General features: G+C 45.9%; 2 protein-coding genes and 1 non-coding gene across 5 annotated transcripts; 2 read left to right on the top strand and 1 right to left on the bottom strand.

Moving 5' to 3' along the window:
• Nucleotides 1–15,957: 15,957 nt before the first annotated feature.
• On the top strand, nt 15,958–16,118 carry LOC116910715. Its single transcript, XR_004389242.1, has one exon. It is a non-coding gene; the product is annotated as a U1 spliceosomal RNA (small nuclear RNA).
• An 11,147-nt stretch (nt 16,119–27,265) lies between these two features.
• On the bottom strand, nt 27,266–44,207 carry Lyrm7 (LYR motif containing 7). 3 transcript variants are annotated; one of them, XM_032913699.1, is made up of 5 exons: nt 44,136–44,207; nt 40,623–40,695; nt 37,816–37,883; nt 36,234–36,315; nt 27,266–27,726 (listed from the first exon to the last, which is right to left on the bottom strand). In XM_032913699.1, the coding sequence occupies exons 1-5, from the start codon at nt 44,151–44,153 to the stop codon at nt 27,656–27,658; spliced, it is 312 nt and encodes a 103-aa protein (XP_032769590.1). In that variant the 5' UTR covers nt 44,154–44,207; the 3' UTR covers nt 27,266–27,655. The 3 variants fall into 3 exon arrangements, 1 of the variants encoding a protein (XP_032769590.1); XR_004389111.1 differs by lacking the exons at nt 27,266–27,726; nt 36,234–36,315; nt 44,136–44,207 and adding an exon at nt 43,889–44,129 and having other exon boundaries at nt 37,844–37,886; XR_004389110.1 differs by lacking the exons at nt 27,266–27,726; nt 36,234–36,315; nt 44,136–44,207 and adding an exon at nt 43,933–44,129 and having other exon boundaries at nt 37,847–37,886.
• Nucleotides 44,208–50,516: 6,309 nt separating this feature from the next.
• Nucleotides 50,517–54,270, top strand: Hint1 (histidine triad nucleotide binding protein 1). Its single transcript, XM_032913510.1, has 3 exons — nt 50,517–50,727; nt 53,603–53,707; nt 53,960–54,270. Exons 1-3 carry the CDS (start codon nt 50,617–50,619, stop codon nt 54,122–54,124), a joined length of 381 nt encoding a protein of 126 aa, XP_032769401.1. The 5' UTR covers nt 50,517–50,616; the 3' UTR covers nt 54,125–54,270.
• The last annotated feature ends 6,678 nt before the right edge of the window (nt 54,271–60,948 follow it).

Consider the following 60,948-nt stretch of genomic DNA (forward strand, 5'->3'; position numbering starts at 1 on the left):
ACAGCTGGGGCTGTGCTCCTCAGTTCTAGGAGAAGATAACAGATAGCCTTGGCCCTTTGGAGCAGGGAATGAAACTAATAAGTTTCTCTGAAAATCAATGGCCTAAAGGAGGGGCTTCCCTCAAAGGAGAACCGCAAAACTGTCAAACCATAAGTGCCAAGGAAGTTGGCTCTGAGTGGGACTCTAGGAAGCAAAATACTCAAGATGAAGTCTCTCCTGGATGAGACTCGCTATGGTAAGGGAGCCCGTGCAGAAGTACACTGATCCTCAGTGATGGAGCCCACAGGAACACCTAACGTGCCCTGCAAAGTCACTCACAGGGTCTTGTGGGGAGCTCTTCCACAAACATCACAGACACACGCAGGGTGAGCAACAAATTCTCTCAAAAGACACAAAAACAAAAAGGTATGAGATTTGATTACGGTTCACAAAAAACAGAACAGATGGACAAGCAGCATGAATGACAGAAACACTTCTGTAGAATAATCTTTTAAATTCTTTAAAGGTTTTTTAAAAATCCAATTTTAAAAGAATAAAACGGGCTCAGGACTTAGCTGTATTGGCACGGTGCTTGCAAAGCAAACTTGAGGACCTGAGTTCAAGCTCTAGCACCCATATTTAAAAAAAAAAAAAAAAAAAGAGGCAGGCAGAAGGGTCCCCTGAGCCTTCTGGAGAAAACAGTTAAGGGGGGAAAAAAATAACACATCATCCTCTGATATCCACATCCACATGAGCACACATGAACACATACAAAGATATATACCACATACATACACAGAGAGGAGAAAGAGGATGAAGAGTAGAAAGGATTATTAAAGATTAATAGATTGGGTAAATGGGTGAACAGGCATGTTCACATACCTTGATATAAACATAACAGAGGATATCGAGTCATATTTAGCAAGAAGAAAACTTAATGTCATTCATCATTCTCATTGATACACTAAAAAGAGAGGCCACAGCACCATCTTCAAGATGCAAAAAAAGCAAACGGTGTAAAAGAGGTGGCTGCTGTGCAGCAGAGTCCTATCGTCTCCCTCCCTTTTCCTTCCATCTTGGAGGAAAGCCCCTTAAAGCACAGGATGCTAAAGGGGAGGTGAAACAGCAGGATGTACAAAGTGTGCATGGAAGCTCCTTAATGTTTCCTAAACAACTCAAAAGCTTCAGGAAGTCCCTGAAACTGACCAGATTCACTAGGCTCCTCCTTCCTCAGCTTCTATATGCAGTAAGCACTGCTGAGAGACACTCTTAGACAAGACAAGCTACCTCAAGAGACTCGGACCAACCAAACTAACAGAAGAGAGCAGCTGAACCACCAGGATAGGACACTCTCCAAGCTGTTGACCTGCCTACAAACTGTGTGGTGTGCTCTAAGTTTCCAGCTTTCTTGAGCTGTTACCCATGATGGGGTAGGTTTTAGTGATGCAGCTCTCTTTTTGCTCCTGTAACTAACTCCCAAACAACCCTTTGTTTCACCACGTTAGATCTTGGTGGTTTCTGTACTTTGTCCTAAGCTCCCTATCTGGAGTGAGAAGACATTTGCTCACATCTCCTCAGGAATACTGTCACATGGCAATGGCTCAGTTGACAAAGTACTTACTCCACAAGCATGAGGTCTCGAGTTTGGATCCCCAGAACCCATGTAATACTAGGTGTGGCAGCATATAGCCCCAGTGCTGAGGCCGAGATGTCAGTAGTAAGACAAGAGGCTACTATAGGTTCACTAGCCAGCCAGTCTAGCCAAGAGTGAATTGCAGGTTCAGTAAGACCCTATCTCAAAATGACGATAAAAACAATGAGAGTAATGAGGAGGAGATCCCAACGTCAACCTCTGGCTGTCATATGTATTTACACACATTCATATACTCCCCTGCCCCTGCCACAAACTCTCCAGTGACCAGGGATGCACGGAATCTCCTCTGACCTAAAACTACTGGCTTCTTTCCTTCACTTGCATTTTTACCTCTCAGTCACATGGCTAGAAGCTGTGTTTCCCGTGCTCCCTTGCTTATCCAGTTAGACACTGCTGGGGGTGGGGTGGCCACTGTGGACATTTAGAAGGCCATTTGATGTCCTCTGGTGCTCCTGGCCCCAGCAGCAGTTGTATCCCAGCTTCTCAGAATGTGTGTCCCTGGGCTCTGAGCAATGGCGCCTACATCTTTTGCTCTTTGCCTTCTCAATAAATAATGTCGTAATGAGCCAAGTCCTTTTTTGAAACATTGAAAGCAGCTTCCGTGTTTATAACTAGTTACTGAGTGAAACAGGTGTTCCTGCATCGTCCTTGGTGGTGAGACCTTGGGAAGATTTCTTGTGGAATCAGACTTAGGACCAAGATAGCTTCCCTCAGTGCTTTCCTGGAGCCTTAGGCTGGCCAATGGGGAATTCCACAGATCAGTTACACGGAGTTTTTAGAAAGGCAATAGAGTTATAAAGAGAGAGAAAAGAATGCATGGAAACTTCACATTAGAGAGCTGGATGGTGAAAATAAACATGCCTATCTAGAAAGGTTTTGTTCCTTAAAGAAAAGGCCACAGAAATGGCTCCATTGGTAAAGTGCAAGTGTGAGGACTGGACTGTTGCTCTCCATGACTTGAGCTGGGCTTTTCTCACCTGTGGTCCTAGTGCTCTGGGGACAGAGATGGTATCTCTGGGGAGAGCTGGGTAGCCAGACTAGCCAAAACTAATTCTGGGTTCAGTGAGAGACCTTGACTCAACAAAAATGGTGGGAAAGTGATCAAGGAAGACTCCCAGCATCAACCTCTGGCATCCACACAGGTACACACACACACCCACACACACACACACACACACACACACACACACACAAACATCCACATGCATATTCATTCGCGCACACACACACACACACCATAAATTAGAAAAATAGTCAAAATCAGTAACTTTATCTCAGAGTAAATTTGGTCAGGGAAGCAAGCTGACCTGAATATTTATTTGGTAAGTAGAGGTGAAGACCATGGTGCTTCCATTTGGCCCACTCTACAATAGTAACTTTTTCTCCAAGACTGAGGAAGCCAGGGAGGACTACTGCCAGCTCCTGACTATCTCTAACCCAATTATACATGTCAGAACAAGAATGACCACATGGCAAGTTCAAGAACTGAAGGAGCTTGCTGTGAAGTGGACCAAAGCCAAAACCAGTCAAGCACCTGACCTTTGAAAGCTCTTGTGTGGATGTCAGGACATGGCATTTCGTTGTGTCTCTAGGAAAGAGTGCCAATTCCACAATATGCCCAATACATCTTCCCAAAGCCTATCACCCTGGAAAATAACTGAAGTCCTTTTGGGGAAGGTTAGGAGGGAGATTTACAATATAAAACTTAATCCCTGTGTGTCAGGGATTAAGCCTTAGACTTGGTTAAGGGGATAAGATTCTGTTGTATAATTGAACTCATATTCTGCTGATTGAGCCTTGAGCTTTGAGCTTCTTCATGTCATGCTAAATACAAATGACAATAAATGACTGCACAGAAGTGAGATTTCAGTCAACTGCCTATCTAACTCAGATGTGTGGACGCCGTAATCCAGCACCAATGATTCTGGGGACAACTGTAGAGGGCATGAGCTCACAGATAAGTACTAGGAAACCAGAACTGTTAAACACACCTGCTTTCTTCTTCAGTATAAGAAATAAGAATTCCCAACCAGGGGCTGGGGATTTAGCTCAGTGGTAGAGCGCTTACCTAGGAAGCGCAAGGCCCTGGGTTCGGTCCCCAGCTCCGAAAAAAAGAACCAAAAAAAAAAAAAAAAGAATTCCCAACCAGAAGGCTGGGAATGGATGTGTTAATATCTACTAAATCTTTGCTACTCTGCAAAGCCAGCCCTCACCAAATCTCCCAGAATCCCGAGCACTGTTTCTCAGTAAATAGAACCCATCCTCCTGCATGAGGTCTCATGCACTTTGCAAAAGCATTTGCTGTTATGCTATTTCCGATCCTTCCTCTCTAAGCCCAGACTCCTCAGTTTCTCAGTCAATGGAACCCTCTCCCATGGAAGAGGTCGCAGGTACTTTGCTAAAGAGAGGTACTTTGCAAAGGAGTTGTGTGCGGTTGTGCCTAGGGCTTTGTTCTGATATTTGTCACTAGGAAACTTTTTCTCAAGTTTTACTGTGTTTGAATATGTAAAAAATAAATAAATAAACCATTTGGCATTAGACTCCAGAAGTTTTGGCCCAGTGCTGGCTAGGTAAGTTGAGCTGAACCAGAATTTCATTCTTATCTCGCCTGTATCATTTCCCTGTCAGTCGCAATGATTTTAGGGACCCCCCACAGGCAACCATTTCTGGTCATAGCTTCAGCTTTGCCCTCCCCCACAAAAGCCTTGTCTTTGACCCAGCCACTACAGCGATTTTTTTTTTCAGCCCACATCCTTCAATTCTAAGGTTCGGTGAAAGTCAAGCAAACTGTTGAAGCTACTTCACTTCTTTTTTTGTTTGTTTGGTTTTTTTTTGTTTTGTTTTGTTTTTTGTTTTTCTTTTTTTTTGGAGCTGGGAACCGAACCCAGGGCCTTGCGCTTGCTAGGCAAGCGCTCTACCACTGAGCTAAATCCCCAACCCCGCTACTTCACTTCTTTAGATAACACATCATTGTATGACATTTTCTAGGGAAATGTAAACAATTACCTATTTTCCCCAGACAGGACACCAACATAAGCCAGAGTCTAGCTTAGTGAACCAATGAGTTTGTTAGAGTTATTCAGAGGAATATGAATAAGAAGGTACTCACAGAGGCATGGGTGACTCAAAGGCAGCCACACCCCTGAAAGGCCACCCCAGCATGAGTGACAACTCATAGAAGCTACATCCCTGGAGCTTGCTTCCAAACCAGCAGGCAGCTGGACAGGTTGTGTAGAGTCTCCTTAGCTAGCAGTCCTTACAGCTTATATAACCTATGAAAAGGTAAGTGCAAAAGCTAATTTCAGGGACTTCCTGAAACTTCTCTGTTGTTTACTTCCTGATCTCATCCAACCCCACACTAGATTTCTCTGTGTATCCCTGACTGTTCTGGAACTTACTCTGAAGACCAGGCTGGCCTTGAACTCACAGATCCACTTGCCTCTGCCCTCTGAATGCTAGGATTAAAGGCATGAGCCACCACACCTGGCTACTGCCTGGTCTTAAGAGCCACCTGTTAGCACAGTGGTTCTTTAACCTTCTTAATTCTGTGTGTGACCCTTTAATACAGTTCCTCATGTTGTGGTGACCCCCAACCACAAACTTATTTTCATTGCTACTTCATAACTATAATTTTGCTACTGTTATGAATTGTAATGTAAACATCTGATGTGCAGTATATTTGATATTCGACCCCTGTGAAAGGAGTTGCACCCTACAGGTTGAGTTCCACTGCATTAGAAATTTCTGAGTTTTAATAGTTTCCCTCCAGGATGCAATGTTTCATTCAGTTCAGCAGGAATTACTACACAGCAACCCTTTCCTAGAGATCAAGGCTCACCTATTTGCAGCTTTCTCTGGATAGAGAGCTCTTGATAAGCAAGCCTGTTGTGTCCTTGCAGCCTCCCTCCCCTGTTGCATTTGCAGGCCAAGGCTGCTGTCTCCCATACCCAGGCACAAGACAACCTTGAATTATAACTTTACTTTTTATCTAGTGCCTTCCTGCCTTGTGACTTCTCGTAACCCCTCCAGCCCCAGATACCCATAGGAACAAGAAATTCCTTTTGTTCTCAGGAACTGAAGGTTCTTTTACTTCAGGACCTCTAATGCGGCTCTTCTTTGGAACTGAAGGGAACTGTAGGATCTGTCTCTCCCTTCAGGGCTTCCTCATGACTGCCTATGGCCTTGGTGCCTCCACTGCTCTTCCAATAAGGCTCCCCTTAAAAGTAATTATTTCAGTTTCAGTACTATAAATCTGTCATCTTTTATTTCTGACGCTTCTCAGACAGGAATGGTGGCTGGATGGCGTTCTCTGCCTCTGGACACCTCATACCAATTTTCAAAGACCCACTTCTTCCCGACTGAGGCTCTATTTGGATAAAAGGGACTCTGCAGCTGTACATTTCCATTGTTTCATAATTCAATCGGCCACAGAATCAGCTCCTGTGTTTGTTTTCCAGAGACCTGACAAAGTGGGGCTTTCTTAAAGGATGGTCAGAAGCAAGGTGCAATTATGGATGTCCCCAAAATACCCTGGCGTGGATAAAATCACCTTAGCATTGTGGGGAGGGGCTGATAGCCAGAGCCTTGTACGTGCTGGGTGAGTAGTGTGGCTCAGAGCTGTGTCCCTGCCCTTGTGGCAGGACAGGGTCTTCCCTAGCGTCAGACTGGCCCTGAGCTTTCAATTCTGCCTCAGCCTCCTCAGTGCTGCCCTTACAGGCCCGGCTTCCTTTTAGCTGGAGAACTCCCCGGTACCAGTTTAAAGCCCTGAGGCTTTCTGGAGATCACACTCAGGTTTGTGGAGGTTGTCACAGTGTCACGCATCAGACAAAGCCACTGTGCGTGACATTCTTCTACTTTGTTCTGGGGTCCCCTTGACTCTGGGCCACTTCCGGGGATCCAGTTGGCACTGCAGGACTTCTGAGTTGCCCCTGGGGAGGGACACTGTTGGCATCAGGTCACTGAGAATGCCACCTGGGAGCATGGCTGCTCCTCCTGGATGCTCAGTCTGGCCCTCAGGCTGTTCCTCACGCTCCTGCTGCCCTGTGTGTACCTCCATGGTCCTTCCACAGGGGCTGCCGTGGCACAATGGCATTCCCTCCCCCATCACTGACTGCTTCTGCTGGATCCGCCTTTTCCCCAGCTGTCAGCCTTGGCTGGGGCTTCTGCTGAGGTCACACTATCCTCTGGCCCAGTCGCTCTCCTTCACTGTCGCCATCCTCTGGCCCCTCTTTTGTTCCAAAACAGGCAGGACACAGTTTCCTCTTCTCCATGCTCCTGTGGGGGAAGGAGCTACTTGGGGCCAGGGTGTCACTACGGGGTCATCTGTTCTTCTAATATGGGTCCATGATGGCCAGAGATGGCCTCAGAGCTGTGGGGGCTGGGGAGGTTGGTTTCAAGGTATTACATTGCACATCAAACGCTTCCAGAAATCTCATCAGTAAATTGGTTTGCCAGGCAGGTTTCTGCCGTTGAGATCATGTTGGGTTTCTCCCAGGAGTTTTGAACTCCATTTGTTCTTCAGGAAGGCGTCTCTGGGGTACATTCCTATTGTGAACAGAGCATGGATACTTGTCCTAGAAGATGTCTCAACTGTGACTCAGTCACTGAGCAAAGGCCTAGCTCACTTCACTCTGACTAAATCCTCCACTGCAGGGCCTTTACATTTTTCTTTTGATATTCTCAGAGAGAGATGACTGTGGTGTTTGTATGTGTATACATCCACATGTATACATATAAGCCTGCATACATGCACACATAACACACATACATGCACACATATATGCAAACATACATGCACACATACATGTATACATATAAGCCTGCATACATGCACACACAGGCACACATACATGCACACATATATGCAAACATACATGCACACATGCATGCTACCAATAGCTAGGGAGGCAGAAACAAACCCAAGCAGGCACTCTATTCTAAGCAAAGGGCAGAACAGACACGGAGGAGGCAGTGACTAGTGACATGAAATGCCACTGGTCAGGAAAGATGAGGACTGGGCACTGACCACAGACATGATTGACAGGGAAGCCACTGTAGCCCTGACAGGGACAGCTTGCTGGGAAGGAAGAGGCAAGACTCAGTTGGTATAGGGCTGGGGGAAAGCAGAAAGAGGAAAGATGGTCTACAGAGGCTGTTAGGAAGTTTAGCTGTAAAGAAACTGTGTAGCAGGTAGAGGGGGGAAGCAGGTAAAAACCAGTGTTCTGTGTAGTCGTTAAGGATGAGCTGTGCCCAATGGCACACTGTACAATCCTAACACTTAAGAGAATTACATCGATTCAGGAGGACCAGGAACCCAAAGTAAGTCTCAGCCCCATAGTGAGTTCCAGGAAAACCTATGCTACATGAAACCCTACTTCAATCAATACAACAATAAAGTAAGATTTAAAGTGATTCAAAATAATATGCTTGGGCTGGGGGTGAATGTAGGTCAATTGGCAGAGTGCTTGCCTGGCATGCATGGAGCTCTGGGCTTCATCCTCAACCACGTGGGGCAAAGTGGGGCAAAGCACACCTGGAATCCCTTTCAGGAAGAGGAGCAGTCCAGGCTTATCCTCAGCTACACAGGGAGTTCAAAGCCAGTCTGGGCTACATGAGACTTTTTTTCAAAAGCAATTAATAGTAATGATAAAGCATCCTTGTTGGCCGATGAAGCCAGCTCAGCGGAAAATGAAAAATTGATAGCATAGCCAGTGGCAGAAACCACAGAGTCCTTTATCGAGTGTGGGCTGGGAGAGTGGGGTCCAGGGCATCAGTAGAAAGATGGACGGTTCATCAGGGGCAAGCCATCAGTAGAAGGACGGACGGCTCATCTGCAGGGGCAAGCCATTTGGGGAAAATTTTGTTTCATTTAGAAAGTTGTATATTTAGGCGAAGCAGGATGGCTCATGGTTGTTAATTGCAACACTTGGGAAGCTGAAACAGGAGGATTGCCACATATTCTAAGCCAAACTGAACTATGTAATGTGTTCCAGGCCAACTTCCAACTTGAACTACAGAGTGACACTATGTCTCGAAATAACAAAGAGACAGACAGACAGACAGACAGACACACACACGAGAGAGAGAGAGAGACAGAGAGACAGAGAGACAGAGAGACAGAGAGAGAGTGTGTGTGTTTTTAGGGTCTTCTGTATGCCAGGTTGGACTCAAATTCATTATGCAGCTGAAGACGACCTGGAATCCCTGATGCCCCACCCCCACTCCCACCCCCATACCCTCCCAGGTCTGGGATTACATACAGACATGAATCACCATGCTTAGTTTATTATGCAGAGCTGGAGACTGAAACAAGGGCTTCACGAATTCTAGGCAGTCAAATGCCTGGCTTTCAAGACCCTGGGATCTACTCCTATCTGTCCCCTTTTCCCTAGCACCGAGGCAAAAGACATGTGTAGCCATCCCCCATGCTCTAGTACTTGCTTGTGCAGCAAATACTTTACCAACTGAGCCATCTCCCAGCCCTGAAATCACATGTTCAATCTGATTTATAATATTGATCGTCAGAAAGCAAGTGCTTTGCCAGCCCCAGAAAATCAGCTTCAGAGACTGCAGCTAGGCTCCCAGGACCTGGGGAAGCACATCTCTCAGGAGAGGAAGCTGAGGCAAAGGATTAACTACATGCCCCAAGTATACTTAAAGGTAGCCAGAGAAGGGGGACTTTCTCAAGGTCACCGGTGGTCCAGATTACATTGGGATATCAGGTGGGAATAGAGGAGAGAAAGAAGCAATTATGCCTGACAGTCGATTGAGTTCCATTTAGAACTGGAAAGGAAGACAAGAGAGAGGGTAGGAAAGTCTTCTATTTTAAGTAAATGGATGGGGTGAGGATGAGCCAGTTAAATTAGCTAAGAAACAGTGCTGGGAGGGAGGAGAGAAAATAACCTATTTTAAGAAAGTGGATGGGGCGCTGATGATTTCATCACATTAGCCCAGAAACCAGTCAGCGTTCATTATGGCTTTCAGGGCAGAGGGCCAGGGACTCTAACCTGAGGCGGTTGGAGACGCGGGCAGCAAGAAGCAGTAAGAAGCAAAGATGGGTGTGTGGCAAGACAGAGGTAAAATACGATACAGCCTTTAGTGGGACTGCAGTTCAGTAGGTACTCTTCTGACTTCCATAGACAACATGTGCGCTCTCGCTCTCTCTCTCTCTCTCTCTCTCTCTCTCTCTCTCTCTCTCTCTCTCTCTCACACACACACACACACACACACACACACACACACACACACTAAAGATTAATAAATCTCTCTTTAAAATGTTTTTAATTAACTAAGTTTGGGGTACTATGTACACACGAGTGGAAATGCCTTCAGGGGCCAGAAGAGGGCACTGTATCCTAGGAGCTGGAATTTGAGGCCGTGTGAGCTACCTAGTGTGGTGCTGGGAACTGAACCTCTTCAAGAGCTGTACATGCCCTTAACCACTGGCCCATCTCTCCAGCCCCAGCAGTTCAGGTGTATCCATTAACTTCGGGAGGAGCACCCTTCTCCTCTGACTGATGCAGGGCCGGGGAGGGGGTAGGTGCCTTGCGGAAGCTGTGAGGAAGCCCAGCAGCCTGACTTTATCACCTGGATTTCTGGATGGCCCAAAACTCCTTCTTTTGAAATACGGTGACGCCGCTGTATCTTTTACACAGTGAGAGTTCACCTCGAGTTAACTGAGATTTTCCATCTCATCGCAGAACCTTACAGTAGAAAAGTCTGCCTTCGTTGCTATTGTTTGGGGAGAGAGTCTATTATGCGTCCCAGAGCATGCCCACCTGACACCTTTTCTTGGTGTGAGCTGAGTTAGAGCTGCGGTGGTCTGGAAGTGTCTTCACGTCAACTGCCTCAGGTGGCTGAGGTGATCAGCATGCTCAAGCACGGCAAATACTCTTTACCCTGTCTCTTTACACAGTATATAAATCTGTATCTATGGATGTGCGTCAACAGAAAGATAGCTAACTTGTCAGGTCCCATTCAGTGCCAACGCTAGCCACAGACAGTTACAGTTACATAGTTTACCTAAGGAAAGGGGTGGGTGGGAAATGGACAAGGGGAGAGCGATGTGGCTGAGGACATCAGCACATGCCTGAGAGGTGGAGGCAGGAGGATTACAAGTTCCAAGCTAGCCTCAATTACATAGGAAGACGGTTTCTACCAAAACAAATAGTAAATACATGAGTACAATTTCGTCTCTGTGTTTATTATTGCATTTTGTAGCATGTCCATGAGTGTATATGTGTGAGTGCATATATGAGTGTGTGAGTGTGAATAACTGTATTCGCATATTCACATATTCATATGTGAGTATGAATGAGTATATGTATATGAGTGTGAGTGTATGTGTGTGAGTGTGTGTGTGAATGAGTGTGTATGTGTATGAGTGTGAGTGTGAATGAGTGTATGTGTGTGAGTGTGTGTAAGTGTGAATGAGTGTGTGTGAATGTGAATGACTATATGTATGTGAGTATGAATGAGTGTATGTGTATGAGTGTGTGTGAGAGAGTGTGAATGTGTGTGTATGAGTGTGAGTGTAAATGAGTGTATGTGTATGAGTGTGTGTGAGAGAATGTGGATGTGTGTATGTGAGTGTGAGTGTGAATGAGTGTATGGGTGTGAGCGTATGAGAGAGAGTATGAATCTGTGAGTGTGTGAGTGTATTGTGTGAGTGTATGAGTTAGTGTATGTGAGTGTGAATGAGTGTGTGTTTGAATTTGTGAATGAGTGTGTGTGAGAGAGAATATGAATGAGTATGTGTGTGTGCACGTGTGAGTGTATGTGAGTGTGAATGAGTGTGTGTGTGTGTGCATGAGTGTGTGAGTGTGTATGTGAGTGTGTGTGAGTGTGTGTGTGAGTGTGTGTGAGAGAGAGCAAATGAGTGTGTGTGTCACATGGAAGGCATGGGGAGACCCTGAGTGTCTTCTATCATTGTCTGCCTTACCCCTTTTGTTTTATTTTACTTTGGGATAGGTCTCACTAACTATGTAGGCTGAATTCAGAGATCTTCCTGCCTCTGCCTCCTGAGTACTGAGATTAAAAGCATGCACTACCACCACCATCCTGCTAGGACAGGATCTCTTAATGAACCTCAGGTCCACCCTTTTGGCTGTGCTGGCTGGCCAGTGGGTCTGAGGAATCTGTCTCTGTCCCCTGACACACCTGGCTCTCCACTCAAGTCCACAGGCCCATACAGAAAGAGCTCTACCCACTGTGCCATCTCCCCAGGCCCTAATCCCTGCCTCTCAGCTGGCTGTATCTATTCTAGTAAATAAAAGCTACCATTTGACATTGCAGTATGTGTGTGAATATTCCCTTCTGCCACCACTGCTATTGTACAGCCTTCCTTTGGGCTGGTTTCCTCACTGGGCTCTATGAAATAGCGTTACAGTATATATATCCTGCAGCCAGAACACATGTATATATGTAAAGATACACTGGACAGGGGCTGGAGAGATGGCTCAGTGGTTAAAAGCACGTCTACTTCTTCCAGGGGACCTGCGTTTGCTTCCTAGTACACACTTCAGGTGACTCACAACAGCCTCACAACTGTCACTCAAACTCCAGGGGAATCTAACACACCCCGTGACCTCTGTGGGTACTGCACACTTGCAGGACACATACATGCACACAGGCAAAACACTTGTACGCATAAAATAAAAATAAAATTAAAAAGAGGCTTTGTGTTGGGAGGGTGGATGTTTTTATGCTAAGTAGGAAGAAATCACCGTCTGCTCTGGAACTGACATTGTGAAAGGATGCGCCCTCCCTTGGAACAGGTGAGTAGGTATTTTGGGCTTGTCCCTCAGCTGCCAATTGTATGCTTACACAGTGAACTCTGAAGTGGACTCCATCTCCTATTTGCACTGGGTACAGGCAGGCGTTCAGTGTGGATTTGGCAAGGAGACAGAGTAGACGAGAGGAGCATTTCGAGCTCCAGTGAGGGTCTCTGGAGAGCTTTCTGCCTTGCAGACCGCAAGCCGGTGTGCATGTGCAGATTGCAGTCAAATCGACACGGACAACAATGGCAGAAGCAGGCTGAAGGAATGACCTCATTTCTTATGGTTCTCAAACACCATGTGGCAACTGCCTCATTCTGAGCAAAATTCCAGTAATGGCTGTGCCCCTATTCTCCCCGAGAACTTAAATAATGCATCTTTACCGTCTTTCTATCTCTCACCTCATCTATCAAAGCGCCCGCGTCACACCAGCTGGACGTACTCACAGTTGTGAAGACGTGTTATCTGCTGCCTGCTCAGAAATGTTTTCTGAGAAAAGGGCCCGAGAACCTGCTGAAGCTGGCTTATTCCTGAGTGGCATGATTAGGTGAGCAAATTGCCAGGGCGTCATGAACTCACAACTTCCATTTACAGAAACTCAGTACCCGTAAGGAACTCCTGCACCAACTGTCATTCAGCCAAACCGATATAGAAGAACTAAATGCTCTCCACAGATGCAGTCAAGCACCAGTCCCTCGGCAGTGCGTGCATCAAAGCCGCAGCACCTTGCCTTTGGGACATCACGGCAGCTCAGGTTCTGAGAGCAGTGGTTAATGACCCATCTCACCGAGCTTTTTCGTTCACTTGCTCACCATTGTGAAGGGAAGTAACACAGCGCAGTTCCTGGTTTAAAAAAAAAAAAGTCAGGCTTTATTTTTAGTTTATCTGAAAAGGACATTGAGGTATGTTCAGAATAAGCAATAAAGACAGCCTTTTATCTAACCTGCTACCAGGGAGCACACTATTGCAGACTGTGTTAAATGGTAATGGTGGTGATGGTGGTGGTGGTGGTGGTGATGGTGGTGATGGTGGTGGTGGTGATAGTGGTGGTGGTGGTGGTAGTGATGGTGGTGGTGGTAGTGATGGTAATGGTGGTGGTGATGGTGGTCATGGTGATGGTGGTGGTGGTGGTAGTGGTCATGGTGGTGATGGTGGTAGTGGTGGTGGTGGTAATGATGATGGTAATGGTGGTGATGGTGTTGGTGGTGATGGTGGTAATGATGGTGATAAATTTTGTCTTGAAATACAATAGGATTGTATACCATTGCAGGTAACACAAACATTTTTTCCTAATATCTATATGGAAAATACATATGTATAATATGTATTATGCCAAAATGATAAGATCTGATAATCTGGCATAATTTAGGCTTTCTTAATAGATTAATCATTGCATGTCTGTGGGTGACAACATGCACAATTTGTACATTGATACCAGAGGACAACTTATAGGAGTCAGTTCTCTGATTCTACAATGTGGGTCCCATGGGTCTAACTCAGCTTACCGGGTTGGACAGCAGGTGCCCTCACCTGTTCAGCCAGCTCCCTGGCCCTAGGGTATTTTTTCACTAATCTTTTTGGGGAACTAGGGATATGGCTCAGTGAGTACAATGATTTTCTAGCATACATAAGCACTTGGCTTTGATACCCTATGGTGACTCATGACTATAATCCCAGTATTTGGGAAAGGGGGGCAGGATGATCAGAAATTCAAGGCCATCCTCAGCTACATAGTAATTTGAGGGAAGAAGCCGGAGACACATGAGACCCTTTCTTAAAAATATACACAAAAATTCACACAAATCACAGCTGCATGGGCTCAATGAATTTTCATAAACAAACACCTGTTTAACCCTAGCCTTCAGAACAGCCTGGCACGGTCTAATGATGCCTCATGGGGACTTCACATACAGCAGTGAGCTGACAGGGTTTCTCTGTGTAGCCCTGGCTATTCTGGAATTAGCTCTGCAGTCCAGGCTGGCCTCGAACTCACAGAGATCCACTTGTCTCTGCCTCCTGAGTGCTGAGATTAAAGGTGTGTGCCAACACACCCAGCAACAGCACACTTTTCATAATGTCACGTCACGGAGCAATGCATTTTATACAACTCTGTTGTCACATGGACGGTTCCTTAGAATTGCCTTTATTTTATTTTAACCTCTCTTTCTTCTCTGTCTTGTTGGATTGGTATGTAAAATGGGTTTAGAAGGTTCTAAAGCATTCAGAGGAGGATGAAAGGGGAAAAAGAAGACGGTGGCGCCTTGATAGGTCACTTGAAAGAAAACGTGGCAAGAGCTACATGGAGTCAGGACTTTTAGAGTAAAAACTGACAGCTAAGAGCTAGAGAGATGGCTCAGTGGTTAAGAACACCAACTGCTCCTCTAGAGGACCCAAGTTCAAGTCCCAGCACCTACAAGGCAGCTCACAACTGTCTGTAACTCCAGTCCCAGGGACCCAGAGCACCAGGCATGCATGTGGTATACATGAAGATAAAATACCATACAAATAAATAAAGGAAAAATAAGTAAGTATTTAAAAAAAAAAAAAACAAACCAAAAACGGGGTTGGGGATTTAGCTCAGTGGTAGAGCGCTTGCCTAGGAAGCGCAAGGCCCTGGGTTCGGTCCCCAGCTCCGGAAAAAAAAGAACCAAAAAAAAAACAACAACAACAACAACAACTGACAGCTAGATCCAGTCAGTACCTGTGAGCCTCTGGAAGGCTTTGGAGTTTGAGCAACAGTTCCTCAAAGGGATACCAGAAGGAGTGAAGGACAGAGTGAAATGAGTCAAAGGATGAAGTTTGTCATAGGGGTAGGTAATTATGTCACCCAGAGAGGAGACTATGTTCATTTGTCCCTACAAGAAAGTCGAGCTGGGTGGAGGTGGAACGCTCCTTTCATACCAGCATTCCAGAGGCAGAGGCCAGCCTGGTCTACAGAGTGAGTTCCAGGACAGCCAGAGATACACAGAGAAACCCTATCTTAAAAGGAAAAGAAAAAAGAAAAAGAATAATGGGACTAAAGATTGTCTGCCCAGCCTGGGGCCCTTTCCGTAGCCAGATGTGACTGATGAAGAGACCAAGACCTTCTCCCCATCCCAGAAGCTGTCTGGTTTGGGGGCCCAGCTCCAGTGACAGGCATGGCAGACAAGAGCATGACCTCAACCCTGAGCCAGGACCGGCAGCTCAAACCAGCCTACGAGACCAGTCAGGAGTGGGGAGATGTGGTTTAACCCTGCAGCAACACCCCGGGATGGTGGAGGTGGGATGGCTCCCTGAGAAGTTCTGTGGATTACAGAGAGCTAAATAAGGTAGCACATTCCTCTGCAGCCAGCATTTCTCATTGATAAAATAATTCAAGTAGTGAGTCAGTTCTTTTCATGCTGTTAGACCTTGCTGAATCCCAAAACCAACTGTCACTAAGCCTCTAGAGACCTTACCCACCCTCTATTAATTTTTGTTCCCGTCATGCAGTGCTAACCCTGGAGTATTTCACAGAATCAATGAAGCATCTGGAAGGACAGTAATACAACACGTAAAGTGTTTAAAGGAGGGCTTATCTGGCAGGGAAGATACCATGACCAGGAAGGTGGTTTTCCAGGGCAAGGCTCATCCGTTGTTCTTCATGTGTGCCCGTCCCTGAGATTTCTCCACATTCAAGAGTTTTAGCTGCACTGATTATGGTAATAGGGACTACATTCACACTCGCCTTCAAAAAAAAAAAGTTTGAAGAAGGCAGTCTGCATATCTGGAAGCAGGAACTCCCTGACAGCATAGTGTTCTTGGATGAAAAATCCCCCTGCTGTGGCGAGTTACCACCCTATGCCCTCTTGGCCAGGGAACCTCTTAGGGTCCACAAACTATAGAGTTTAGCATATGCTCCACAGGGCTCAATTGGTAAAATGTTTGCCACACAAGCATGAAGATCTAAGTTCAAGTCCCCAGTACCCACATAAAAATGGTGTGGCTGTTTGCAACCCAGTGCTGGGAAGCAGGGACGGGGGAAAACAAGTGGATCCCTGAAACTCATTGGCCATCCAGCCTACTCAAACCGATGAACTCCAGCTTTAGTGACAGACCGCCTCAAATATATGTAATTGTAGAAGCCAGGCATAGTGGCGCACACCTTTAATCCTAGAACTCGGGAGGCAGAGGCAGCAGGATCTCCATGTGTCTGAAGTCAAGCGGGTCTACGTAGTGAATTCCAGGACAGACAGGGTTACATAGTAAGATCCTGACTCAAATAATGAAAGTAATCGTAATATGGAGAGAAACTGAGGAAAGCACTTGACAGTAACCTCTAGCTGCATAAGCATGCATGCCTGCACACACATGTGCACACACGAACACATATATGTACCACGCATATGTACACACAATCCACTCCACAGGAAATAACTCATGTTTGGAACAGTGAGCTGGGTAAGAGACCTGAGATTGAGGAGGCCCCGTCAAGAAGGTCACTGCTGTTGTAGGCTGGATGGATGGCTAATGTTGCCTCCTGAACATTCGTGTTTACATCCAGAGTTTACTGCTAAGTCAGCCTTAGTCGGGAGAGAAGCTTTTTTCTGCAGTGGGTGATGGCTTCTTCTGAGACTCAGTCAACCTACTGAGAACAAGAGGCCGTTGCTGTGGCCTAGAGGCCCAAAGCCCAGCCATAAATGGAAGAAAATCGGACATTTGTACTGCTCCCTTAAAGCCTCAGGGAACGTTGCAGAAGGGGTGGGGGTGGGGGGCAGAAAGAATGTAAGAGCTGTGTTGTGTTTGATAAAAAAGAAGCCAGGGTTCTGTTTGGTGGAGGTGTGGTATGGTGTGGGAGAAGGGGGTACCTCTACAGGCCCATGCTGAGGCACCCTTCCCTCTGAGGTACCGGCCGTACAAGGGACAGACTGGATAGTATAGAATAGAGTCTATTTAGGGCATGGGGAAGGGAATTGAGGAAGTAGAGGCAAAGAAATATACATATAGATATATATATTCAGTGGAGGGGGGAGGGAATGTGGAGAGAGGGGGAGGGGAAAGGGTAAGAGAGCAAGAGAACAAAATCGAGAGAAGAGAGTGAGGAGGGGGGCAAGCAGCTGCTTTTATAGTGAGTCAGGCACACCTGGCTGTTGCCAGGTAACTGTGGGGCGGAGCCTAGAAAGAATGCCAACAAGGTGGGAGAAGGGTTGGAATGTGGTGTAGGTATTGGTTGCAAGACTCACAAGATACCCCCACCCAGCTACATAAACAGTTGATAGGGGACGCTCTTCAGGGGAACTGCCTGCACTGTGATCAGGGAGCTGCAAGGACTCAGCTATTATGAGCTGTCAGACTGGGGTGGGCTTTTTAGTGATGCATTACCTTTGAGTAACCCTTGCTACTTGATAAGTAGCCCCTCCCCCACACTCCTGCAATAACCCCGCTGAGCCTTCAACTCATCAAACTAGATCTGGGCGGAACTGCTTTTTTTCTTCTACTGCCAGTGCTCTAAGGGGTGGACAGACGTTTGTTTCCATCTCTCCAGGAAAAGTTGCAGAACAGCAAGGTTCATGCACAATGTCCAGCACACAGCAGTTGCTGATTGTGTCATGACTGTGTTACTGACTCGTGTTTTTACCATGTTATGCTATTTTACTATGCTGTAGTATGTCGGTGACATGGCTGTGTTGATGGCTCACATTTCTACCATGCTGTGCTCTTTTATGGTGTTATGCTATTTTGGATACATCTATTCCCGGGCTCGAGTTGAGGCTCCGTGCTCGAGTGTGTTTGTCTTGCAGACAGAAAGCCCTCTTTTACTGGGCAACTGTGAAACAGTTAACCAAATGGAAATGCTTGCTGTACGACACACCGGCTCCAGTGCCATGCATCTTGTGCTTTCTGAGTCTATGGGTCACAGTAGGCCATGCGGGGCTGCGAGACACCACCTAGAGTTGGGTAAGTCGACCTTCACTGTTCTCGTCCTGGCGAAACTGCCTCAAGCTGGATTTCCCAGAATTCACTCCTGCCATGAAGTGACTTGGATTGTACAGGTTATTGTTAGGATTCTGGTAGTTCCTTGTTACTTTTTCAGTTTTGTAAAAACTCCGTGGGCCTGGGTGGTTTGCCTGCATGTGTCTATGCACTACTTGTGTCTGATGCCTGTAGGAGCCAAGAGACCGCGCTTTGGATCCCCAAGAACGGAAGTTACAGACGGTTGTGAGTGGCCATGTGGGCGCCAGGAATCAAGCCTGGGTTCTGGGAGAGTGCTCCTAACTGCTGGGCTGCCTCTCCAGCTCCCACCAGTTACTTTTTTTTTTTTTTTTTTTGAGCTGGGGACCAACCCAGGGCCTTGCGCTTGCTGGGCAAGCGCTCTACCGCTGAGCTAAATCCCCAACCCCGCCAGTTACTTTTTAAACCATTGTATTTGCCTGTTCTCAAAAGTTATCCACCGGGCTGGAGAGATGGCTCAGCGGTTAAGAGCACCCGACTACTCTTCCAGAGGTCCTGAGTTCAATTCCCAGCAACCACATGGTGGCTCACAACCATCTGTAAAGAGATCCAATGCCCTCTTCTGGTGTGTCTGAAGACAGCTACAGTGTACTTATATGTAATAAATAAATAAATCTTTAAAAAAAAAAAAAAGTTATCCACCAACCTGACTTCTATAAGTCTGACTTCTAGATTTTAAAACGTTTTAATTAGCATATTTCGAACACCCAGACGCACAAGTGGAAAGATGCAACCAATATACATTCGTGTTATTGTTTGATGTAGCCCAGGCTGGCTCAGATTCACTGGGTAGCTAAGGATGGCCTTGAACTCCTGATCATCCTGCTTCTACCTCCTATGTGCTAGGATTACAAGTATGGGTTTCTGTGCCCCTTCACTGATGTGGGGGGGGGGGATTCGGGGCCTCTGCCACCTTAACCGGGTGACTTTCACAGAGGGTAAAAGGCTTTCCCCCAGGGATGTGTGTATTGGCTGATCAAGGCTGTGCTAACTCTGGCTCCAGATAGACGCTTCGATCTCGTGGGTGTGGTTCTGCTCTAAAGGAGCAGTACTTCGAGTACTGAAGGTCTCTGCTGCCATACATCACACCCAGCTGGGATGCAGCTCTTTAGTGTGAGATAGCCCACCAGCAGCTCTGGGTGTGGTGCACCTGCCCGGCTGCAGGTATTGGACGCCTGTCATTTCCTGCGGGCATGTGAGGGTAGGACTGTCCTGGTGGACCACAGTGAGTGTGGCACAGTTTGCTTGTTAGTGACACACTGACGCTGTTAGTGTCTGGAACCCACAAGGGTGACTTTTCAGAGAAGCTGGTCCCCGATCTGCTAGAGGAAGGCTGCTGTTCATCTACTTCCTGGAGCTGAGGGTGAGTGCGTGGTTGGTGTTTCTCAGACTCTGTAATTAGGCTGAGCTGAGAACAGGCTGTTCAACTGCTTCTTGGGACTGAAGGCAGATTCATAATGCTGCCTGCCTGTTTTTTTCAGGGGGCCTTGTTGAGCCAAGCCTGTTATATGGAAGGCCACTCGGCTGTTCCCCGCACTGTGGGTGGGAGAGAGGCCACCATCTGCTTCCGAGGACAGTGGGTGGGTAGCCGAGGCCACCGGCTGTTTTGCAGGGCTGGGTTGTTCCTTTACAACAACGCTTACGGGTTCCAAAGTATCGGCACACAACAGGAGCCTACGTATTAAAAGCAAACGTAGGCCGTGCTCCCTCAAGACAACGCAGAAACCTGACAACCAGGAACTCAGAGCACATGACCGTTGCAGACCTGAGCAACAAACGTCACCTCAGGGATGGGTGGGAATTGCTAGAGCCTCCTGTTTATCCGTCCATCCGTCTTTCACACCTCGGGCAAGATCTCTTAGCCCAGGCTCAAGCTGAGAATGACTGTAAACTCATGATCCTTTCTGCTCCCGTTTCTTAATGCTGGGGTTAAAGGGGTGTTACACCATGCCTGCTACGTAAAGTGCTGGGAATCAAACCCAGAGCCCTGTGAATTCTACCAATTCAGCTATAACTCCTATCCCCGCTTACTTTGCTTTAGGGAATGAAATTCCCCTTACTCCAGGGTTGATCCTGAAAGACCGTGTGGTAAATGCTAAACACTTAATTTCCTTCTTTATAATTTCAGTACACATCTCCACAATCTGCAAAGAACTGTCTCAGTCTCAAATCTTCCAGTGAACCAGTTGGTTTTCTTCACTGTGGTCTTCCGTTGAGGGACAGAGTTCAGATGCCTACATGTTCTTACCCTCCAGTAGGGGGCGCTGGTTAGACTAGTCTCTTTCCTCGGGCGGTTTTATAGGCATCTCGGTATCTGGGAGTGGAGTGGGGAAACAGGCAGGGGATTAAGGAAATCTGCGCCAAGGACTGGAAATGTCACACACTACCATGTTGCCTGTTTTTAGTCGATGAGTCTGTGTTCTTCATAAGAGCATATCAACAACTGGTCTAAGCCATAAACCAATGAGAAGCGGGGAAAAAACATATCTTTCTCATTGGTTTAACTCTCAGCATTTTGTCCCTCGCTGGTGGCGCACACCTTGAATCCCAGCCCTGGGGAGGCAGCGGCAAACAGATGTCTGTGAGTTCAAGGCCAGCCTGGTCTACAGAGTAAGTTCCAGGACAACGAGGGCTACTCCTTGAAAAACCAAAAAACCAAACCAAACCGAAGCAGACAAGCGACAAGCCAAACAGCAAAGCAGCTGTTGCAACAACAAATTCTCACCGTTTCCCCTCTAGGAAGTGAGGCTGCATGCGTGCTTTTTCTAATCGGTTTTTCTCTACTTCCCTAATTCACTGCCAAATTTTACCCACTATAGTCTTCAGAAGCTAATTTTTTTTTTAAGATAAAGCCCCTTGTCTTTTTTTTTTTTTTTTTTTAAGATTTATTTTACTCATATGAGTACACTGTAGCTGCCTTCAGACACCAGAAGAGGGCATCAGATCCCATTGCAGGTGGTTGTGAGCCACCATGTGGTTGCTGGGAATTGAACTCGGGGCCTCAGGAAGAGCAGTCAGTGCTCTTAACCGCTGAGCCATCTCTCCAGCCCCCTTCAGAAGCTAACTGAATCTATTTCTTGCAACTTGGGCTTTCACATAATCCCAGACCGGCTTTGAACTTTTGAACCTCTGATCTCCCGGTTTCTGCAGAGCTTGAGATGGAACTTGGGCTTCAAGCATGTTAGGCAGGTTATCTGTCAAGTGAGCAGCGTCCCCAGTTCGTTCTCTGCCCCGTTGTTTTATAGAGTTAGCTGCAGTGGGCTTCATTAAAATAATTCCAGCTAGGGCTGGGGATATGGCTCAGTGGGTAAAGGTGCTTGCTGCCAAGTCTGACAGCCTGAGTTTAATGCTTCGGACCACGTGATGGAAGGAGAGAACCAACTCCTGAAAGTTATCCTTTGACCTTCACACGTGCAGTGTAATGTGACCATCTCCCCCCAAAAAAACAATTTTTTTTAATTTAAAATAATTCTAGCCAGCCTAGCATCGACTTTTTGTTTTGTTTTGTTCTGTTCTAAGTGCTTGGGGGTAGGACTCAGGCTTCCACGCACACTAGGCAATATAACCAGAAGTCCCCAGGGGGAACACATTCATGATTTCCTCAAACGCACCATTTTCAGTGACATAACCATGTCTAGAGTCCTGTCTCCTGCTCACCCTTTAGTGGACTTTTTTTTTTTCCATGTGAGTCAAACTAGAAAAATATTAGCTGGACGAATGACTGGAAGGTGCTTTCATTCACGTGGCTTTCTGCTTGTATGCAGCTTCTTGCCTCACAGACTGGATGCTCCTCGGAGAAACACTCAGCCGCCTCTGGCAATCTGAGGCGATGACAGTGAGCATGGTTTGTGTTCCTTGTGCACGGCCCAGAGGCCTGCAGGAGCCCTCTCTCCTTAGCTGCAGGGAATGTTGAACTGAGGCTCACTGGCACTGCTCTTTCCTGAGGTTCTGCCCCTCTCCTAGCAGGCCAGGCCTTGATGCCGGGACGCGGAGTCCCAATCTCCTGTTTCAGTGTGAGCACACTCTGAATGCCATTTCAGCCCCAGGCTCTGCTCCATCTTGTCCTCTTCGCTTCCCACGAGCTCTCTAATTTAAACCTCCCACAAGCAACACTCTGTCGCAGAGTCTTTTTCCCTGGGAACCCCAGCTAAAATATGAGTCTTTTTCTCTTTCCTGTTGGAAAAAAAAAAAAGCTATGTCAGCTGTGTGTGCCCGGAAGCTTAAGCCCCCGCAGAGTACTCCTCCATCACCAGCAAGAGCTGGTTTTCTCCTAAAGCAGGCACAGGGTGCACACCGGCAATCCCAGCCCCGGGGTGGGAAGAAGGCAGAAGCATCAGAAGGTTTAGGTCGGCCTTGGAATATAGTGAGTTTGAGGCTAACTGAAGCTACGTGGGACCCTGTTTCAAAATTATTGTTAAACTTCTATTCTTACTCTCAAAAACAGTGTTAGGTCTAGAGTTATTTTATACTTAGCTTTTGTCTTTGACTGTGTGTGTGTGTGTGTGTGTGTGTGTGTGTGTGTGTGTGTGTGTAGTCACACACATGTGAATACAGGTTCCTGGAGGATGGAGTCACACCCCTTGGAGCCAGCCACTATGATCTGAGTTTGGGGACATGCAGAACTTGAGTTCTGCTACTTGCAAGAGAAGTACACTTTTTTCTCTCTCGGGCCCATTTAATATTTTGTTTTGTTTAAGATGGAGATCTCTCTACACAGCTCTGGCTGTCCTGGAACTCACTATGTAGACCAGGTTACCTCTGCCTCCTGGGTGCTGGTATTAAAACAAGTACATAATCATGCCCAGACCCGATTAATACTTGTCAAGCCCCACTTACATTTCCTTAAGATAGTAAAACTAGACGCTGGAGAGATGGCTCAGCAGTTGAAAACACTGTTCCCTCTTCCAGAGGCCCTGACTCCAGCTCCCAGAACCCAACTCTTCTGGTTCTGATCATGCATAACTCCTCGTTCCAGGAGGTCTGACAGCTCTAGCTCCACAGGCAACTGCACTCATATGCACATATCCCACACATGTGCACACACACAGGTGCATACGTGTGCACACACACAAAATGAATTTCAAAATGGATATAAAAGACAGTATAACCGCATCATATTGTGTATTATATCTTAATAGACAATTTTTAAAATACTTTTATTTTTATTTTATGTGCACTGGTGTTTTGCCTCCGTGTATGTCTGTGTGAGGGTGTCGGATCACTGGGAACTGGAGTTACACAGTTGCAGGCTACCATTTGGGTGTGGGAATTGAACCTGGGTCCTGTGGGAGAACAGACAGTACTCTTAACCGCCATCTCTCCAGCCCCCTAGACAATATTCTAATAAATTATTTCATCGTTTGTTGAGACATGGTCTCACATCATAGTCTAGCCTCAACCCTGCTATGAAGCTGAGTTGACCTTGAACTTCTGATCTTCTACCCCTGTCCCCAAGTGCGGGGAACTACTTGGGTTATGCAGCACTGGGAATAGAACTCAGAGCTTCATACACATTAAGCAAGCGTTCAGCTAATAGAACAGCACCCCGATCCCTGGCACTCTCTTTTACATTACTAGAGCAGCAGGGAAATCTCCAGGTATCCTTGGGATACCTGACAAAGGCAGGCACAGTCTGTTGAGACATTGCAGCCCATACCCCCACAGACTAAGCACAGAATTATCAATCCTCACTGTTTCATCCGTTTTTCTTGCAGTACTGGAGACTGATCCTCAGGCCTTGTACACACTATACAAATCCCCTACCACTGAGCCCCAGCCCCAGCCCCTCATAATTACAACTCAAATTATACATATAATGTAGGTCAATGAGATGGTTCAGTAGAAATAAAAGGTACTTGCTGCCAAGTTCAAGTCCCAGAGAATCAACGCCCAAAATTATTCTGACTTCCATGTGCGTTATACCATATAAATGTATGCAATCACAGGTGCACACATAAGTACACACACACACACACACACACACACACACACACACACACACACACATTGACTCTGAAATGTCTCCCACAGTTTAAAAAAAAATTTTTTTACCATAGCTCGTAGGGCTATTTTGAAGTATGTAGAACCTTTAGGAGGTGGAACCTGATTGGCACAAGTAGGCCACTAGAAACAGTCATTTTAATGTTCTGCCCACCCACCCCCTCCCTCCGAGGCTTAGCCAAGTGTTTGCTGTGTGCTGCCGTGTTTCACTGAGGTATCAGCCTTAAGGTATCGGAATGGAATCAGGATTAACACGAACCTGTAAGTTGTTCCTCGGCTGTTCCATCACAGCAGTGCAAAAGCAACCATCACAATAAAACTTGAATCTGTCCTGAACCAAGAGGATCTAGGGATTTGATAAAATAAGGACAAAAGCAAATATGATGTGTTCCAGACCAGCCAGGGCTACATAGTGAGATCCTATCTCAGAAAAGTCATATCCTTGCCAACACTTGATACTGTCAACCATCCAGATTTTGGCCATTCTAATGGACACATCAGTATGTCACTGTGATTTTAATTTCTAGTATCTGATAATGCTAAGCAACTTCTCACACTATATCTGTCATTTGCGAATCTTTTTAAAAAAAAAATGCAGGGGTTGGGGATTTAGCTCAGTAGGAGAGCGCTTGCCTAGCAAGTGCAAGGCCCTGGGTTTGGTCTCTAGCTCCGAAAAAAAAAAAAAGAAAAGAAAAAAAAATTGCGGCTGGAGAGATGGCTCAGTGGTTAAGAGCACTTGTTGCTCTTACCAAGAACCTTAGTTATAACCCGAGCACCCACATATTGGCCGACAGCCATCCACAACCCTAGGGGATACAACAGGGATGCAGTGCCACACATAAATACAGAGGCAAAACATTCATACGAGTAAAATATAAACACCTAAAAAATCATTTAAGCCAGGCAGTGATGGTGCATGCCTTTAAGCCCAGTACTTGGGAGCAGAGGCAGACTGAGATCTCTTGAGTTTGAGACCAGCCTGGTCTACAGAGTGAGGTTCAGGACAGAAAAAGTTACACAAAGAAACTCTGATTTAAAAAAGACAAAAAATACAAAATGTGTGCATGATGGACTTGTAGAATTTGGTCCTCTCGTTCCAAGGGGTTGTGGGTTCCAAGACTGGCAATCTTGACAGCTTTTTTGATGAAGCATCTGTTCAAATATCACCTTTAAAGTTGGGGTGAGAGCCTGGAGAGATGGCTCAGCGGTTAAGAGCACCGACTGCTCTTCCAGAGGTCCTGAGTTCAATTCCCAGCACCCACATGGTGGCTCACAACCATCTGTAATGGGATCTGGTGCCTTCTTCTGGTGTGGATGAAGACAGCGACAGTGGACTCATATAAATAAAATAAATAAATCTTTAAAAAAGAAAGAAAGAAAGAAAGAAAGAAAGAAAGAAAGAAGGAAGGAAAGAAAGAAAAGAAAAGAAAACTGGCTGCTGTTCCGGATGACTGAGCTCAATTTCTAGCATCCCTACGTCGGCTCACAACCCTCCTCTGTAACTCCAGTTCTAGGGAGTTTTCTGGTCTCTGTGGGCACCGGGCATGCAAGTGGTAAGCTGACACACAAAGCAGCAAGACACCGACAAACACGAAATAATTGTTTTAGTCAAGTTGCTTGCTTCAAGATTTCTTTATTATGTGTATGTGTGCTACTGTTGGTTTGAGTTTATACTTATGAATGCAGTGCCCTCGGAGGCCAGTAGAGGGCACTGGATCCCCTGGAGATGGAGTTACCTGACAAGGGTTCTAGGAACTGAACTCAGGTCCTAAGGAAGAGCAGAGTTATTGACCTCTGAGCCGTCTCAGCCCCTGCTTGCTTTCTTATACTTGAAGTTCCTTTTTTTTTTTTTTTTTTTCCGAGCTGGGGACCCGAACTCAGGGCCTTGCGCTTCCTAGGCAAGCGCTCTACCACTGAGCTAAATCCCCAACCCCATACTTGAAGTTCTTTATATGGTCTGATAACTCTTTTTACATCCCTGGTAACATATATTGTATAAAATCATCAGACATATGACAGACATCACCTCATCTGCAATTGTTCACTAATAGTTATGCAAATGTTTTTAACTGTGATAAAGTCCAATTATTATTACTATATTTATCTATTTGGAGCACTGGAGATCAGATTATGTAAAGCACTGGGGAGGCAGAGGCAATTGGATCTCAGAGTTCAAGGCTAGGACAGCACAGGGAGATCCTGTCTCAAAAGAGAGGGAGAGAAGGAGACAGAGGGAGGGAGGGAGGGAGGGAGGGAGGGAGGGAGGGAGAGGGGGAGAGGAGGAGAGGAAGAGAGTAAGGGGGGAGAGGAAGAGAGAGGGAGGGAGGGAGAGGGGGAGAGGAAGAGAGGGAGGAAGGGAGGAAGAGGGGGAGAGGGAGAGAGAGAAAGAGACAGGGGTGGGGGAGAAAGAGAATTTGGTCATCTACAGCACTTCTCAGCAAAGTCTGACTGTGAACTAAATACAGCTAATTCTATGAAGACCACAGACACCTGACAGAGGGCCACTACTTCCTAAAAATGTTAGGATGTCTTATTCTATAGTGGCCCAGAGTTACTTTGATATTTCATCTATCTAACTTCAGAAGACTGTTTAAAATGACTTTACAGGGGCTAGAGAGAGCTCAGTACTTTAGAGCACTGACTGCTCTTCTAGGAAACTCGTGACCATCTATAACTCCAGGGGATCCAATACCCTCTCCTGACCTCTGCAGGCACTGCACACACACACTGCATAGACATTTATGCAGGCAAAACACCCATGCATACAAAACAGAAAGGGGAGAGTTGTCTTCATAAGAATGCCGAGAAATACATTGCATAATTACTTGTCTGCCACAGAAATAGCCACGGGACTTTGGGAAACAATGGCTGCTTTCAGTGGAGAGCAGGCAGAAAAATGTTAATTTTTTTACCAACATTTTGGAGATTAAACATCCATCTAATGTAGCATTTTATATTTAGCAGGTGTGTTTCCCATGAGACAAAAAGTCACTAACTTGGTAAAGTGCTTCATCGGCAAACAGCTTTGGTAAGACCAAAACACCTACCAAAGGGAAAGAGAGGAGTGTCCCGCCTCCCCCGCATTCAGTCGCCCGTAAGGGCTGCCTGTCAGTGACACGCACGTCTATGTCCTCAGAGCATGGCAATGCTCTGTAGCCCTCAGCCTGCCACTCATTTGCAACGTGCCGCTTCACAGAGAATCATGTGCATGTCAGGACCTTTGCCAGGTATATATTTAAAGTGGGAAGGAGCAGAGGCGGGTTTTATCCTGGAAGCTTCACAGCTTCCGGGTTGGTGCATCACAGTACGGCACATTTTCTGTAAGAAGATCTTTCCTGGGAACCAGTTCTAAAAGGAACAGAGAGAGGAGTGGTTAAGACATTAGAACTCCAGTCACTACTGATCCTTAAACTAGACCCAGGAGCCAGCACATCCACTTCCCCAACAAGTTCTAACTGAGAGCTGTCTAATTTGGGATGCGTGAAGATAACCCTTCTTGAGACATTTAATTTCAGTTGATATCTGAGGTGAAATCTTTGACTCTAATAAGACCCTCATTCATGTTACAAAAAACATACAGCCAAGTCCTTTATCATTAATTACACATGACTAACAAACAACTGAATGGAATTAAGCTAAAAACACATTAATGGCTATCTGCCAATTGCTAATTAAAAATGTCACCTACGAATGATTTTTAAGACAGGATCTCATGTAGCTCTGGCTAGCCTTGAATTTTCCAGGTAGCATCCACCTCCCAATGATGGGATTATAGGTGTATCACACCATGCCTGGCTACTTGAAAATTTTTATAGAAAGCAAGCCATCACTATCGTAATTTAGACAGTCCACGTTTACAGAATGGTTCCCCACCCATAACGTCCCTTCTCCCTTCCTCTCTTCTTTCTTGTTTTGGTGCAGGGGACCAAACCCAGGACCTCACACACTGTGGAGTATGTACTCTATCACTGAGCTATATGCTCTCCCCTAGAACAATAGTTCCTCACTGAAAGAGTCTTCAGATATACCACTGAGGGAATGCTACCGAAAATTTACTGGGCAGGAGCCAAGGATGCTGACTGTGGTATGAACGACAGTCTTGAGGCAGAGAGGAGCCTTCATGGCAGTGACAGCAGTGTCCCCACTGAGACACACAGTGACAGCAGTGTCCCCAACTGCTGACTCCTAAGCAAGACAGTTTGAGAGAGTCAAGATAAAATTCTTAAAATACAGAATTTGGGGCCCTCGGAGATCATTCATTGGTTAAAGTGCTCACTAGGAAGACGAGGTTTATCAGGGAACTGCGTGCTTAACCAAGAAACCCTGCTTCAAGGAAGAAAAAGAAGGAGGACAATTCCCACTATAAGGTTCAGGGGTGCACATGCACATGTGCCCACAAACATGTAAAAATTAAGAAGGAAAAAAGAGGACAAAATTGCCCACATCTGCTGGTGCCTGCCTATAACCCCAGGAATCACAGACAAGACAGTGAGATCTGCATTCAAGGCTGCCTGCAGTACCTAGCATGACCATGGCAGGTCTAAGTGACCGTGAGACCCTGTCTCAAAGGTCCTAGGTTCAATAGTCAACACTGAAAAAAACAAAAAGAAAAAACAATCCCCCTTTCTTGGGAAGAGCAGGACCCAGCTAGGCCATCCTCAGAGGCTCAGTGTGGTGGCCCACACTTGTAATCTTAACAGTTCGGAGGACAAGACGGGAGGATCACCATAACTCTGAGTACAGTTTGAGCTACAATGAGTTCCAGACAAACCTAGTTAAACCTGACTCAACAGAAGCAGGGTGGAGGTGTGGCTGGGTTAGTAAAGTGCCGGCCTACATGCACAAGGAGCTCCTTCAGCCTAGCTGGTGTGGTGGTATAGACGTCTAACCCTGGCGCTCAGGGTAGAGAAAAGAGAATCACAAGTCAAGGTCATCCTCAACTACACACTGAGTTTAGGCCAGCCTGGGCTACATGAAATTCTGTGTCAAACAAGAGAGCAAATGCCACCCCTGCTACACACACACACACACACAACCACTGCCTACAATCTTTAGATGTAGTTATGAAAGACAAGCAACTGGGTCACACTCAGGAAACTCAGTAGCACCCTGGACCACAGGGGAAAGGGTTTCCTCCTACAAGAAAGGGCCTTATTAGCTGGGTGGTGGCGGCGTGCACGCCTTTAGTCCCAGAGTTCTGGAGGCAGAGGCAGGCAAATCTGAGAGGCCAGCCTGGTCTACAGGGTGAGTTCCAGAACAGCCAGGGTTATACAGAGAAATCCTGTCCCGAAAACAAATAAACAAAAACAGAAACAAAAGGCCTTGTTAGGATGAAAGAAATACATTTAAACAAGGGTATTACATTAATACCCTAGTTCTGATAATTAAGCTGTGGTTAAGGACTGTCCTTTATATTCAAGGAGCAGACTCAGGGGACTGAGCCTGATGGCTCACACCTTTATCCCCAGTGCTCAGAAGACAGACAGGGAGGTAGAGCTGAGTTTGAGGCTAGCCTGGTCTACATAGCAAGTTCCAGGACAGCCAGAGCTATACAGTGAAACCTTGTCTCGAAAGAACGAAAACAAACAAACAAAGCCAGGCAGCAGTGCTGTATGCTTTTAACCTCAGCACTTGGGATGCAGGCAGATCTCTGAGTTTGAGGCCAGCCTGATCTACAGAGTGCGTTTCAGAGCAGCCAGGGTGTCAAACAAAACAAAACAAAACAAAACAAAACAAAACAAAACACCTGGAAATCTGGCCTCAAAATAAAACAAAAACCAGACAATACAACAAAAATACATGCATACTGAAGTATCTTTTGAAGATTTATCTTTATCTGTGTACATGAATTATGTCTGTGTTGTGCATGTGCATGTGTATGGTGCCTCAGGAGGCCAGAAGAGCAGTCAGACTCCCAAAAGCTAAGTGACAAGTGAGGGCGAGCCATCCAATGTGAGCCATGGGAACTGAGCTTCCGTCCTCCGCAAGAGCAGCCGTCTCGTCACCCCGCACCCTCGTTTTAAGGAACCTGCAGACCTTAGCAAGGTCTGGGGTGGGGGTGGGGAGGATCAGGAGCCAAGTTCAGCACGTCTACCTGAGACCCTGTCTAAGACACTAAAATAAAAAAATGTCAACAAGAACACCATCAAAAAACTCAATCTAGACGTTAACTGAAATTTCTATTTAATAAAGAGGTTGATGAGATGTCTCAGTGGGTAAGGACACTTGTCACCAAGCCTGACACCTGAATTGGATCCCTGGGACCCACATGGTAGAAGGAAGGCTGTCATCTGATCTCATGTGCACATCATGACAAGGCACATAAACACATAAACACCCTACTGCGCACATACAATAATGCGCCATGATGAACCTGGCTCGTGAAATGAGAAAGCCTCTGCTTATTTCTGACTTGTAATTATTTTTAACCGGCTCTTTGGTGCTTCCATCCAAGTAAGGGACAGTGTTGGTTTTCCTTAGTAACGGCGGTAATAATTCATTTCACTTATCAAACATATGTGTCTATTTTATGCTGGACATCACATCAAGAAACGAGATAAAGGGGTTGGGGTAGAGCGCTTTAGCTCAGTGGTAGAGCGCTTTAGCCTGGTAGAGTGCAAGGCCCTGGGTTCGGGTCCCCAGCTCCGGAAAAAAAAAAAAAAAAAAAAAAAAAAAAAAAAAGAAACGAGATAAAGGTAAACAGGAACAATTCTTTGGCAAGCCAGACATAGTAGTGTACACCTTTAAATCCAGCACTCAGGAGGTAGAGGCAGGTGGATCTCTGTGAGTTCAGGGCCAGCCTGGTCTATAGGGCAAATCCAGAGCAGCCAGAGTTGCATAGTAGAGAGCCCTGTCTCAAAACACTCTATAACATAAGGATTCACACATGTTTTTTTATAGTGAAAATACAAGAATCTGAGCTATTAATTGAAGAATAAATTACTAAACCTATCAATATTACTTAAGATTATGCTCAGCTTTGAATAACCAGAAGTCCACCAAACAATGGTTTAATAAAAGAATTTACAGTTCAGGGCCAGCCTGGTCTACAGAGTGAGTTCCAGGACAGCCAGAGCTATTACACAGAGAAACCAAAAATAAAAATTTATATAAGTGGGGAGAGACTTAGTTTTCTTCTCTTTTGAAGCATGGAGGTCTGAGCTAGTACAAGTCCTCGGTGCTGCTGAGAACCTAGGCTCTTCTCTCCCTGTCTGTGCACTAGGTGAACAGCAGTCTGCCTTCCCTTCAGCCTCTGCCACATTTGCTCGGCAGGCAGGAAGGGCAAAGGGCAGAAGGGGAGCCCCACCCAGCCCACTCCTTTTCAACAAAACAATGGCTTCAGTGGAAATAACACAAAGTAGGTAGGTGCTTCTAAAAGACGCCAGAGCATCTGGGAAGTCACATTGTATCTTCCTGACGTCCCTCTCTGGACAGAACACTCTCATATACTAAATCTGTCCCCAAAGCCTCAAGGACTCACGAGGCTCTGGTTAGTGGGCTGGCCGGCTCTACCCATTGGCTCACACGGTAAACACTGACCCCACTTCAGTTAGACATAAACGACGGGATGGAGAATAAAAACATGAGATTGGGACTCATGGCAGTGGCCGGGCCACACAGAAAATCCTCATCTCGGAGATAGGAAAAGATAACAACTACTTGGTAATGGAATAACTCCTCAGCCTGCCAATTTGGCACTACCAAATCTAGTTTCAATAGGCTCAAATCCCCTCTGACGCACTCCACCACACAGAATCCAGCGCTAGCCTCTGAGCCACTTCCTGTCCTGGGGGGATGGCGATTTTGGGGAAGATGGACTTTTTGGGGGGCTTCAGAAGATTTCACAGCCCACTTCCTGCTCATCTGAGCTCAGGAGACCAGAGACGGCTTCAAGAGTAGAAGTAAACTAGACAAGCCTGGGTTTCTTAGCAATATAACCTGCCCCAAAACTATAAACTTCAAGTCTGTTTCCAGTTGTTTCCGGAAACAAGAAGCCACAGGCAAGCATCTTGACCTGATTTTAAGCACTAAAGACAGTCATCTTTTAGTAATGGCCTCTGCGATTTTCACGAGAGGGTCCATTTAACGTTTGTGGCGTTCACGTACTTTACTATCAGAGAACGCGAGGTGCACCTGTCCCAACCAGAAAGCAGCTCAAAAGCAGAGAAACTAACGAAGGGAAGTGGTGTGCAGGATGTGAAACTCTCAGAGCACGAACTGTCATGGTCGTGGAGCAGATTTCAGCTCAGACGCCATGATGGGCGTACCATTCGGGTCATAGGCAGCGGCGTCAGCCACAACAAACGCAAGGACTTCATCCATCAAAGTCCACAGCTCTGGGAAAGTCCCTAAATAAGGCGTGTCAACCCAGGATGTGGGTTTTTTTTGTCTTGTTTTGTTTTGTTTTTGATTTTTGGTGTTTTGTTTGTTTTGCTTCAAAGCCCACCCTGAGAAAAGCCGGGGACTGAACACCCGGTGTAGCTGCCAGCCAGCTAATGAAGTCTTTTTACTGTCTTTTTTTTTTTTTTTTTTTTTTTTTAGCTGGGGACCGAACCCAGGGCCTTGCGCTTGTTTGGCAAGGGCTCTACCCCTGGGCTAAATCCCCAACCCCTGTCTTTTTACTGTCTTAACCTGTGTTCAAGTGGTCTTCTCTGAAGGATGCTTGACAACAGCTCCTCGTTCAGAGACCCTCTTATTTGGAAGTCATGGCGGACTTAGAAGATGCCAGCGCTGACAGACAAGTCCCCTATCAGAAAAGCACTGGTTGAGAAGTCCAGACTTCTGCAGCCTCCAAAATAAGTTCCTGTCTCCAAGCCTCCAGGCTGTGGAAAACACTTATCACCATGGCTACAGCCAAAGCAGCTGTCTGTTGGTCACGTTAACCTTCAGTCTTCAACACTGTTAAGTGGTATTAAGAATCTCCTAAATTGGCTGCTATTGTTTCTACCTTACCACAAAGTTACAGCCCTCCATTATCTTACAAAGACTCCTGGCTATGAAGCTGTACAAGTTCTGACCAGGAAGTTACAGCCGTGAGGAAAACTCAGTTGTGAGTCTCTGGGATTGGACTAGATACTAATCACAGCTGCTAAGTCCTAGTGATAGCCCCCTGACTGGGCTAGAATGAGAAGAATGCCTCTAAGATTTCACTCCAAGCAGCCAGCTCCAAAACAAAGGGACCAATCTTGAAAGTCATCTTAAACAATCAGGTGAGGCTTGCAGATCTGCTACAAGTTGCCCAGGAAACTGATGGGTTTTCTGTAAGTGATTTCAAGAAACAGGAGATACTAGACCGGGCCTGTTAGCACAACACGCCTTTAATTCCAACACAGAGCAGGCAGATTCTTGGAATTTGAGACCAGTCTGGTCTACATAACAAGTTCTAGAACAGCCAGTGCTACACAGAGAGACCCTATCTTGAAAATAAATAAATAAAAACAAAACGACAATAAGAAGAAGGAATGTGAGATGCTGCCTTCCTGTAGAGGGAGAGGAGGAGGATATGCTAATTCTACACCAGGAGAAACTCATGAAGACAAAATCAAAGCCTAGCCTTGTGCAGTGGGGCTGCACAGCAGCCGCAAAGGCGCAGAGGCTTGAGTTCCTGTTCGTTTGGAGTGAGAGTAATTAGAGGTCCTTTGCGTGGTCCGGTCATCTAGTCTGCTGTGGAAGCCCATCCCCCATCATCTAGTCTGCTGTGGAAGCCCATCCCCCATCATCTAGTCTGCTGTGGAAGCCCGTCCCGCAGTGGGAGGAGGGTGTGCCGACTGCTCTTAAAACGCACAAATCCAACTTTAGTAGGTAACCAAAAGCTACCTTTTAGAACAAAGCATGGAAGCGTCCATCCATGACCTTGCTTGATATTTAAAGCTTCTACAACAGGATCTAAAAGTACCCACCATAAAAGAAAAATGGGCCAACCAGACCATATTAAAATAAGGAACTCCTCAAAGAGAAAAGCCACAAGTACAAGGTCCTTAGAACACACATATCCAACAAAAGGTTTGTATTTAGAACACACAAGAATTCCTTTAAGTCAATAAAAAACAAAAAGGCAAAACTCCTCTAGACAAGTAGACAGAAGGCTTTAATAGGTACTTTGTAAAGAGAATATTCTGTGCTACACTAACTGGGTGTTCATGCTTTCTTAGTTAACAGACAAATACTAAGGGGCCTGTGAGATGGCTCAGTGCATAAAGGTGCGTGACACCAAACCTGGCATCCCAAATTGAATCTCTTATACCCATGTTAAAGACTATCCTCTGACCTCCTCTTGTATGTATTATGTAGGTGCATGTGTCACACACACACACACACACACACACACACACCAAGTTGCAACCTGCAATGAGATTTTTACTAACACTCCATAGGAGTCCTGAGACAACAGATTCTTAAGTACATTTCCTATAATTGCAACTCTTCTAACTAAAATAACTAATTAAAGAATAAAAAGTAAAGGAATAGGCTAAGTCTGGGTTGATAATAAATGATGCCAGAAAAGTTAATAAATATAATTATATAAAAATGTTTGGCTGGGAGCTGGAGAGATGGCTGAGGTTAAGAACACTGGCTGCTCTTCCAGAGGTTCTGAGTTCAGTTCCCAGCAAACACATGGTGGCTCACAACCATTTAGAGTGAGATCTGGTGCTCTCTTCTGGCCTGTAGGTGTACATGCAGGCAAAACACTGTATACAGAATAAATAAATCTTTTTTAAAAAATGGGGCTGGAGGGTTGGGGATTTGGCTCAGCGGTAGAGCGCTTGCCTAGCAACCACAAGGCCCTGGGTTGGGTCCCCAGCTCCGGAAAAAAAAAAAAAAAAAAAAAAAAAAAATGGGGCTGGAGAGATGGCTCAGTGGGTCCTGAATTCAAAGCCCAGAAACCACATGGTGGCTCACAACCATCTGTAATGAGATCTGATGCCCTCTTCTGGTGTGTCTGAAGACAGCTATAGTGTACTTAACATATAATAAATAAATAAATCGTTTTTTAAAAATGGTTGACTGGAAGTGGTCATGTACCCCTTTAATTCCAGCACTTAGTAGGAAGAGCAGGCAAATCTCTGTGAGTTCAAGGCCATCCTGATCTACAGAGCAAGTTTCACACAGCCAGGGCTACACAAAGAAACCCTGTCTTGAAAAAAAAAAAAAAAAAAAACAGGGGTTGGGGATTTGGCTCAGTGGTAGAGCGCTTGCCTAGGAAGCGCAAGGTCCTGGGTTCGGTCCCCAGCCCCGGAAAAAAAAAAAAAACAAACAAAACCCAACAAAAATAAACTTAAAAATAAAAAAAAGAGGGAGCCAAGGAAATGGCTCAGCTAGTTAAAAATAAAAAAAAATTAAAAAATTTAAAAAAAAAAAGAAAAAAAAAACGCTTGGCTTGTAAGCATGAGAATTTCTTTAATCCTTGGTGTCAACTTAAATAGTAATGCCAATGTGGTGTGTGTGGTCACACCTTTAATCCCAGCACTCAGAGAAGCCAGCCTGATTTACACAGTAAGCTCTAAGACAGTTTGGGCTACATAGTGAAACCTTTTCTCAAAAAAAACCAAAAAACCGGGCTGGAGAGATGGCTCAGTGGTTAAGAGCACTGACTGCTCTTCCAGAGGTCCTGAGTTCAAATCCCAGCAACCACATGGTGGCTCACAACCATCTGTAATGGGATCTGATGCCCTCTTCTGGTGTTTCTGAAGGCAGCTACAGTATACCAGTGTACTCATATACAATAAATAAATCTTTCAAAAAAAAAAAAACCTTAAAAAGTTAATAATAATAACTAGACTCAAGACAAAGGTACAGTAATTGTTCACTATTTTGAAACATGACAGTCAGCAGTCATTTTCTCCCACTTTACTTACGAAGCGTGTTGTGGTCAGTATGAATTCCTTGAATAACAGATGTTCTGAGCAATAATTCAACATCAGAACCTATTTTCAGCATCTGTTAAGAAAATCAAATAGAAAACAAAAAAAAAAAAAACAATCAGACAGAGTAACCTCTAAGATTAAGAGTGCTTTCGTGGGCTGGAGAGATTTCATTTTATGTATATGAGTACACTGGAGCTGTCTTCAGGCACAGCAGAAGAGGGCATCAGATCTCATTACAGATGGTTGCGAGCCACCATGTGGTTGCTGCGAATTGAACTCAGTGCTCTTAACCACTGAGCCATCTCTCCAGCCCCAGTTATGTTTTTAAATGTGTTGGGCACGGTGGCACTCACCTTTAGTCCCAGCACTCTAGAGGCAACGGCAGGCAATCCCAGTGAGTTCAAGGCCAGCCTTGTCTACATAGTGTTCCAAGGCAGCTAGAAGTACATAGTGAGACCCTGCCTCAAAAAAACAATACAAACAAAAAAGTATTTCTATCTTTTTATTCACTTGTATAAATGCTATTAAATATGGGAGATATGTGCTCACTTCAGCAGCACATATACTAAATATGGGAGATATTTCTCTCATTTGTATTTTCTCCTTTACTAAATCAATTCTTCACACCATAAGTATCCCCGCAAGTAATTTTATTTCCTTACTTCTTTTTCCCGGCAGTGCCTCAATATGTACCCCAGGCTGAGTCTCCAGCCTCACTTCCTGAGTGCTAGAAGGACACAATCACTCCGCCCTGCCCAGCTTTGCTTTGTGTCCCTTTTCCTAAGGGTCCTTCCCCACCTTTATACAACGTGAGACACAGAAAAGGCAGGATAAAGGCAACGTGTATTCACCAGGTTATGCGTGACACAGGAAAAGAGTTCATGTATACTTTCTCAGTGACCGTGTATTGAGCAGTAGGGGTTCGCAGCTAGTGTCACAAGAGCTTCTTCATCTCGATCAAGTAACCAAAATACTTATTATGGCTGTTTGCACCAACGCCATGATAGGAAAAATTTTTTAAATTTATTTATTTTCATTTCACGTGCATTGGTGTTTTGCCTGCATGTACGTCTGTGTGAGGGTGTCTGATCCCTGAGAACTGGAGTTAGACAGCTGAGAGCTGCCTTGGGAGTGCTGGGAATCGAACCAGGGAGGAGCAGTCAGCACTCTTAACCTGCTGAGACATCTCTCCAGCCCCAGGAAGATATTTTAAAGTCTACCTCTGATGAAAGAGCCGAAAATTCCCCTCTGAAGTGCTGCATCATGGGAATGCTAATGCTTGCTCCTGATCTTTAGTCCCTCGCCTCAAGTGAAGAAAGCATGTCCTGGCTTCTGCCAAGGTTCAGCTCCTCTGGACTTGACCAGGGCTGCTACTGCATTTTCTCCTCCCTTGTTACCTTTCAGGGCAGGAGACACCCCTGAGGAGGGGAGCCACAGCACACAAGCGCAGGTTGTTCACAGCTGTGGAGGCTCTCACCACAAAGTGATGGTTTTCCTTCACATAAGCCTCCATTCCCACGGTCCCCTCTTTACCACAAGCCAGCCGCATCACAATTGAAACTCATTACTGCACCTCTTTTATTTTCTCTGGAGATGTCTCGTTTTTATGTTTTTTGAATTCTTCGTTTATCTTTACTCTGGCTGCTAGAGAGAGAGAGAAATACATGTAATTAACATTTAGGATTCTTACATGTTCTTCAGTGTTGCTCATGATGAATCTCTACTTCCCACATAAAACAGAGTATGAGATATGTGTTACAGGCATGGTGTCACACTGCAGCAGCATGGTGTCACACGGCGACAGCAGCGCTTAGGAGGGCGAGATGGGAAGATGCAAGTTTGAGGCCAGCCAGGGCTATATGGTAAGTTCTGTCTAAAGAAGAAAGAAGGAAGGAAGGAAGGAAGGAAGGGAAGAAGGAAGGAAGGAAGGGAAGAAGGAAGGAAGGAAGGAAGGAAGGAAGGAAGGAAGGAAGGAAGGAAGGAAGGTCTCTCTTGCCCTCTTGCTCTTCCCCTCTTCCCCTTTGTCTCTTCTCTCCCCACTTCCCTTCCCCCTTCTCTCTACCAGTTCTACTCTTCTACTCCTTCTCCCCCACTCTGCCCCTCTTAACTCCCTTCCCCATGCCCTGAATAAACTCTATTATATACTAAAAAAAGAAAGAAAGAAAGAAAGGTATTATTAACCAAGTTGTTTCTGAGTGAATTTATGGAATCTATGGAAATAACTTAGTGTTCCAATACTTTGCTTTCTGACTTTTGTTTCCAAACTTTCCCTCTCCCTTTCCCTTGTCTTCTCCCTCTCTGCCTGCCTGCCTGCCTACCTGCCTGCCTGTCAGTCTGTCAAGACAGGGTCTCTCAACATAGCCCTGGCTGTCCTGAAACTCATTATGTAGACCAGGCTGTCCTTGAACCCATGGAGATCCTCCAGTCTTCTCCTGCTAGGATTAAAGGCCACCATGCCTGGCTTCTTTTCAACTTCATTTGTGTTCTTACAGAACTAACACTACCTGATTCTAATAAATCCAAACCCAGGTAAAATTTTTTCTCTAAATCTAAACATTCAAAGTAATGCCTTCTTCCTTTATTGGTTTTGAGATAGGGTCTCACTGGACGGCCCAGGCTGTTCTTGAACTTATGAACCCTCAGCTTTGAAAGTGCTGGGGTTGCATGCATGTGCCACCGCGTCCCACTAAAACGCTCTATGATGGTAAGGATCAGCACAGACAAGTGTGTAACCTATGTCTGCACACACACAGTAGATGTGTATTGTAGATTAGTACAGATTTTGATCCTGAGCACATTGGCTGACACAAAGGTGAGCGATAAGGTTGCTAGGTGTGGTGTTACATGCCTTTTGACTATGTACTAGTGCGGCAGAGGCAGGAGGTGCTCTGTGAGTTTGAGGCTAGCCTGGTCTACACGTTGAGTTCTAGGATCACAGAAAACCCTTTCAGGATCACATAGACCACTCATGCACGGCAGCTTAAAGTACTCTGACCAAATTGAGCTTGCCCTGTTGGGAGCCTTTAATGGAACAATCTGTATGAATTCCTTACTAAATATTCAACAAATGTTGGCTAAAGCAACAAAATATACCATGTCGACAGAAAAAACAAATTGCTATGGAAGCCTCCATCGGTGCTGATCTTCATCGGTATGTGAGGTGGTAAGAGTCTGGCCTTGGTGGAGGCTGGAGAGATGGGGTAGCTCCAGATCCATCATCCTCTTTGGGCTTCCCAGGTCACCAAGCACCCAAGGAGTGCACAGATAAGCAAGTAGGCAAAACACCCATGCACATTTTTAAAGAGAGTCTGCCTTCTGGGATCACACACTTAGTGTGACTATCCCTCGGTTCTACAGCTGGCTAATGTATTTGTCGGTTTTCTGATCTGCAAAGGTTGGGATTATAATTACCTCACAGACCTGAGAACTGTTAGGGGTTTGTGAAGTACAGGAAACTATTTCTACAGCAAGGGAGGGGCTGGAGGGCTCCTGCGGCTGCAGAGCACCCGAGTGTGGCTCCCAGCCCCGGTACCAGCTGACTCACAAGTGCTGGTGACTCCAGCTCCCAGGAAGCCTGTGCATCTGGCTTCTGTGGGCATGCCACACGCACAAGTAAAAATAATAAAAATCAACACTTAACAGAAATGACGAAATCTGATTTCCTTGGAATGCTTTACCCAGGGCCCTCTTAGGAAGGTTTGGAAATTCATGGTGGGTGGAAAGCAACAAGACTAATGCAGAGCCCGAGGTCTAGGGCTGTGACTTCCAGATGATCCTGAAACCACTTCAAACACAGAGATGCTGAGTCAGGAGTCATGCCGCCTCGCCATGCTGGGCTCTCTCACAGCTGCATGGACTGCTACACTTTCCCCGGGCACAAACAACACAGCAGCACCCGGCTCTACTGATGGGAAATCAGGTTATACAGCAGAGAAGTGGGACTAGGCAGAACCTTAAATCTGACCGGCCCCTTCCCTTTTCACGGATTCTATATGAAAACTTGATCTTTATACATAGTAAGCGTTCTCCCATAAGCATAACGTAAATGGATCTTTATGGAACGTCAGATTAAGGTCATTCCACAAAGTCAGAATACAAGAGCAGTCAGCTAAGAATGGATGTGCCCCAGGTGTGGGGACTCACACCTCAGATGGGAGGATCAGGAGTTCAAGGTCATCCTCCATAAAAGCAAGTTCAAAGCCAGCCCGGGATATTTTAAGATCCTGGCTCAGGTTGGCTGCCTGGTTCAATGGTAGAGAGCTTGCCTTGCATGTGTACGATGTAAGCTCAGTTCCGAGCTCTGCAAAATAAAATAAAATAAGACAACAACAACAACAAAAGCAGCGTGATCTGCTCTATAGGAGTGAAAGACATATTTACCTTCCAATGCCCTCTTATCGTTTTTAAAAACTTGTTGTCTGGTCCTGTGCAGTGTTTTAAAGAGCTGTAAAACCTATTAAGAAAAAGGAGAATTCCAGACTGAGGAGATGGCTCGGTACATAAAGGATATGTTTCATGATCATGAGGAGCTGAGCTGAGTGCAAATCCCTGAAATCCATATTAAAAAGCGACCATAGTGGCACAAACCCCTGATCTTTGTGTGCCTGTAGTAAGAGGACAGCAGGGACACTGGGGAGTCCCAGGAGCTCAAGGGCCAGCTAGCCTGGCATGGGCAAACAAGAGCCCCTGCCTCAAACAAGGGGAAAGGCAAGGACTAATACACACACACACACACACACACACACACACACACACACACGCTCACACACAAGTACACACGAGCGCACACATACACAGACACAAAAGATAAAAATAAAACAGATTTTGCAGTTGGGGATTTAGCTCAGTGGTAGAGCGCTTGCCTAGCAAGCGCAAGGCCCTGGGTTCGGTCCCCAGCTCCAAAAAAAAAAAAAAAAAAAAAAAAAAAACAGATTTTATGTGTAAGGAAAAAAAAATCACGCTTTACATAACATTTAGAATTACTATATTTAGAAACAGTAAACAGTATTCATTTTCTATTTGTTTCTGTGGCATGTGGCTTTTGTTGTTGTTGTCCATTTGTTTCTTGAGACATGGTTTTTCTGTGTAGCCCTGGCTGTCCTGCTTGGAACTCAGAGACCCTCCTGCCTCTACCTCCCAAGTGTTGGGATGAAAGGCCTGAGCCACCAACACCCAGCTTCTCTCTGTTTCTGAAAACTACTTCTCAGAATAGGCGGTCAAAGCCAGGGCTTGCAAAGTAACTTCCTAGCGTTACTTTTCTTTAAGTTAAAGAACAAAACAGTCTGACTGCTAACTAGAACTTGACACTACTCCCCGCAAGCCAAACCCAAACCAACAACAACAACAACAACAACAACAACAAAAGAGCAGCCAGGAAGTCGGATCAGTGCTTGGGAGCATTTACTGTTCTCTCGTGGGCGGCAGCTCTGTTCCTTGGAGCCCAGCATCCACCTCAAGTGGCTGTGGCCTCTGCAGGCATCTGCACTTGCACACACATGCCCACATGCACATGCACGCTGACGTATAATTTTTTTTTTTAAAAAGCAGCAGTTGGAGGTACAACCTAGTGATAGAGTTTGCATCCTAGCTCAGGTAAGGCCCTGGGCTCCATCTACAACTCATTAAAAAACTGTTTTATGAAACAAACAACAGTGAAAACAGCTAATCGTCTAAGCCGAGCGGTGGTTCGTATCTGCAAATCCAGTACTCGTGAGGTGGAGACAGGAAGATCGGCTCAGTGTCAGCCTCTGCTATGTGGTGAGTTCAAGGCCAACCTCGGCTTCCTGAGAGCCTGTCTCAACAACTCCCTCAAAACAAAACAAAAGCCTTAATGATCATCCTGACAAAAACCTAGTGTGGGAAGGGGCTGAATTCTGCCCGTCTGCATGGGTTTCTAGCTCTCTCTCAACTATTCCTTTCATCTCCTCTTGACTCCTCCACACATGATCAGGAACATATTCTACCCTAAGAGCCCGGGAAGATGTTTCAGATAGCTTAGGGGAAGCCTGAGTACGATTTCTGAAATGAGAAATGGAAGGAATGCCAAGACTTTTCAGCATCCTGAGTACGTGGGAGTGGGGCCGGGGACAGGGACGGGAGAGCACACAAGCCTGACATTTTGATAATACATGAAATTAGAAAGGAACAGCGGTGAGGACAGCTGAGAAACTGGAGGAGGGAATCGGAATGAACCTAAGACAGATATACATGTCTGAAAGTCTCGGAGTCGGAGAGGTAGCTCGGCGGTTAAGAGCACTTGTTCTTCTACTGGAGGATCTGGGTTCAATCCTCAGCACCCACGCGCCAGCTCATAACTGTCTGCAACTGCAGATCCAGGGGATCTGACATCCTCACACAGACATGAATGCAGGCAAAAAAAAAAACACCAATGCACATAAAATTAAAAAAAAAATAGAAAATCCACTTTAGATTTAGGGCTAGGGAGATGGCTCAGTGATTCTGCAAGAGTAAAGACCAGAGTTTGGATCCTCAGAACCCATGAAAATACAGGGCAGCACGCACACACACACACACACACACACACACACACACACACACACACGAGACTAGGTGTCTAGGCACACACCTGCAGACCCAGTAGTAATTCTTGTGGGTGAGGAGGGGGGACAACCATTAATACAAAACAGCACAGCTAATTTAAGACCATTATCCCAATATAAAGAAAATGGGGGCTGGAGAGATGGCTCTGAGGTTAAAGCACTGGTTGCTCTCACAGAAGACCGGTTCTTCCCATCAGCCACATGGCAGCTTGACAACTCCCTGTAACTTCAGTTCCAGGGAATCTGACTCCCTCTCCTGGCCTTGCTGAGTACCACACATGCACATAAAATAATAATAAATTATCTTAAAAGAAAATGTGATCTTTATTACAAGAATATTAAAACCAATATTACATTGAAGCGAATAAATAATATTTTTTACTTATTATTATTTTTTTTCCTTTTCTTTTTTTTTAGAGCTGGGGACCGAACCCAGGGCCTTGCGCTTGCTAGGCAAGTGCTCTACCACTGAGCTAAATCCCCAACCCCTTTACTTATTATTTATGCAGTGTTGGGCATGGAGGCCAGAGCCTTGAAAAGGCTAATCAAGGGCTTCAACTGTAAGTTAAAATACAACCAGACCTACTAAGAAACTTCTTTTCAGATGCAAAAAGTAGCTGGGTGTAGTGATTCAGTTATAATCCCAGCACTTAGCATGAAGATTGATGTGGATTGGAAGCCAGCGTGAGTTATGAGGTAAATCTGAGGCTAGCTCCTCCAAATTCTTAATCAAACTTCAGGTTTTATTTCGAGACAAGATCTATGTTGCCATGAACAAGTAGGCTCAGCAACGCTCCCTCTCCCCCTCTAGAGACTTTTGTGTTCCTCTAGGTAAGTTAAATCCTAGTTATAGGTTCACAAAACATGCTGTTTATTAATTTGAAGGACTTCTTACGATTTTATTAATTGTTTATAATCTTCCTACTGCGGGACTTCTTTATTAAGGCAAAGATGGTCGGTTTATGGTCACCAGTCACCTCTATTCACCACCTTTCATAGTCCAGGCATCCTCCTCATTCACTGTCCCATGTGGCTCTCACGCCCCTCCGCTCACCGCTCCTCGTGATCCTCTCCCTCCTCACTTACTGTCCCCCTTCTCCACTACCGTCCCGCGCAGTAGTCATCCTCACCACTCAGTCTCCTACATGGTTTTCACCCTCCTCCATTCACGGTCCATCGGGTCATCTCAATACCCTCGAAATCGTCACCCTCTACTACTCATCACCCCTGAAGGTTGTTACCCTCCTCCACTCTCAGCCCTCGGGGTCGCCTTCCTCCCTTGCCGGGGTCTTGAGCCTCAAGCATCCCTACACCCTCTTCCCGGGCCTGTCACCTTGGCTGGCTGACCCATGGCTGCCCACGCCGCTGACTCCGCCTCTGAATCCGCCCCCTCCTGGCAACCAATCACGGCTGGGGCACAGCCGGAGACGCTCCGTATAGCAACCAATCAGAATGCAGTATATCCTTCTTAGTCCGCCCTCCCCGCAGAAGGAAGGCCAGACGTTTGCTAAGCAAATCCAAGTATAAAACCGCGAGAAGCCGCGGAGCCAAATTATGGACAGGAAGACGGAAGTAACCGGGAAGCCATGTCTTTTAGGGGCAGAGTCCCTTCCGCCGCGCCTAGTGTGGCGCGCGCGCACAACGGTTATTAATGGGTGGCTTCGGAACCTGCTCGTTTTTATCTCATGTTTAAGGGCGTGGGTCGTCTCTTAAATGTCTTTATTTTAACGTTTCCCGGCTGAGACTGACTGCTTGGAAACGTGAGCAAACAAAAGCTAAATCCTAACAACTACAGTCCATACATATCAGAACGCTGACTCCTGAACGTTCTGTTTGTACATTCACTTAATTATTCCCCCAGAAGGTGCGGTCGAGTTGCCTGCTCAAATTCACACGCTTGATCCCAGAGTCTCCTCCCCTCTGCATTGTTGCCCTACTTATCTTGCCCCGTTCTTTGGTTTTGTTGAAGTAGGAAGTAATTTATTAGAAGCTTCATAGTAATAACCATAAAACATTTATATGCATTTTAACTTAGGACTTGCAGGCATGGATAAAAATTTCCACCTTGCTCCTATTTCACAACCGTTTGCCTTCAACATTACTGTAACATTTTAGGCTACTTTTAGGTAAAATTAGCTGTTTATTAAGATTAAGCTGGATGTGGTGGGACATACTTGCAAACCTAGTATCTGGGAGGTAAGGTCAAGAGCATCAGGAATTCAAGGACAGTCCCAGTCTAGACTATATGAGACTATGTCAATCAAAAAACAAAAAGAGAAAAAAGTCTGGTTTTGAGGCAGGGTGTCACTATAACCCTGTTTGGTATGGAACTTGCTATATAGATCAAGCTGGCCTCAAACAGAGATCTGCCTGCCTCTGGAGTGCTGGAATAAAAGTTGTCAACCACCAAACCTGTACCTTTCCTCAGGAATGCTTTCTACCTAGACTTGGCCCAGAACTCACAAGTTAGGCTGGACTGGCTGGCCTGGTCTCAGAGATCTTTCCATCTCTCTCTCTCCCCAAGGCCGGGATTACAAATGTGTAATACCATGCCTAGCAAGTCTTTATGAGGACAGAAGGATAATTGTCAATTTTAGAAATTGTTATTGATGGCTTTAGAGCTGGCACAAAGCATTAGAACACCACCGTTCTTTCCAGAAGACCTGGGATCAGTTCCCAACACCCATAGGGCAGCTAATGACTGTCTGAACTCCAGTCCTAGGGGATCATACACACACTCTGTCCTCCAAAGACACCACATGCATGTGGTGTAGATATATACCAGGTAAATGCATAAAAATAAAATATAAAAAAAAGTTAAGGTTCTAGATTTGCAGAAGAGCATTTAATATAAACAATCAAATCAAGGGCAGTAGCTATTGTCTTTTATACAAGGAACAATAAAGTAGATGATCTTGTGACATATTATGGTACCTTCTGGAGTAATTTTTTAAAATTATACTTTTGTACTATAGCCTAATTTCTTTTTTTTTTAAAGAATAGTTTATAGCAATAATTTCTAGCTAGAAAGTTGACCAAAACCCTTCTGTTACTTGAAAATACAGTTCCTTGGCTGGAGAGATGGGTCGGTGCTTAATAGCACTTACTGATCAGCAGAGGACCCGAATTGGATTCCTAGCACCTATACAGCAGCTCACAACTGTCTGTAACTTCAGTTCTGGGAGATCCAGTAGTCTCTTCTGGCCTCCTTAGGCTCCTACATGCCTGTGGTGCCCACAAAGTCATGCAATCATGTACATATAATAGAAATGTAAAATAAAACATAGTTCACAGAAGTGAGTCTTAAAGCAAACATGCTACAGTTCCCTCAGCTATTCCACAGATGAAATGAAACAAGATGGTTCAGCACTCTTTTCTGAGCTGGTTATTCTGGGAACATGACCTGGTTTGCTACCGGGCATGCAAACTGAACTGAAGAGACTCCAGAACTCAGTGGAAATTCAAACGTTCAGAATGTAAGTTCCTTGAGCTATGTGGCGGTGGGCAAGAGAATGCTCTCCAAAGGATGTATGCACTCAGGTGCCTAGAACGTCTCATTGTATCATCCTGAGGAGTAAGGGAGTTTTGGCAGGTGAATTAAATTCATATTCTGAGATGGGAAGCTTTTTTTGTGTCTGGTGAGCCTAATGAGTCACATTAAAAGTGGAAGAAGGAAAGGAGGGAGAAGTGTGAAGATACTCATCTTTGGAGATGAACAAACCAATCAAGGGAAGTGCATGATCTTTCGAAGCTGGAAAAGACAAGGGAGTGGCTGCCCCCTAGAGCCTCCAGTGAGAATGCAGTGCTGCTGACAAGTGTTGCGCTCAGTGGAAACAAATCTGACTTCCACCGAATGCTATCCATCCGGCATCCAAACCAGATCTCTTCCCTTTGCTGGCTCATTCCATCTCTCCCTTCCTCTCAAGGGCCCTGTGGTTACACTGGGTTCACCCAGGTAATCCAGGAGCCTACCTTCTTCAAGGCCCTTAATCTATTCATACCTGAAAATTCCCTTTACCTAATAACATGTTCACAGGATCCAGGGAATGGGACATGGGCATATTCTGCTTACTACATCTAGTTTCTGTGAAGCCAGTCGGTGGGCCTGAAATGGAAATACGTGAGGGAGGGGAAACAGACAGGACATGGTCACGCAGGTTCCTATTGGTCAAGAAAAGGATTTCGGATATCATTCTGGGATAGCATGCTCTGGAATAGTATCGGGAGGAGAGTGACATCACGGTTTGCATTTTGCAAACATCATTTTGGCTGGGTGTGGCTGTGTAAATTGCAAATTCAAGTTCTGCCTGCTACATGAGCTCCTGTCTCCGAAGAACAAACAAAAGCAAAATCCAGGGCTGGGAGATGGCTCAGCGGTTAAGAGCACTGACTGCTCTTCCAGAGGTCCTGAGTTCAATTCCCAGCAACCACATGGTGGCTCACAACCATCTGTAACAGATTCTGGTGTATCTGAAGACAACTACAGTGTACTCATATACATTAAATAAATAAAATATTTTTTAAAAAAAGCAAAATCCAAACATAGCTGAGGAGATGTCTTGGCTCAGCTAGTAAAGTGCGGGCTACAGAAACATGATTGGTCCTCAGCGCCACAAATGCACACACACACATCCGCCATTGTTAGGACATAGGTTGCACTAACTGGATGTTCAGTTAGTCATCTCCGTCCGTGACAGCAATGGCTGTGCTTGGTCAGTTACTCAGTCAGGCTCAGTAACTCCCACATGTGAGTGTAAGTTAGTCATGGTAACTTTATCTGCAAAGGGCTGGTTAGTAAATCTTTCCAGCTCTATGAATCCCGTGGTCTCTGTCACTATTGTTGAACTGTAGTGCTATAGTCTAATAGCAGCCACAGGAGATGGGGAGTGAACTCACATGTATTTGTACTAAGAATGCTGAGGTGGGGTACCTGGAGAGATGGCTCAGCGGTTAAGAGCACTGACTGCTCTTCCAGAGGTCCTGAGTTCAATTCCCAGCAACCACATGGTGGCTCACAATCTGTACTGGAATCTGATGCCCTCTTCTGGTGTGTCTGAAGACAGTGATAGTGTCCTTACCTATGTACATATAATAAATAAATAAATAAAATCTTTAAAAAAAAAAAAGAGTGCTGGGGTGGGCAGTGGCATCGAGTTTAGCATTTACATATGATCACATCTAGATTCTAATATTTATTTATTTATTGTACATGTGCTCTGAATGCATGTGCACCTGCATGCTTAGAGAGGACATTAGATTTCTTTATAGTCATGAGCCCCCATGTGGTTGCTGGGAGTTGAACTCGGGGCCTCCGAAAGAGCAGACAGATCCATCTGGCCAGCCCCTTCTAGGTGGTTTTAGAGTCCCATAGCAAAATTTGGTAAGGTAATTTACAATAACCTATTTTCTGTCTAATGAATGTCTATGGAAAAAGAGTTCATAACAATCTAAAGATAAAAGAATGTGGCCTGTGGTGGTGGTGGTGGTGAATGCCTTTAGTCCCAGCATTCAGGAGGCAGAGGCAGTTGGATCTCTGAGTTTGGGGCCAGCCTGGTCTATGGGGTGAGTTCCAGGACAGCTAGGGCTACACACACACACACACACACACACACACACACACACACACACACACACACGCACACACACACACACGCACACAAGTCTTGAAAAACCAAAATAATAAATAAGTTGTTAAGAGTAAGTTACAGATATAATATTCTTTTGCCTCTAAGTACATAAATGAGTTTTTCCTACATTGCATCACTGATCCTCAAAGCATAGTACTAGGGCCAAAAGTATCATCTGGAATGTACTAGAAACCTAATTCAGAGGACTCTAAGCTCAGGCCAACTGATATTCATGACCTTTCTGTAGTTATGAAAATAAATGAACATGACTTTAAAACTAATGTCTTATGTATAGATATTATTTACCAGTGGTCGCAAGGTACCAGTAATGCCTCTGATAGCAAAGAATGGGACACTAGGATTTCCAGGAACCACTGCCAATAGTTTTGTCAACTCAGGAGTTTACAGACATCCTTGGCTACATAGCAAGTTGGAGGCCAGCCTGGGCTACATGAGATGTTGTCTCAATAAGGGTAATAAAATTTTGTTGAGACAAAGTATTCAAATATCATCATATAGGGCAATTCAAAGGAAACAATCATATAATTAATTGATTTATTCATTTATTATAAGACAGGATTTCCTGGAACTTGCTCTTTAGACCAGCCTGGCCTTGAACTCAGAGATCTGTCTGCCTCTGCCTTAGAATGCTGGGATTGAAGCCGTGTACCACTATCATCTGGCTTAAGTTTTCCCTTTTTACTTATATTTTTTAATTATGTGTGTATATATGTGTATCTGTGCGATCTATGTGCGCCCAGTCCACAAGTGATTGAAGGCATCCTGCTAGGCCAGAGGCATCAGATTTCGCCCCCAGAGCTGCAGTTACAGGCAGTTGTGATGTTTGTGCTGGCCTCTGAGAGAGAACAGTTTGTGTCTTGATCACCAAACCATCTCTCTAAGTCCCTAAGGTCACTATGGCCACTTGGAGATTGTCAGATAAGAGAGCCAGGAACAGAATCCAATGAGGTGTGGAACTGGGGTCTCCGTGTGCAGAAGAAACCATCTAGAGGACAATGGGGTGCGATGTTGAAAGAAGCTAACGGTAACAACGGTGGCGACCCATGCCTACTGGGATTGACTACAGAACGTTGTGAATGGAGGTCCTGCCTAATCCCGACGAGGAGGAAATGACCCAAAGAACCAACGATGACAAAGTGCACACGATATGCAGAAAACACTTTTTAAGAGGACCAAGGGAACGGAGAGGAGGAAGGGTGGAGGCGGGGCCAAGAAAGACTTTTGTTTCTTCTTGGAAACTGATTCCAGCCAGGAAGATGGCCCTAGGGGCTTACAAACAACTCCTGCCTAGGTCTCATCTCTCCGGACTTGGACTTAATTGATGTGGGGTGTGGTCAGAGATGTTTAAAGAGCTCCCAAGTGGTTTTTAGTACGTAGTTAAGATTGAGAATCGCTGCCACACAAAGCGAGAAACAAAGCAAAGAACACCTGATGTAAGGCTTCATATGGCTCTTAGCTAAGACCTCAAACAGCTGAGGGTTTAAATGATCAGGGTTAAGAGCACTTGTAGCTCTTGCAGAGGACCAGGTTTCAGTTCTATCCACCCACATGGCTCACAACCATCTGTAACTCCAGTTCCAGGGGATCCGAGGCATTAGATATAATGCACTCTTACGCATGCTGGCAAAATACTCACACACACACACACACACATATAAAATAAAAATCTTTAAAAAAAAAAAGAAAAAAGGCTAAGGTACCACAAGCCAGCAAACGTGATTAGCACAACTTGAAACAGAAAACAGACTGCTCTGGAACAGGGTCTCAGGTAACCCAGGCTGGCCTCAAACAATGTTGAGGATGAACTGAATTTCCATCCTCCTGCCTCCATTTCTCAAACTCTGGGACTACCGACGTGCAGCACCAGATCCGGTTTATGAGGCGGTAGAGTTCAAATCTAGAACTCCGTATACGCTTGGCAAGCACTGGGCCAAACCTAGCCTCCTCCCAGAACTAGCAAATCAAAATTTCTTATAGAGGTGCAGAGGCAAAGAACGGGTGCTTCCTCCGCCCATTTTATTCCTTCGCTCCCAGCGGCTGCGGCGCCGACGCCGGCGCCAGTGCGCACGCGCAGACCGACCGGGCGCGAGCCAGCAGTCCCCGCGCGCTCTCGCGGTTCCTCTCCCCACCGTGGCCGCGGCGCGGGAAGGACAGCGACCGGCCGTGATGGCTGACGAGATTGCCAAGGCTCAAGTGGCCCAGCCCGGTGGCGACACGATCTTCGGCAAGATCATCCGCAAAGAAATCCCGGCCAAGATCATTTTCGAGGACGATCGGGTAGGCTTGCCGCCCGGCGACACGCCGGCGTTCCCTGAGGAGCCGCGGGCCTGAGACGACGCGCAGCCCGGCTGGCCTGGCCCTGCGCCCGCGTGGCCCTGCGGCGCGTGCCTGCGCTCGGGTTACGCGTTATCGGCCGCTCGGCCCGCCGCGTGTCGCGGCCCTGGTGAGGTGATGCGGGCGGAGGCCCTGGGAGGTGACGCCCGCTCCGGTCCCCTGTGAAGTGTAGTCCCGTGGGTGACGCCCACCGGGGCCCGCGACCGCCACCCACCACGCGGGTGTCAATCTGGCCGGCGAGAAACCCGATCCTGCCCCCGGCGCAATCTCTGCGATCTCCCGCGCGCAGCGGTCCGGGCACTGCTAGGTCCTTCTGCTCCCTGTTCCGGCCGCAGACGTTGCCTCTGGGGACTGGCCTTACCCCTTCAAGCTTTTAAAAACATATATATTGCTTTAAGGATTTTTTGTTTTGTTTTGTTGTTTTAATAGATCGGCTTCACCATTCTAGGCTGATCTTAAACTCGCTGAGTAACGAACTGGGGCTAACCTTGAACCCTGTTATGCTAGGATTGCAGGTGGTCCACGCCCTGCTGATCGGAGAAAACATTTATGATGCAAGATCAAAAGTTGTCTTTTTTCCCTCCTCCTTGATAGATTAAATCGCAGTCGATATTGAAGACCAATTTCGTAAATTATTTCCTAGGCAGTGATATGGCTTTCAGTCTCACATAAAGCAGGGTGGTAACTTGGCTAGACTAGAAAGTTTTGTGCTGGTTTGTTCAGTCCGCTTAAGAAATTTGAAATATGGGGTTGGGGATTTAGCTCAGTGGTAGAGCGCTTGCCTAGCAAGCACAAGGCCCTGGGTTCGGTCCCCGGCTCCAAAAAAAAAAGACATTTGAAATATAAGAAAGCATTAATGCTACTGGTAATATTCACATAGACCTGAACTAGTACTCCAAACTTCATTTGGTTCCTTGAGGTGAGTTTTATTTAAATTGCTGTATGTGCCACTAATTGGGGAAGTTCTTTTGTCTTAGAAAGAGCCCCATTTCATTGGAAAGGTTTACAAGTCTTGTAGCATGTATGCCCTGTAGTCCCAACCCTTCCATCCAGAAGACTGAGCGGGGAGTTACAGACCAGCCTATATTATGGAATAATTTGCTTACTCAAAAACAAAGCAAAACAAAACGGAGGGGGGGGGGACACAAAACACTTGCAGAGAGAGAGAGAGAAGCATTCTAAATGACACAGCATCTTATACAGTGTATCAAGTAAAATTATTCTTTAGCCAAATGAGTATGGCTGGATCCTGTTAGGAAGAGAGCATGAGATATAAAACTTCAGTACTAACAGTGCCTGCACAGTAAAACAAAACAAACCATGAAATTGCACAATCAGGACTTCGATCTGGAAAAGGTAGGAGGGGGAAGGGAGCCAAGTTTGTTTCCATAATTAAAAGGATGGAAGCTGAGGACAGTGGCTAAGAGTGCTTGCTGTGAAAGCTTGAGGACCTGAGTTCAAATCCCCAGCACCCACGTGTAAGCTGGGCTTAGCTGCGTGTGCCTGTGACTCTAGCAGCTTGATGGCAAAGGGTGGGAGCCTGCTGGCAGCTAGCTGGCCAGTCAGCCTAGTCAAAACAGTACATTCAATGAGAGACCCTCGTCTAGGCATTAAGGTCCAGAGAAATACAGGACGGTTGCGGCCATAGGTGGCACATACACAAAAAGTGAAAGAAACTATTAACATGGCAGGAATTTGTAGATTTTTCAAGTTGAGGAATATATAGCCTTTAAACAAAAGTTGAGGTTAAAGGTGGGCTGGAGAGATGACTCAGCCGTTAAGACCTGGGTTTGATACCTGGTACCCACATTAGGTAGCTCAGGACTGACTGTCTTATGCAGTTCAGGGGATCCAGCATCCTCTTCTGGCCCCCATGGGCACTCAGTATGAACATGGTACACATTCATGCATGGAGGCAGAAAATAATCTTCAAGAATAAAGAGCTTGGGTGGTGGTGGCACACACCCAGCACTCGGGGGCAGAGAGGCAGGACTGCCTCTGAGTTCGAGACCAGCCTGGTCTACATTGTGAGTTCCAAGACAGCCAGGGCTACATAAAAAACCCTGTCTGGAAAAAAGAAGGGAGAATTAATTAATTAAGAGAGAGAGAGAGAGAGAGAGAGAGAGAGAGAGAGAGAGAGAGAATGAGAATGAATACAGGAGGATCATTGTACGGGGAATATCCATGGACAGCGTGGTTTGAGCCAGAAGACTTGGAAGAGATCGGCCTGGTAAGGCTGATGGGACTAAGTTTTGCCCATCCATTGTTTTAGTAACTGCTTTATTGCTGTGAAGAGACAGTAAGGCAACTCTTACAAAAGAAAACTTTTTATTTCTTATGGTTTTCTGAGAAGGGGTCTGTGTGGCCCCGGCTGTCCTAGAACACACTCTGTATATTTGGCTGGTCTCAAGCTCACAGAGATCCACCTGCCTCTGCCTCCCAAGTGCTGGTGCTAAAGGGTGTGCACCACTACTGCCACCAGCCAGCTGAAAGAGAACATCTAACTGGGAGACTGCTTACAGTTTCGGAGGTTTCATCCGTTGTCATGGTGAAAGCATGTGGGTGGGGAATGAATATAAATGTGTTTGATAACTAAGATTCAAATATATGAGCCTGAGGGCTGAGGCACAGATTCAGTGTCACTGTCGCAGAATGGCTGTCCGTGATCACTCAGTCTAAGTCATACTCTTCTGTGGTAATCACCCGTGTCAGCCTGGCGTCTCTTCAGTGCCTCCCATTCTGACCATGCTTACTACTTGACAGAGTGTGTTTTAGCCTAGCAGGTGATACACTAACGCTTCTGTTTGTTTTTCCCCAGTGTCTTGCTTTTCATGACATTTCCCCTCAAGCACCAACACACTTTCTGGTGATACCCAAGAAGCACATATCCCAGATTTCTGTGGCAGATGATGATGATGAAAGTGTAAGTAATTTCTAACATTGTATGTCACTGTTTGTTTGTTTGTTTGTTTTCTCTCTGTGTATCCCTGGCTGTCCTGGAATTTCCTGTGTGGACCAGGCTGGCCTGGCACTCAACAGAGCCTGGCCTGTCCCCATCTCCTCTGAGTGTTGGAATTAAAGGCGTGCTCCACCACCCCCAGCTTGATTGCTTGTTATTTAACGGCCAGCAGTGTATGTTTTCTGTGTTTAAGAGGTTTTTCTTTTTCTTTTGCAGCTTCTAGGACATTTAATGATTGTTGGCAAGAAATGTGCTGCGGATCTGGGCCTGAAGCGCGGGTATCGGATGGTGGTGAATGAAGGTGCAGACGGGGGGCAGTCTGTCTATCATATTCACCTCCACGTCCTTGGAGGTCGGCAGATGAACTGGCCTCCTGGTTAAGCAGGTTGGGGATAAGTATCCTTCTCTAGGTAGTTGGCAAGCTCCAGTAATTTCAATGGCACACATAGTTTTGCCTGTGTATGGAGAGATTGAAGAGATCATTTAAAATTCTGTGCCTAATAAAAGACATTGTTGCACATCTCTGAGTGGATTTGCTCCTCTGGAACTGTGTGGTGGAATGCTGAGGGTAGGTCCGTGTGGAGGTTTCTTGTGTATATGTTGCTAGAGATCAGACTCAGGCCACAAGAAGACAGGCAAAGGATCCACCACTAAGGTAGGCCACAGCTTTAATCCCAGTACCCAGGAGATAGGCAAATGGATCTCTGGGAGTTCCAGGCCAGGTTGGTTTGTACAGTAAGATCCTGTGTCAAAAATAGAGATCAGCTCGCAACCCAACTTTCTTACATTTTCTTTTCAAGGAGATCCTGGCATACTGTGGTAGTGTAACTGGTCTTTAATTAATTACAGAAGTTTGATTTGAAATATCCTCCCAAGTTAAATTAATTCAGGAAATTCCCTTCTCACACACACACTCTTTTTTTTTTTTTTTTTTCCTTTTTTCTTTTTTTCGGAGCTGGGGACTGAACCCAGGGCCTTTTGCTTGCTAGGCAAGCGCTCTACCACTGAGCTAAGTCCCCAACCCCCCTTTTTTTTTTGAGACAGTTCAGTGTAATTGTGGTTAGCCTAAAATTCACTGTGTAGACCACGGTGGCCTCAAACACATAGGCAATATCCTTCTGCCTCCCAAGGTTGGGATTATAGACATACACCATTATGCCTGGCCTGGAGTGTTTCTGGATAGATTAGGAGAACTGGCCTTTACATGTAACTTTTTTTCCATTTTATGTTATATTTAAAACATTTGTATAGATAATGCATCTTTTAAAATGCCTTTCATGGTCTTTCTCTCTGCCGTCATTTTCCTGACTTTGTGTTTTATGTTGGGGAACAGTCTTGGAAGGATCTGTGGCATGGTTCAGAATGAAGCAGGAAGCATGAGGGTTGAGTCTGCTTTCGTCAGGAACATTTCCTGTCCTGATGAACCGAGCCAGCATTAATACAGCAGGCAGATAACACTCCATTGTCCTCCTGCCCAGGACCTCTGCCTTCTATTGTCCTGGGACAGACACCCACGCTTCATGTAGCAGCCAGTCTCCAGGATAGCCTACAAGACTCCTCTTGTGTGTTCAGAATGAGGGCTGGCCTGTGAGACTAGCAGTATGACAGAAGGAAGGAAGGAAGGTGTGAGTTCTGAAGTTAGGTCTTAAAGGGTGATCTGGCCTACACTGTGGTCTCTGGGATGGTTTTCTGCTGTAGATGAATGTTTATGTCCAACAAATTCCTTCCCTCTGCTATGATGCTGTGGGGAGAAGACCTTTGTTAAGTGGATTCCAACCTAACGAGAGGCTGTGTGTGGCTCCTTCGCCATGTGAGGACAAGTCTGAAGACTCCCATCTGTGACCCAAGGAGCGGGCCCTTACACGGCACTGAACTATGAGACGTTGATGCTAGAAGCCGCCTAGTTAATGGCACTTTCCAGCATCTGGAACAATGTCACTTGCTTTGGGGGAAGCCAGCAACTATGACTGAGGAGCTTCAAGCAGCCCACTGGAGAGGCCTGGGCTGAGAACAGACCTGTCCCTGTGAGCAAATCACACTGGCATGGGATCCCTCTGGAGCTGGAGTTACAGTGGGTGTGGGCTGCCACGTGGGTGCTGGGAACCCAACTCTTGTCCTCTGTAGGAGTAGCAAATGCTCTTTCCCACTGAGCCAACAGTAGTCCTTGGTAGAGTATTTTATTGCAGTTTAGGAAAGAAATAGCAGTTTTGCTATAAAACCAAGCTTGTACTTATGTATTCATCGTGAGGCATCACCTAGAGCAGCATGGATGTAGGGGACAGTTGCAGCTTCTGAACTCCCATCCTATTTGAGAGATTCCTTGCCCCCAGAACAGGCTGCTGAGGAGAACAATAAGAACTTGCTGCTCGGCCCAGCTGGGATGCAAGCCCTTGACTTAGGCTCTGCCAATCAGATGCACTTATCTGGGACTTTGAATCTGAAACTAATGACACAGGAACAAGGACAGTGGACACTTCATCCTGGTGTCGGTGGCAGCAGCTTCTGGTTGGCAGGCACAATGACGTCTGTGTTGTCAACCCTTGGATCCAGTGCTGAATGCCAGGGAAGACAACAGTGCAGGCTGGCTCCTGTGTCCAGTGGCAGCGGAGTGTTCTGCACACTGGCTCCCTGGCAGTTTCTCTGCATAACTTGTCTTTATTCCTGCGTATTCCCTGAATTAACCTGTGAGCTGTCCACTAAGCATTGTTTCACAAAGCTAACTGACAAGTTAGTGGAGAGAAGTAACTTTGTGCGCTGATAGGCCTATTAAGGGCATAGCTTGGAGCTTCCAAATGCAATCCCCACAGGATTATATAAAGGGTATGCCAAGATAGAAGGAAGGTTTTTTTTTTTGCTTTTGTCTGCTTGCTTTCGTTTTCCCGGGGCTGGGGACCGAACCCAGGACCTTGCGCCTCCTAGGCCACTGAGCTAAATCCCCAACCCCCAGGGTATGCCAAGATAAAGGGCTTCTCCTTCCCCACCCCCACCCCCACCCCCACCCCCGCTGTCTTGTTGCTCACAGATCTACCAGCCTCTGCCTCCCAAGTGCTGGGATTAAGGGGTTAAAGCTGTTGCCCACCGTGCCTGGCCTGACTGCCTTTTATGTTGTTCAGGTTATATGTGTACATACGTAGTGTATGTGTGTGGGTGTGTATAGGGGTGCAGAAATTTGTGCATATGCTTGGAGGGCATGTGTCCTGCTTATCATTCTCTGCCTTAGTTCCTTGAGACAGGATCTCTCAACCTAGAGCTGAGTAAGCCTAAGGCCAGAAAACCCCAAGATCCTGCAAAACACACTCCAGCAGTGGAAGATCTGAAAAGGCCACAAGTCCAACACGATGCTGGGTTCTCAGTGCCCCTGAGTGCTGTTTGCTTAGTTAACAAGTGTATAGAGTCTCCTAGAAAGTTAAAACATTGATCGGGGGGGGGGGGGCAGCTAAATATTTGGAATGACCTATGCTAGAGAATTTGGCTGTCAGACCTCCTGCATGGGTAGGAAGGGACAGACCAGAGAGCCCTTTTTATGACTTTCGGTGGTAGCATGTATGTGTTTATATGCGTATGCATGCATGTGGGAGCCTGAGGCTGCTGTCAGGAACTTTCTTGGTGGGAGTTGTCTCATCCAACCCCTGAGACATGTGGGTGTTAAACTGGTAAATCTTTATCTGCTGAGCCAGCTCAAATCCCCACCCTGGAGGGTGGCTGGTTGTTTACAGACCCTGTCTCAGGTTTTCATTTCTCTACTGTATTTATTGTTCCCTACATGGAGAAGAGTCTGGCTGGGGCTTCCTCCATGTATGTCTTACATTTCTTTCTCTTCTCCCGAGCTCCTGTCATGTATCAGGAGACCCTCACTAGCCACTGTGTCCCATACCTGCTCATCTCTACTCAGCACTTTGAAGGCTGAGGCAGAAGGACTAAGAGTCTGAGGCCAGCTTGGACTACACATGGAGAGGCTGCCTCAGAGAAGAAGGGGAGGAATGACAAAACAACACAGGGCCTGGAGAGGCGGTTCAGCAGTTAAGAGCACTGGCTGCTCTTGCAGAAGACTTGCGGTCAGGTCCTAGCACCCACATGGCTCACAACTGTCAGTGGCTCCACTTCTGTGGAATGATGCCCCCTTCTCGTCTCCATGGCACCAGGCATTCACACAGACACACATGCAGGTAAAACATGCATATACATAAAATAAAAAATTAATCTAAAAAATGTTTAAAAAGTCAAGGAGTGATAGCACACACTTTTAGTCTCAGCACTCAGGAGGCAGAGGCAGGAGGATCTCTGAGTTCGAGGCCAGCCTGGTCTACACTGAGTTCCAGGATAGCAAAGGCTGTTAAACAGAGAAACCTTATCTTGAAAAAAAAAAAAAAATACAAATTTAAAAACGGGAAAACGGCCAAAGTCGTTTATGGCATTGAAAATAGTCTGAAAATATGGTGGATTCATTTACGTACACACACATCACAACCCATGAAATGTACATGGATGGCCTACCTGGTAAGCCTGTCTCAAAGACAACAGTGAGATCAAGCATACAGTAACCATGTGGCCAACGGACTAAACACACGCATATCCAGTTGTAAGCATAAGATTAAGAGAAATGAGAACAGGAGTGAACCCACACTCTGAGCTTTGTGGGACTGTGATGTGTCAAAGCAGAGGCATTAATGTGGCAAAGGAACCGTTGTGGGGTCACCAGTAGTGGGGGATTCCACATGCATGGGACAAGGGGCAGATTTACCTTCAATTTTTCTGTGAACCTAAAACTTCTTTTTAAAATTGTCTTAAAAAATAAGGTAGCGGGCAAACATTTGAATGAGACATTTCTCCAAAGGAGATACAAGCTGGTGGAAGGATTCTCAGCACCATCGGTCATTGCAGGACGGTCAAAACCACAGTGAGATGCCACTTCACAGCCTAGAGGATGATTATAGTCAAAAAGGCAAGCAGAGAAGTGGGAGCCCTCGTAACTGTCGATGGGATTGGAAATGGTCCAGCTACTTTGTAAAACAGGCAGCTCTGAAGTCACGAGCTGGCTATGGGGACTATAATCCCAGCAGCTGGAAGCAGAGGTGAGGCTCTCTGAATATTCAGGGATGTGCAGCCTGGACAACACACGACGGGTGAGCGTGGGGCTCAGGCCAGCTAGGGTTACACAGCCAGACCTCATCTCAAAGCACAGCCCCAGAAAGGTTAAACAATACTCACACAGCACAAGCCCAGAAACGTTAAACAATACTCACACAGCTGATTAAGTAACCACAGAACAGGTCTGCCCCGAACTCTATACTTAGTAGGAGTGGGGAAGTGATAGTTTGACTGCGAAAGGCCCCTCATGGACTCATGATGGGCATGGGGGAACAACCGGATGCCAATGGCTCTGTCCCAGTCGATAGACTCAGGATGGCACCATTGGAAAGTGTTGAAAAGCAGAAAGCCAAGGAAGAGGAAGCATGGATGGGGGCCTTTTCCTTGGTCTCTACTTCCTGGCTGCCGTTAGGTGTCCCTGCTACTCTGCCTGATGCCCTGATTCTCTGCCTCATCTTAAGCCCAAAGTCGTCGTGCACCAAAGCCCTGAAAGGCGAGCAAAACCAGTCTTTCTCCCTTTAACTTGATTTTATCAAGTATTGGTCACGTGACAAAAAATGTACCTAGCACACACATGTCCTACAAAACCTCCTGTCCTGGAGCATCCAGAGCAATGTTACCTAGAATGGCTAAGTGCACAGACAAATCATGGATGCATTTAAACACTTTAAAGATTTAGTGTGTGTGTGTGTGTGTGTGTGTGTGTGTGTGTGTGTGTGTCCATTTGTCTGTCTGTGTATACTCACCTGTGTTTGAGAGTACACAGAGTCTGCAGAGGCCAGAATAGGGCAGTGGATGTCCTGGTTCTGGAGTTAGAAATTCGAACTGCCAGACATAGGTAACAGGAATTGAACTCAGGTCTTCTGGAAGAGCAGCAACCACCGAGCCATCTCTCCGTCCCCTCACAATGTCCCAGGTGCATTTAAGTGATCACCAATCAAAAATAGTATACCCCAGCAATGGAATTGCATCAGCAATAAAAAACAAAATGGCTGAGCTTTGGAACTAAGTGGAGGAAGCCAGTCATGAAAAGCAACATGCTTCATCATATTACCTTAACTGTAAACATGCATTTACTAGACAAACTGCCCAGAAAATGAAGATATTCATAAAGATGGAAAATTGATCCATGGTTTCTGAGGGTTGAGTTTGGGGTAGTTGGGAATGACACTTCTGCTTACATTTCTCCTTCCCTAAATACTTCAGCATGTGCCCCGAAGAACAGGACATTTTCTCTGTAAACCCACAATGGTTTCCTCTTTTTAAAGGCAATCTTTATATCTTTACATATTCTTTAAGCCGTTAAAACATCTCTGAACTTACTTAGTTCGTGTGTATGGGCGTCTGCCTACATACATGTGAATACACCATGTGTATGCCTAGTGCCCACAGAGGCCAGAAGAGCCATCAGATCTCCAGGAACTAGAGTTGCAGATGGTTGTGAGCTGCTCTGTGAATACTGGAAAGCAAAGCCGGGTCCTCTGCCTTAGCAAATGTCCTTTAGAACTGCGCTGTCGGGCTTGGGGATCTAGTTCAGTGGTAGAGTGCTTGCCTAGCAAGCACAAGGCCCTGGGTTCTGTCCTCAGCTCCAAAAAAAAAAAAGAAAAGAAAAGAAAAGAACTGAGCTGTCTCTCAAAGTCCTACATTTTGTTTGGTTGTTTGGTTGTTTGTTTTTTGATAATTTTGTAATTATATTTATGTACAGAAAACTTTTTTTTTCTTCTTTTTCATGTTTCTTTTTTTCAGAGCTGGGGACCGAACTCAGGGCCTTGCGCCTGCTAGGCAAGCGCTCTACCACTGAGCTAAATCCCCAACCCCTATGTACAGAAAACTTAAGTGTACATTTAACCCAGTTTAGTGGTGAGTTCTTTAGCCTTTGCCTTTTCCAGCTTGGCAATGGGAGCCACAGACTTAGGACTCAGGACGTTGCCTCCCCAGTGGCGGCGGATCTCGTCATATCTGTCATTGTAATTGGTCCTAATAGCTTCCACCAGCTTAGCCAGAGCACCCTTGTCTTCCGAGTTCACCTGTCTGAAGGCAACAGTGGTGCACGTCTTCCTGTGGACCAGGCGCCGCAGCCTGGCCTTTCCCTTGATGATGCAGTAGGGCACCCCCAT

This window comes from Rattus rattus, chromosome 9 (genome assembly GCF_011064425.1).
Source record: "Rattus rattus isolate New Zealand chromosome 9, Rrattus_CSIRO_v1, whole genome shotgun sequence".
In the NCBI taxonomy this organism is placed as follows: domain Eukaryota; kingdom Metazoa; phylum Chordata; class Mammalia; order Rodentia; family Muridae; genus Rattus; species Rattus rattus.

Bases quoted from the DNA above. Each gene is read 5' to 3' on its own strand.
- Lyrm7 (XM_032913699.1), bottom strand. The intron at 37,884-40,622 runs GTAAATATGTCT...TCTCTCTAGCAG, and splicing joins CGATAAGAGGGCATTGGAAG to CCAGAGTAAAGATAAACGAA. The intron at 27,727-36,233 runs GTAAGTAAAGTG...TGTTCCTTTTAG, and splicing joins TACTGACCACAACACGCTTC to AACTGGTTCCCAGGAAAGAT.
- Hint1 (XM_032913510.1), top strand. From the start codon at position 50,617: ATGGCTGACGAGATTGCCAAGGCTCAAGTGGCCCAGCCCGGTGGCGAC. The intron at 50,728-53,602 runs GTAGGCTTGCCG...GTTTTTCCCCAG, and splicing joins TCATTTTCGAGGACGATCGG to TGTCTTGCTTTTCATGACAT. The intron at 53,708-53,959 runs GTAAGTAATTTC...TTTCTTTTGCAG, and splicing joins CAGATGATGATGATGAAAGT to CTTCTAGGACATTTAATGAT.